This window comes from Ceratosolen solmsi, unplaced genomic scaffold, assembly GCF_000503995.2.
Source record: "Ceratosolen solmsi marchali unplaced genomic scaffold, CerSol_1.0 scaffold7, whole genome shotgun sequence".
NCBI lineage: Eukaryota > Metazoa > Arthropoda > Insecta > Hymenoptera > Agaonidae > Ceratosolen > Ceratosolen solmsi.
In genome coordinates this window covers 3,342,116-3,414,204 of record NW_011948413.1, presented here as the reverse complement: position 1 = coordinate 3,414,204, position 72,089 = coordinate 3,342,116, and the positions used below count along the sequence as shown (strand labels likewise).

The window sequence follows — 72,089 nt, the reverse complement described above, 5'->3', positions numbered from 1 at the left end:
TATTCTCTTGTATAAATGTACATATATTAATTCCATGTAAAATAAATCGTACATGTCGAAATATTTAGTTATATTATTTATTATAGCTAGTAATGACATAGTAGATATTAAATTAATGTTTGATATTTTTATTAAACTAAAGTTTTACATTCCATATATTACATTCAATATAAGTTACTATGAAAATGTTTATAATAAATCAATAAATAATGTACTTATATATAAATATATATGTATTTTTTACAATACATTCACAATTAAACAATTAAAAATATGGAATAATTATACTGCTTTTTATAACTTTAGTGTTAGTTGTTTTATTTAGAGATTTATTAATTAGATTTATCAAATTTTTAAATGAAAGAAACTGAATTAAAATTTTTCTTTTCTATTTATGCTTTGTAGTCAGTAAGTAACAAATTAATAAATTAATAATAACTTTTATTTGTCTAAAATATTAAAGTTTGTAGTTAGAGTACGTTACTTATTTAGTAAAATTTTATGATGGACTTATATTCTATATTTTATTCTTATTTCTTTTGAAGTTTTTGATTTCGGATGACTGATAGAATCATAGAATTAAATAAAGTACCCGTAATTGAAGGTTAACAATTGGAAGTTATTAATTTTATCAATTATATAATTAGTAGCTTATAGTATTCAAAATGTATATATGAATTTATACAAGAACCTGAAATATAAAATTCGAATTAATGATTTTACAGAACGTGTACGATGTATTTTTATCTCAAAATCTAGATATAAGAGTAAGAGTCTAGCAGCTATGAAAAAACTAGATCCATATTGTTTTGTAAATACAAATTTATCCTTATAATAATTTGCACTACTATGTAGCAATATTATTTAATTGAATACTGAATGATTACTAAAAAAAAACGATATTCTAAATTAATAATAGTAAATTTTTTAAATTATAGGCTTTTTATAAAGTTTACATTAATAATATTATAATGTACTAAATTACTTATGTATAAATAAATACACTACGGCTTAAGTTCATATATTATAATTAGTATATTAATATTTGCGTTGAAAATAATAAGAATTATATTAGTTAATGAATAATCAATTAATTAATTAATAAGAAGTCTTTTTATAATCAGAAGATAAGAATTAATTACATATATTAAGCTAATAATTAATTATATAAACACATTATTTTATTCTCCATAAAATTCATTGTGATATCAAAGTTGGAATATTTTTGTCTCTTTATATTACTCATATTATATATAATAATAATAACAATAATAGTATATTTATTAATAATAGAGGACAAGAATATATATATATATATATATATTTGAGATTATATTCTTCTTTATTTAAAATTCTAGTAAAAATTTCTAGAATTGATCAATAAGGAATTAAAAAATATAAAATTACTAATATAAAAATCTCAATAATTTGTTTTGAAATCTATAGAAATATTCATTAGACATATAATTATTGCATTATATAACATAATAAAATATAAAACTGTCTAAATTGTCTATATAATTATTACATACTATTATGTAGCAGATAAACAACATTATAATTATAAATTAGACGAAAATTTTAGTACCTATTAGTCGAATAATTCAATAATGATAAGTATTAAATATATTTATGATTTTAATATATTTAATATTTCTATATATAATAGAATAATCCATATAAAACAAATGCATTTACTTTATTAAACTGGTTTGTATTTGAAAAGTGAAAAGCCCATATTTAATTCTGTCGATTATAATCTTATACTTTGAACTGATTGAAGCTTATCGCTGTATGAATGGATCTTTCAGTTATTTACCGAGGAGAATCTGGAACATATGTTATTATTTTATTTTTATATTCTTAGCGAATATTTATAAACGTTTGATTATTATATTTTATACATTTATTACATTTTAATTATAATTATTATCATTACTATCATTATTTTCTTGTTATAATAGAATGCATTTTTCATGTTAATATTAAATTTTATTAAGTTTTTAGTCATCCATTATTAATAGTTAATGTGCAACATTTAATTTGAGGGTACGATGAAAATAATAATATTGAATCTACACTCCATCGTTGAAGAATTCTTGTCATTTTTTCAATTAGCTATCACTGATAAAATGATACATATTAGACCACTGTACTATCTATTACTCGAAGAGGAGAATATTATTAACTCTTTTAAGTTCTAAAATTCTGCTCGATTATGGATAATAAACCTGCTATTTGTAAGAAATTACTAAACTACTGTTTACCTTTTAATTAAATATTTGCTTTCAATACTAATATAAAATCTAAAGAATACGCAATTAAAATTTAATATAATTATTTAATAGTACTCGTTTAATTATGTACTTTGATACTAATATTGCACTGTATCCCTTGCTTGATGCGACCAGATATTTTTAAAAATTTGTTTTGATAGTATATATATATATATTTATTTACAAATAAGAGAAAATGAGAGAACATAGGATGTTACTTTATTAACTCAAATTGTTAACAGTGTATTGTTTATAATAAGGAATACAATGCAATCCATATATATGTTTTGTGATCGCACGGATGCGTGTGACTTCTAACCAAACCACATTGTAGAGCATTGACTGACTACGAATGAAAACTACGGTAAATAGTGTATAGAACTGTATTAATTATATATTTCAGCAAATAGTTTTACTAGGAATGTTATTTCCATTAATTTTCATTCCCTTAAGATTTATTTTATTACATTTTGAATTTATTAAATATTAAAAAATTATTTGAACTTTACAAGAAATATTGAATGAATATTGACTTAAATTTGTTGTAAATAATTTTGAATAATATATAAAAAATTCTCTTAATCATCATTTATTTCCTCTTATTATTCAATTATTTTAATTGCTGAAAATTTTTTATCAAGAATATTTACAAATTAAATTTATTATTTTATTAAGTAATTCATAGATCGCAAATAACAAAAAATCTCAACTGCATTGAAAATAAAAGAGTATTTTTATTTAATATTTTTTCTACCGATATAATGCGCGATACAATCATGAAGTTTATATAATGAGAAAAAGAGTAAACGGAATTTAGTAAGATAAAATTTATGCAAGGCTAGAAAAAACTAGAAAAGTCTCACTGGAAATTTCGAATTCACAGCTGCTCTGATTTAATTTTTATATTCGGGTTCCTTGGAGAAAATTATAATATTAGAATTAAAATATAATATTAGAAGTTTAAAGTTCAAAATATACTCTCAGCATTTCAATTAATATAATATCTAAATTTGTTATTATTAAATTATGCTTTCATTTATTCTGAATTAAATAAAAAAGTTATAATAAATAATTTAAATACTTTAATAAAATTAATTTAAAATTATATTTATAATTACAGCCAAATAATCCTTTTTATCAGGCACTTTATTATTAGTAAAATGTAATTTATAATATGTACTTTCCAATTAAAAAAATTACAAATGTAATATTAATAATATTCATTTATATAATAATTTTCAAGTATTTAATACTAATACAATATTTTTAATTTCACAGAAAATAAATAAAATAAAAAATTTGAAAAATCCATTTGAATATGGGGTTATGGCATTTTAAGAAATCATCAATATTTGCTTTGTATTTTAATTTAATTTCTCTTCTATTATTAATATTTAATATTGAAATTTCATTAATTTTACTAATAATTGGAGAAATTTTTTTTTTAGAATATCAGTATCATTACATGATAACACAAATTATTTTTATTTTATTAATTGGAACACTAATTGAAAAATAATAAAATATAAAAATAAAAAATAATGAATAAAAAAGTAGTGTGATAATATTCAATAGTTAATGAGAAAATGAAATATAAAATTTAATGTTTTGGAATCTTAAAATTTAGTCATGGAGATGTCATCTCAGCTCACTTAAACCGTGAACTGATGGTAATTTTTAAAACCGAATGAATTTTATAAATAGATGTTATAATCTTAAAAATTTAAATTCTCTTTTCAGTATATATTAAACATATACAATATGCTTTACAAATACTATATCCAAATGTTATAATATAATAAGTAGTTAACCATAAGTTACAGGATCCAATTATAGAATTTAATTACAATATTCAGAATTTAATTCATAATAATTATTCTTATCTATTTTTTATATATTTATATGTTTGTGATACAAAAAATGTTATCGTAAAAATTGAAACATTTAAATCAAGCAATTTAGTTAATCTAAAAAGTGTAATGTCGAATAAAGTATCGATAAATTTTATCAATTGTAGTATTTAAATATAATATTTATAATTATAATTTTAATAATTGTCTAGTACAAATAATAAATAATCTTATGCTATGAATTGCATTAGTACGCTAATTAATGAGTATTTGAAAATTTATACAATGAATTGAATAATTGAAAATAATCATAAAAATATTTTATATTTTATTTTAAATATGCAGCATATGGAATTGATTTTCAAATCTGGTTTTAAAAATTCATTTCGATACCTAACAAGTTATAAATCAATTGATTTCGTGTTTATAAAATTCAATAAAATTGATAAATATGAACAATATTCAAAAATTAGGGATAATTTTAATTAAATGAAACGTAAGTTAGAAATTTAGTTTACGTTTAATTCGATTGGAATTATTACCAATTTATGAATATCTAACATATTTTTTTAAGTATTATAATTTTTATAAGAATAATGGAATTACTTTTGTAGTATTTTATTACATCAAAGAATTAATTTTGAATATCACAAATATTATTTTTAAAATAATAAAAGTGATAAATCTGTAAGCTAAAAACTATTCTATGTTTGTGGTTAGTAATGTTCAATTTATTTGTAGCTTACTATTCATAAATAGTAACTTATATGGAATATGCATATGTCATTCATATAATGAATTGTGAATTTTCATTTTCTTATAAAAATTAATTCAATATTTAAGACTAATTATATCAATTTATAAAACAAAAAGAAAAGATAGTTTTTACATTACTTTTCTCAAATAATTAATTTCGAGTCTTTAAATTTATTTTAAACTTATGAAAGATTAGTTAAATTTATAAATCAATTTAAACAACATGTTGATAGAATTAGTAGCAATACTTTCACGCTATTATTATTGGCTAAGATTGAAAATATTATTTGATAAATAACCAAGAAACGATATTTACGAATAATACGAAACTACTGGAAGAAGTAAATGCATAAATCTTTGAGTGCAAGTATAGTAAGGTAATACAGCGCATAAATTTCCAGTCATGTCTACTCTATTTAATAGTAAGGTAAGAGAGAAATCCGAGCACACGTCTAACAAAATAGGAAGTGTGGAGGATCATCTATTTGAAAGTGTTCATACTATCTTACACAATAGAGGTTACGCAGTAATGTATTAATATTGGTCAAGATCGTCTAACAATTAGCTAATTACTTAGTATATTCTGGTATTTGTAACTGCGGTGGAATTTAATTTAAAATTACAATAACTTGTAGATTCATATCGAAAAATAATTTCATTTTACATTAGTCATTTCTGATTACTTATTCACTTTTTTATTAATTATTTTCGTATAAATTTTAATTTTAATTTTTTTGTCTAGTTTTCCTAAATTTCCAATAATGAATTAAATATAAATTTTATTCATTCTTATACACTGAAATATTTATTTATTATGTTTGCTACGCAATGTAAGGGATATTTTGTATTTATTTGTATTAAGGCATATTTTTTCTCTTGAATAAATGAATATACAGGCAAAATTAATTATACCAATGTAGTTTATTTGATTATACAGCAATTATTCTATTCTAAAATGAAAAAACACTGAAATATATTGTTTTCACACATGTCTATAGCAATTTATAGTGAAGTGACTTTTATTCTCTTTTAAAGTAATTAATTAAAGTCTATACATAAAAATGTTTAATTAAAAAATCTGAAAGGATAAATAAAAATATATCTAATTTTCTATTTCAGTCTGAACCTTTTATTTTGTAAATAAGATCAGATTTATAACAGAATTATATACTTAATATTAAAAATATATGAAATTAAAAAATAAATTTAAATGGATAGTAAAAGAGCTATTAAAGTTTTGTTTGCATGCAATACTAACTTTGATTCATTAATATATTTTACATTTATATATATATATATATCCTCTTTTTTAAGGTTGGTGATAATATTTCTCCTCGATTTACTATCTAAAGTATATATGCTGTCCGTTATATTATATTTATGCTAAGCGAAGTGTTCTCACAAGTAAGGAAGGTAATCATACGTGCTCTATTGTATATTAAATTGTAGAGTAGATGGTTTTCAATCAATTTAGCGTTAAACTAACATTACGAAAATATTATTGAGTAGAAAAAAGACAGGCTTTAATCAAATATACAAATATTATTATATCGAATCTTTGTAATTCTGCCTTCTGTACAATTGTTTGGTCTCCAGCCAATATTTATATATTCAAGAAAATTAATACATGTTTGTAGTACTGTGTAGATAGTACTGTAGATCGTACACCCGCAAATTATTTCTATTTATAAAAGAAGAAAAAGAACAATTAACAATCTATAATGATGCCTCTCGATATCTCTGTAATACTCTCTTTCTCTCCCTTTCGCATTCGACGGCTTTCGCAGTTTTGTTTGCCAAGCTTTGTTTCTATTGTTCCTTACATCAGAACTGATCTGTATAATATCAAAAAGTTATTAAAATATATATATATATATATATATATATATATATATATATATATATATATATATATATATATATGTATATATATATAAATATGTTAATTGATAAATATATTTCACGAAACTATATTATGTTAAAAATAAAACTAAAAATAATATTATAAAATAATAATAGATAAAAATAATAGTAAATTTAACAATGATAACAATTAAAATATAGAGTTACTTAGATATTTAACGCTCAATTTCTAAAATATAAAAAATTAGTAATAAGTTTATTTTTTAAAATTTGATTAAAAATTATAATTATTTACTTAAAATTATATAACGATATTTATTTGTTTATAACATGTAATTTAAACATGCGATTTAAAGGATAAATCACGAATTAAAATAAAACATTGAGATATATGAAATTTCAATACAAAAATATATAAATTTTTAATTAAATATATTAATACAATAAAATATATAATGATATAGTTTTTTAAAAATTAAAATAACTTTTCATATTTTGATTATATTATTATAAATAATATTCTAAATATTTAATACATAATTTTTACAATATTGACGTTTCCTTTCAAATTATTTATATTTACGAGACAATATATGCAACGATGTAATATTTATTTTTAAATTTTATTTTGTACATGTAAATATATTTATTATATATATATATATATATATATATATTATATATATATTTATATTATATATATATATATATATATATATATATATAATTTGTCTGGTATATATTTATATTTGACTGGTATAAAAAGTCAAATATTAAAATTATTATTATTAGGAATTATAAGAGCTTATTAGAATTAATTAAAATTTTTGGATTACAAAACATCAGCACTTATTAATTACTAAAAAAATTTTTTTTAATTATGCTCAAGCGTTTTGAATAATACGCAGCTGCAAAACTTTACTTTATAAATATTTTATTGTAGAAATATTTAAAAAAATGAATATGTTAAAAAAAAAGTCTGATATATTGTATGCTTCGTAATTCTGAATTTCGAAGTTTTTAATTAGTAACAGCTGGATTTTTGAATGTTTTCATATTTTAAGTTGATGTTTCCATTTTTACGTTAATTTTATTAAATAAAAATTTCTTTTTTATCATTCAGAATTTCAGATAAAGAATGTATCACATGCACAGATAGAACCGATGAATTACATATATTTTGCATGAGTCTCTTTTATATGAATTGGAATGATAGGCGATCTTGAAAAATAATAAAAGATAAGTACAAATATTTGTCAAGTATTAATATTTCTAAATTATTTCAATGTATTTAAAATATATTTAATAATAATATAATTTTGTTTCATAAAATAAATTAGAAAATTTGCATGAATTAATTTTTCATGTTTTTAATGAATTGATCTATTTGTTAAAAACTTTCTAAATTATATCATCTCATAATTTATTAGATGATTTACTTGTGCTAAATATTACATAATGAATGATTTATAAAGAATATATTATTCAACAATATTGCTAACGAGAAAGGTAATTTAAAATTTGTTTACCAGAGCAACCTACGAATTTTTTCTTTAAACATGCTAGTTAGTTTTAACTTGATATTTTCGTTTAATAAAATTATTATGAAACCTTTCTTGTTAAATATACTTCGAAAAAGTTAAGATGAATTAAATTGCTAAGTAAATTTCGACGTATTGCAAATCTTTATTAATTAGTAAATAGTGGAATAAAATTACAATGCATAGATATTATAATTACAAGAGAAAAAACGCTTTAAATAGACTAATTTAAGTTTTTAGAAATGTTTAAAATTATCGTACTAAAATATATTTGATTTTATAGAGTTTAAATTAGTAAATTAGTAAACATTTTCAATGATTATTAAATAAAAGTTTAACAGTCTATTAAAAATAATTAATATCATAAATTTAGTCGATTTTTATATATATTTTCTATTATACAAGTACTAATTTCTTTGGATTAGAATTTCTGTTTTAATTTGATTAGATGAATTTTATCGAAAATTTAAAAAAATATTTAATAATTATAAATTACAATTGTAAAATGTTGATCTGTTGAAAATATTTGAATGAACCATATAATTCAAGGTACACTATAGAGTTTTTATACACTATAGAGTGTAGCACTTGATTTACGAAAAGAAGTTTTAAAAATATTGTTTGCATTATTTGATGAAAAAGGTACATGACAAAAATTTTATGATTATAAATTTTTTCTATTAGCTTGTTTAGGTAATCGGTTGTGCGAAATAGTAAATAAAAGTAAATATAATTTGAAGTAATGATCATTAATCAATAGAAATTGTCTTTTATTTTATTTTATAAAATATTCTGGCAGAATATTCCTTTGAAGCATAATGTTTATGAGAATTTTGATATCTATCATGAAATTTGAAAAGGCTAAGAAAACAAATGGAAACAGCAAGTACATATATACAACATGATTTTACCCGATCTATTGAGATAATTCCGATTGCGTCGAGTTGGCACCAATCTCAAGGGAACATCTTGACATTTCGTTTCGATTTTTCGAGGATTTTCTCGAACATTCGGTGAGTAAATTCAGTAGTAAGAGCTTACATATACATTCCAGTATGTCAGCGTAGTGAATGTCTACAACGATCGACATTTCCAATAGCAATTTCTCGTAAATGACGAATATTGAATCGCTTGGAAACGTCGTTAATTTTCACTCGTGCTTCTAAATTTTATAAAGATAATATGAGAAGTTGAAACAATTTAATTTTCTTATTTATTTTTATTTATATATTATAGCGGAATAATACGTAAATATTTTTTAACGAGCCTTTTCATGCTCTTCGTTTCTAGCTGATAATAATAATAATAATGTAATGTTATTTATTCACTGAAGTTTTGAAGAGCTAACAATGGGTTAATTTTATTTCAAAATCAAAACAACGGATTTTGTAATTAAAATTACTATTTTAGTCAACAGGGAATTAAGAAAAATAAAGAAAAATAAAGTAAATTGTAATTTATATGTTAAATTTATTACAAATGCTACACTCTTTATTGAAATTTATAAAAGTAATTGCATTTATTAAATCATATTAAGAGTTTAGAAAAAATGTAAATACTGGGTTTAAATTTAATATAATGCTTTACTCATTTTCTATTAAATCAAACAGAATTGTCGTTCGACAACGGATATACACTAGTATAAAAAGCTCGCTTTCCTTCGGAAAATGAACGAATTAATCTAATTTTCATAGTCTTCCAGGATTATCATTTCTTTTTAATTCAACGAGTTAAATTCAAAGAATCTCTTTTTATATAGATACATTTATTCATACGTAAATTTAAGAAATTAATATATATATATATTACAAAAGTAATGGAAATAAAAGTACATTAATTTGGTTATTAAAGTATTAAAATATTTATTAAAACAAATACTTATTATAGCAAAAAAGAGATTTATTTTATTGAATAATTTTTATGCTTAATATATAAGGCAGTAAGTAATATTAACGAGCAATAAAATTAATAATAATTTTTTAATTAATAAGACAGTTGTAATAGAGCAACTATATTATTTTATACGTAAATAAATATTTTTCAAGAGACAATTCTTCTATTGTAAGTAATCAGTCTTAAATATTAAAAAAATATATAGTTTAAATATCAATAACATATTCCACCCGACGATAATCTCATGAATTTTAAAATAATAATTTCATTTGTATATATTATAATATTAAATGTTTTATAGAATAATTATAACATATTATAATAACAATTGTCATTATTTTTTTATCATAATTCATTAAATTAATAAATTCAAGAATTAATGACAAATTAAGGAAAACAACTTAACGATTTAAACATTAATAATGAAAAATATATTAAAATAATTAAAAATATTAAATAAAAATTTGGATAATATGTTATATTTGGATATAAAATTATATTTTTTTCAAAATCAGGTATTTGAAATGGTTTAAAAAGAATTGAGATACATTTACAAATTTTGGCAGTCTTAATTAACAGCTTATAATCCAAATAAAATAAGGAGCAATGTATTCGTGACGATTATTGAGCAAACGATATTTTAAATAATTGGAATTGAAACAAATACGATAAAATTCCGTTCACAATAATAAGACACCATTTATTAAAGTATATTTTTCTGTGTACTATATTTGTAACATATAAATAGAAAAAAATCATTACTTAAGAAATATTTTATATATTATTGTATTATTATTTGTATTATTTATGGTAAACACAAAATTACAATAAAAAGTTTTCTATACTATTAAACAAATTGAGGAATTTTCCATTATTATTTTAACAATATTATAATTATCTCATAAATGAATCATTTATATCTTGTATATAAAGACACTTATATACGGTAATTTAAAAAATCTAATATATTGAGTGACATAAATACATTGATATATAAACGTGAATATTACTATTGATTCGAAGCCAAGTAGGCCAGGAAAAATATTCTATAATGCAGTTAAAATAAATTTACTAAAAACTAATTTTACTTTGAACTAATTTTAAGATTAAAAAACATTTTAATCTTTGAGTAAAACAATAATAAACTGCAATTTATTTTAAAAGTTTGAAAAAAATATCGGAATACTTTCAATTATTTTCTTTTACAAATATAAATTATTCTAAAAGTGAAATTTTCAGATAACTTCATGTAAAGAATGCACTAAAGTTTTGCAATTGATGAATTTTTTTTTATGAAGCGCAAATGTACTTTTAAAGAACTGAATGGGCTATCATTCTCTGATTTATTGAAGAATGTCGAAACAGTGGTTCCTTAGAGACAAGTGAAAAGAATAAGAGTAAAAAAAGAGAAAGAAAAAGAAGTAAGCGAAAATAAATAATAGAGATAATGAAAGAAGGAAAATAATTTTCATTTTATTTATTTGCACTCATGGGCAAATAAAATAATAAGGATTTTTCTTATAATCAATAGGAAATATTTACTGGGCAATTCGTTTTATCCGCTTATTTCTTATTTTTACAAAATAATTAAATTTCTTAATATAATATAACTTAAGTAATAATTAATACTATAATTTTAAGTTTATATTTTCTATTGTTTTACATTTTATTAAATACATATTTACTTTTGAATACAAAATTTTCTTGAAAAATTAAAAATGTGTAAACTACATAATATAAAAAATTATAATTCTTTATTAACTCATTAAACAATTGAAATAGATTAATTTTTTATTTAATAATTAAATAAATATAAATTTTACAAATGTGACTTTTCATTCTATTGTTTACGGTTGTCCATGAAACACCACGTATTTAATAAAGTTAGATACAAAGATAATGTCGTGAGAACACTAAAAAATTTTATTTACTTTAGATTTCTGTTTCTACAGAGGAAAGTAGAAGTAGAATGATAAACAAAATATTTCATTGTGAGCATTGATTTTGTAAACATTCAATATTGTCGAGGAATATTACAATTCATCATACATAGATTTTTTACTCATATAATGCAAGCAATAGTATTCACTTAAATTTTCTTTTTCTTTAATGGTTATGTTAATTGTTGGTCAAAATATTTTTACTTCTATTATGTATCGCCACTGTAAATTAAATTCCGCTAGAATAACAATGAAATTTTATTTTTATTTTTAACAATCATTTTTATTTTATGTTCTGTAATTTTTAATGCCTATTTATTCTTAAATTACTCATATTCATATTATTTTTAACATTCATAATTGATATTCATAGTTATTTATATTTAAAACAAGTAAATCAAATAAAAAAGTATACATATTTAATTCAAACTATTACATGTAATTCGTTTACAATAATTGTAATATACTATAATCATTACAAATTAATAACTATAACAATGTGATAAACTGAACTTGCATAATGTTTTATATACAAGAATTAGAGAAAAATTATTCGCCCAGTTTTATATTCATTAATCGTTCCAATAAAAACAAAATAATAAAATGTTTATGACACGTGTCTAAATTCAAAAGAATTCAGTAAAATATTAAATATCTTCATCAGAATTTAAAAAATACTACATTTTTTAAATTAAAAATAATTTTATATATATAGATAATAACAAAAATGTTTTGGTAATGAAATTTTTATAACAATACAAATATACATATGTATAAATGTAAGAATTATTAATCTTAAATAAAAATAGCCATATTCTTGATCGAGGCCTTTTTTCTAGTTTGCTAACATAATTCCGTAAATTCTAATGAATTTTCAGAAAAATTTTAGGTGAATATTCTTTTATATTTTACATAAGGTAATTGATATTTTGCCATTATTTTTATATATATTTATTTAGTTCCAACAATATTTTCAATATTGTTCTTTTTTTAGCCTAAGACTATCAATATTAGTTCATAATAAGGTACTATTCATAAAAATAAAAGCTTTAAATCACTACATCGGCACGAATTTTTAGAATATATTGGTTATTTATGCAACATCGTCGTTGGTACACTCATTGAAATTTATAGTAAAAACCATGTCAACAATTATTCATTTTTATATAATTTTATGTAATTATTTTTCTACAATCAAAATATTTGTAACATAAATTTAAGTAATTGATAAAAAAAAATTTTAGAATCTAATTTTATTGTTAGTTTACAGTGAAGATTCTGCTCATTTAGTATTTATATTATTTCAAGTTTCTAAAAAGTTTCTAAAAAATATAAGTTAAATCATTTTTGACATAATTGTTATTTCAATTATCATATTACAATATAATATGAATTTAATTAGATTTTGCATTAAATATATGTGAAGATAAGTAGTACTTGAATGTTAAAACAAAATTTCGTTAAGAGCCAAGGTAATCACTAGATATGAACAATTTACGTCATTAGTAGTGCAAAGGCAAAAAATTTCTGCTTCACATTAGCTTTAATTGTTAAAAGCTTTATCAAAAAAATTCAGTTGGGTATTGTTTCATTTTCACAATATCCTATCAAAATGACTAAATAATACATTCTAATCTTTCTCATTAACGCGCACGTTACAAAACCGCAACTGTGAATTTTTTCTTTTTCATTGCTCTTTATTTCTTCACATATCTTTTTCGCGGATTTGATAAATATGTAAAACGTGTTTCTGAAAAAGTCCCTAAGCGATAAAAATACATATTCTGCTTACTTTTCACTTTTTCTACCATTTTTTAGTATCGAAAACTCGTATCCAAGCAGTCTCCTCTTCCAGATAGTTCATAAAACATCAGATATACTTTGAGACTCATTCGGAATTTTTCTCATTTTCCTTTGAACCGAGGCGCCAAGTTGTTGTTTTGCGACTGATGCATAGACACTTTGGCGCGCAATTGACTTTTATGCGCTTACTTTGTTTGATTAACGTAAGGCCATCTGGATTTATGGGTTACAAAGAGAAGATATAAGCATATATATGCTCGCTCAATCGGATTTAATGGGGTAAGTCTAGTGCACGCTGAGCTGAACTGCTGAACTGCTCGTTCAAGATATTCATCGAAGATGTTTGATATATGACAATTGAACGTATTCATACTTGTATTGTGAATAACTGGTTTTATGAATATTTTGAGTTTAACTATAAAATAATCATATAGAAATAGACAATCATATAGAAAATTTGTAATTTCAGAAACTGCATAATGTGTCCGTGATATATACAAATGAACAAAGTAACTATTGTAATCAGTAGTTTAAATTAATTATCAATTCCTAAAAAAGGTATTTATTAAGTCTTAATGTAATTCGTAATAAAATATATAATATTTTTATAAACTGATTTCCTCTAATAATAATAATAGAATAGGCTAATTAATTCACAATCGATTAAAAGAATTTTATAATATTTTTTATTTTCTTATTTTCATAAAAAAATGTTTCATTTAATATCCGTTGAAAAATTTAATGTTGTTTATAAAATTAAAAATACAGGAAAATCTATTCTTTAATATAGTTTTACAAAATTTTTCGGTACACCAATTTAAAAAATATATATATTTTACATTTATTAAAATGTTTTAATATAAATAGTTTAAAAGACAATAATTTCATTATTATTTGTACGAAAGTTCTGTTCACGAAAATTTCTTAACTCAAAAATAGAAAGTCTTGACATAAGCTACCTACAGTAAACGTTTTTTAAAAATACTTCGATATATTGTCATACAAAGTTAGTACAAATTAGTGCCAGATTTATCAACAAGTGTAACGATTGATCGATAGATAATAAGTCATAATTATAAAATAAAATTTACTAAAAAATTCTATCCCACATATGAGAATATAAATTTTCTTTCAATCAATAAGGTTTTTATAATCCATCCATTAATTCAGGAAAGCGAGCATATGTATGAAGCATTATCGCGTGCTAGGATGGAAACATACAGTTTCCGAGATTCAATTCTTCTTCTTTTATTTATAATTGATCTCAATTTAACTAATCGATATACCAACACCGTTGGTGTTGTAATATGATTAAATTGTCAGCAATTGTTTGTATGATTGCAGTATGCATATATATGTATTTTATTTTATGAAAGTTTTATTTATTTATTCATACTGCATGCCAAATTTTAATATTAGTGTTTTACTATTCTTACAGTGCTATAATGATATTCTATACAACTTATCAGTGTATTAAAATCCGGTCATTTATCTTCACGTATTTTGAATACGATGAATATTCTCATAATTAACATCAACATTTTATACTCATATTTTCTCATAGGTAGGAATGTATATATATATATATATATATATATATATATATATATATAATGTGTGTGTGTGTGTGTGTGTGTGTGTGTGTAATTATATGCGCGCAAGTGTGTATTCGTATACAAGTATGCGCACGCTCGCTGTAGTTTATAACATTTAACATTGTATTAAAAACTTTTAACACATTTATCGAGTTGATAAATAAGACGTATAAATTTTGAAGTATATTTTACAATATTCACAAATTGATATAATTATTATTGATGCATAAATAATATATATTTTAATGTTTCAGTCGTATTAATTTTAATAATATTATTTAATTCATTTAATTTAATCATAATATCATTTAATTTAATATTATTTTAATATGATTGCATTTAATTTTGATAATATTTAGTGAATTCTATTATGTTAAAGAATAGGTTTACACCACGACTTTGTTATCCCACGTAGAATTCAAATGAAGTTTAGAAAACTTAGAATTTAAATGAAATTTCATTTATAAATATAGTAAATTATCTCTCACGGATGAAATTTTTGTATTATTAAGAAATTCGTTAGGAAAGGTATATGAAAGGTTGACCTATAAACTTAATTGAATCTTTTTTTTGATTAAAGAAGTTATTTCCAAGTTGTGAAAAACGCTTATCTCTCAATACCGAAATGAGCAACGGTATTTTCTTTAGAAAATTTTTATAGCTTAAAAGCGTATGTTTTTCTTCTCCAACTTATATAACATGTTAGTGGCGATTTCTTTTATTATCGTGTTCCTTTCTTTCATTATATTCCTAACATCTCATACAGTAGAGTAGTTTATTATAGTAAGTGGTTATTATATAGAATATGATAAAGAATACATTTAACAATAGGAAAATAAAAATAAAGTTTTTTAATTTACAATTCTCTTTTACTTTTCTATTTGTATTGAAATTAGTATTTGATGACAGTTAACATTATGATGAATACTATCATTTGCTAGTAGAGTGTAAGTATAATATGCCGTCTTCATTACAAGATTAAATTTAAATTTTATAATAATTCAGACCTTTTGTTTTGCAATTTGATATTTTTAAACTTGACTTATGGATGAGAAATTCTTTATAATGAGCTCAAAATATGTTTTGTATACATGAAATAACTTTTGTAACTATACTTTTCCCGATACAATAACCGCTTTTAATAGAGTTCCCTGGTATTCCATATAATTGTAATAAAATTGTAATACATATATATTACTGCTGACATCTCCGTAGAGTATGTTAACATGTCTCGAGGCTTTGAAAACTTATATAATTAACAGTCGAGTCATTTGAAACTTTTTATAGTGTACATACGGCAAAGATGCGCGCGACATTGTAAAAACATTATTACAAAACGTGTAAATTCCCACATGGTATGTAAGTAGTGGTATAACGATATGAAACTCGACTGCATTATACACGTTAAATTGTAACCTTATCACGCGTATCGTAAAAGATTTGGTAGTGGAGTGTATTTAAAAGCGTCTCTCGAGAATTTTTACCTTTAACTCTCAAACCAAGAGCAGCTACTTTTCACGGCTTTTTATACAGCTCTGGCTTTTTTCATTATCACCCTCCACCCCCACATCTCTCATTCTTTCTTTACGTCCTTGCACATATATATATATATATATGCTGTAACGTTTCAACTCTGTGTTTTTATCGTCATCCATCACTCTCGTAACGGGGCTTTTATGTCTCCCACTCCCTATATCCTTTGTATATGGCAATGCACACATGCGTGCAGCTTGACTTTTACTTTGTCGACAAATCAAATTTTAGAATTTTTTGATTGCTCTCGGACAAAGGTTATGTTTTCACGAAGCCACATTGTATACATACGTAATTTGCTTAAATAAGCTTGTAGCGTCTATTTCCCCGTTTTTTTTAGATGAATTTTTAGTATTAATTAGTTAATCGCATGCTGCAAATATTTTTGTATTTAGACGAGTAATTTTTTGCTTTACGGATTAGCAGAGATTATAAAATACTCGAGTACTCACGGATTTCATGCATCTGGAGTTTTAATATTTTTTCATTGATGACTTAATGATAAATGCATTTTTTACTTAACGTAGTTATATCTCGTCATTTATATTCACGATGAAACACTAAAATATATATTTATTTGAAACATCATTATACGTAATGCCGAAAACTACTAACTTTAGAAGTCATGAATAAGGGTATGCGTTATTCATACAATAAAGAGGAAAGTTGATCATACCCCGTTTAAGAATCTCATTCAAAATCATGAAAACAATGCACACTGAATAATACTTAAAATATATAAAAAATCTTTATAACATTCGCGAGCTTAGTCGGTAGTGCTTTCAAGGTAGACTCTACCCAAATAACGTTGAGTTGTTCTATTAATTAGTTCATTATGAGCAGCCGGCGAAGATCACGGTAGGTAAAAACGTAGCTCACTAATGGTGGCCTTTTAAATGGTTAGATAGTAAGCTCTTGGCCTGCCCGAGGAAGATAATGTTGGGCTGACGACGATCCCCGTGGGCGGATTGTAGCGTAGAGTCCACGAGGGAGGCGGATACATTCGTCATCTGTAGGGCTCATGGCGCTTCTTGCATTTCTCACGGGCGATGTAGCAGAGGGCGATTGTGATAAGCAAGGTAATGGTGATGCCCATCCCTACACTTGTCCAGATTATCGTCTCGTTCACTCCACTCTGGGAACGACCTATGAACAGAAAAGTTAAGTTATGTTCGGTGATCGCGGATACCGATTATAGGCTATAACCGTGAAGTTGCTGTCATGTGAACTCAAGCCCCGTGCTAAATTCGATTTTGAGTGATATGAAGTTAGAAGCTAAGGGTAGTACTGAAATAATAAAGGTGGCTGCTATCCAACCGATATGACAATATGTCTGCGATATAAACGAAATCAGTAAAACTTTCATAGAATACGGCATTTAAGGACACACAGGACTTTTAGACAGCGAATAAGCGTTATCAATAATATGATTACTACTTTAGCAAGCGTATTGTAATGCTATTTATAATTCATAGTATGTTAAACACCGTTTTATAGAATACGGGTGCAAGTATTAAATTTGAACTTCAAATAAATATATATGCTAGGACCATAAAAATACAGCTATCATGTAGGTAATCAAAATTTTAGTTTAACAAATATAATTAAGCATTCATAATTACATAAATATACTTTCTTTACCGATTCCAATAATTTTTATTTAAAATATTTTTCACTTTTAGAAGAGAATTGTGTTGAAAATATATGTTTTACATTTATATTCTGAATAACAATAAAAATAGAGATCATCCTAATTATAAAATATTTTATTTATTTAGGATATTGACCTATGAAATTTCTTTAATTATCTTTTAATTAATTTCATTTTCATTTATTAATAAATCAATTTATTAATAGAACACCGTATATTTAATTGATGCAGAATTAAATAAAATGAATATTTATTTTTGTTATTGAGCACAGTAACATACATTCAAATAGTACGCAATTATAATGCTTAAAGTACCATACATCCAAAGTATTTAATTATGCTTTTATGCCATTTCATTAAAATAAAAAAGAAATACAAATAAATTTGTTGATTCTACCATTTTAAGAGTTCAGAAAATCTTTTTTATTTGTTCGTGTTAAATATTCATAATATAACGCTTTAATAAATTTATTGTTAAATTATTTTTAAACTATTGTATTTCCGTTGTAAAATAAAGCGAATGAGGAATAAATTATCAATTGTTATATAGATGAAATCGTATTGGAACTGCTATATTGCAAAAAATATAACATATAAATAAGAAAAGCTAATATTTTTTTTGTACATGAATTATAAAATATATTTGAATTGCAGTGGATTTTCGATTAACATTAATAAGGTTCAATTATCAAATGTATACATAATAAAAAGCTGAACATTAGCTTGTAAGGAAATAAAATATTTCTTGAGCTTTATTTTAATGTGCAGCTATTAACAATTTTTTCAAATATTTTATTTTCATATTATTTTTTATTACGAAAATATACTGCATAGTATATAGATTACTATAGAATAGGATTTAGATTTGGTTTTTTTCATTATTTCTAAACATATTTGTTAATTTATTTCTTACCTTTTTTTTTCATTTTATCAATTTTGATATATATTTTTGATATATATGCAAGTTTTTGGGAAAAACATATTTTATGTGACTTTAAAATTTCCAATTTTATATTGCTATATTTATCCATTTTCTATTTCAAAACTTACGTTATATTTATTTCATGGCTCTTTAAAAACACAGAGGATATATAGTGACCTATGACTTTATTTATATTATTTATTGAAAAGTGTTTCAATAAACAATAATGATGATCATAGTTCGTTGTAATTATTTTAAACAAAATGATATGAAAATTTTTAGTGAAACTTTTTTATTTTTATATAGTTTATATTTAAAATATTTGAGATTTATTTTAATGGATTTGTTATCTGTTTTTGCAGGAATAAAATTATGAGATTCAACTTTTTTAAAATGATTAAAGTCTATGCTATTAATACATTAATTTGAATTTAGCCAAAAATTATATATATATATGTACGGAAATTGATAATATCCGTCGAAAAGTGTATATTATTCCGTTTTATTACATTTAATTATTGTGTTCTTATGAGATTAAGTTTTTTTTTATCTAAAAGTTGATGATACGAATATACATTATTATGGCCAATTCAATAATTTTGTATTTGCTTTACTAACAAATTCAATTCTTTCATTATAAATTTATCATTATAGTGTAAAATAATTAGTATACTTATATAATTTAATCTAATCATTTTATGCTTTTCATAATAACTTAAAAACATATATTTAGGATAATTGCTTAGATTAAAAAAAGATTACATAAATATAGCAATGCATTTAAAATTTTTGTATGTATAGAAAATTTGACGTATATCATACATTGAATAATTTAAATATTAAGATGAAAATTATTTATTTATTTTTATAATTGTTTAGTATATCTTATAATATACTCTACACAAGTTGAAAATGAAACAAACATCGAGCAAAGAATTATAATTTTTTTATAATTTCATATATTTAATGTTTTATTACTTATTTAAAAATATATTATATATATATATATTCATTATTTGAATGAAAAAAGATTGATGGAAAGTAATTCCATTACTTGATTCGAAAATAACTGTTGATTACATATATTAATATCAATGAAATAAATGATATAATAAACTACATAGAAATACTTTTATATTTCTCTGTTTCATTTTCAGCTTTAAAGATACAAAGCCAAGGAATATTTTTAATAATGTTTATGCTCTATTGATTGCAAATGTTTTTTTAATGTGTTCATCAAATTTTTTTACTATTTTATTTTTTTACTATTACCGTAACAGTATTAGTGAATTAATTTTGCACTTTTTAATGATAATACTTCATTAATTTAGCAGAATTTAATTAAAATAAAGGTAGACATTAATTTCATAGTTATTTGATGCATATTATTTTATCATATTATATAATAGACATATTTATTCACTTGAATAAATCATTATTGATTTTCCTATTTTTCTCAACTAATATGAAAAATTAGAATTATGAAATACATTATTCCTTGATTTGTATTATCATGTACACAGTCGTTAAATCTTAATTATATAATAAAGTTGCAATAAAATGATGAAGTTGAAAATTTGGATTTGAACACCAATATCTTCCAGATAATCCAGAAAAGACGATTAAATTTTTCTTCAAAAATTGTCGATTCGTCTTTCTCAATTTTTTATATTATTCTTTTATTTCTTCTGTTATTGTAATATGTTAGTAAACTTTAATTAGAAGCTTGTTCTTTATTAGTATTATAAATTCAATAATTTATGCTAATGATTATTGAATACTGTAGCAATTATAGGAATATATTATATAATTTTTAATTGTAACATCAAAAAAAAAAAAAAAAAATTATTAAGTTTTCCTTAAGAAAAAAGATAATACCCTTATGTAGCATAATTAATTATATTCTAACCAACACTTTTCATACACTATTGAATACAATTTTCTTTTCAAATTATTATTTAATTCTTTTAAATATTAATTAAGACATTGTCTGAAATATAGAAGTTATTAATATAGATTCCGTGATAATGAAGATAATAAATATTCCGATTTTAATTATTTTAATATTAAAAATTTATTTTATTAATATTTAATATTAATATTTAATATTTTATTAAAAAGGAAAGCTGATACAACAATGTTAAGCAAAGTTACATTTTTCTATCTTTTATTTTGTAGAAGATCGTTTAAGAAACTGATCAATTTTTATTCAATGTAGACTAATATATTGTTTATATATACTGTAAATAACTTGCTATATATTGCTCAAAAAATGACTGATTAAAAGTAACTTATCAACTGATTAAAAGAAAATACGTTAAGAAGCAACAACACATTACGGTTTCCTCAAAACTTCCTGTAAATAATTTTAAAAAGTGCGTTAATTTGATTTCATGCTAAAAATTATAGTATTTTTTTAAATATATCATTTATTAGAAATCATAAACAGTAATGTAAGAACAGTAACAACTCTTATATTAATCCATCACTTACGAAATTCTACGTTTAAATGAATTTATTATATATTTCGATAAATTTTCTTTATAAACAATAAGTAAATACGTGTTTGAGTTTTTAAACATGATTAATATAAAAAATTATTGTATTAATTATAAGAAGTAAGTAATAATTATAATTGATTATGCAGCATCAAATAAAATGAATTATTAATGAATATTAATTATAATATAAATAAGAAATGTTAACATAGTTTTAAACTATTTAAAAGAAATACAATGTTTTATGTTTAATGTCCGAAAATGTTTATCTGGTCTTCGCATAGTAGCGTCGTTTGGATTTTCCAAACTTCTAAAGCTTTAGTCTCGCACATCATGCAAGATTTCCGCATAGCAACACCTATGTTGCCAGCTAAGTAAGCTGCCGCGCGGATATTTATTGGAAGCTCACCACGCTTAGGCCCTCATTGTAATTTAGTTAGTCAGTCAGTTTATCAGTCATTACGCTATTCAGCTACACTGTTCGGCAAGAGTTTACAGCCATAAAGTAATTACTCAGTTATGCTAAACGCAGTGAAGCCATTACAAGGAGTACATGTTCAACTATCAAGTGTGCTATAATTTACATGCAATCAATGGTGCTGTCTACATTACAAGAAAGTATACGACTACAAGAAGCACAGTATCGAGGTATTCGCTTACAATCATTCAGTCGACAGACGTCGTATTCAGGAGTGTGCACATATCCCTGCTAATCTTTACAACATTAGTAGACGTGACATTATGTACACAAGAAGGGGCATACTCCTCACCAAGGAGCATACATCATCCATTGATAATCCTTACAAGATCAGCAACAGCATCGTCACTATCAAAAAGCAACAGCATTATTGAGAAAAGACAAGGTCTAAGTTCCCCTATAAGAAGTAAATACAGCTTATTAGTAATGTAATTGTTAATAAACCATATGATAACGTATTACTGCACGTACTACACATTTCTACAGTTCTTTCACTTAACTCCTCCCCAAGCATCTACTAGGGGCGGCGGCAATTTATTACAAAGCTATCGAAACATTGGCAGTTACAGTCAAAAAATCAACCCACTTTCGATCATTTAATATATGCTTACTCGATAATAATTAATTGGTAATATATAGATATATATACTTATATTTTATTTAATCAGACATATAAATTACCAATGTATCTATATATATATATATGTTCGAAGCTGTTTGATTTCCTGACTCGAACTTCCACTGTTAGGTGTAGATAGGTGTAGATAGTTCGATAGGTTAGAAATGTGTAATACGTGCACACTTCGTTAACATATGGTTTATTAATAATTATACTAGTAATGAGCAGTATTCGCTTCTCATGGAAGAGTGTAAACTTTGTCTTGTCACAATGATGTGATCCCTCATTGATGGTGACGACGTCGTGACGTCTGCTAATATTGTAAGTATTCGCTGTAATATGCGTCCACTCCTATATAGGATGTGTAGCCTGAATGCGTATACAATGACAATTGGCTTCTGCTAATGTTGAAAATATTAACAGGAATATGCACGCCGTACTCCTAGAAGGACGTCTTTCGACTGAATGATTATAAAGGAATACCTTGAGGCCCTGCTTCTTGTAGCCGGGTAGTTTCTCGTAATGCAGTCAGCACCCTTGACTGCTTGTAAGTTGTATCACGCTTGATGATTGATGAAAACGAGTATTCCTTGGGATGGCTTGATTGTTTTAGTATTACAGATTGACTAGCTTATTGCTGTAAATTCTGGCTGAATGGATTAATTACAATCAAGTGTAACTGAGTGACTGGTGTATGACAGAATACATTGGCTAAGTAGCGTAGTTGAATAGCGTAATGACTGATGACTGATTGATTGAATAAATTACACTGAGCTTAAATAGCGCAATGAATGATAAATTGACTGACTGACTAATTTATAATGAGCGTAACAGAGTGATTAGTATATGGCAGAAATATTAAATAAATTATTTTGATTACTGATTAAAATAAAAAATATAGTTCGTACCTCCAACAAATAATCATTAAGTTCTGAATTCTTACATAGATGTTTGAAAATGAGTATTTCCAACAGTGATGCGACTTTAAAATGATATATAGAATATATGATGTGAATTGCTATTTAAAATATTTTTATACTTTGCAGTAGAACTTCCATATTGTATAAATAATCTTCATCATTTTTTAATATAAAATCATCAGTCAATTCAGATGGTCACGATGATCTGCATTATCATTTGTAGTACTCATATTCAAATGAATGTGCATGACGATACACATATACATAGGTGCAGAGTGATATGCATAAATTTAAAAGTAGAACAATATTTAAAGAACTGCTAACAATATTTTTAATACCATTGTTTGAGGAACTGTAAGCGCCACCTCCTTTACCAGCCACTCTACCACCAACAGGCATGGTTATATTTTACGGAAGTCCTTTTCGTCCTCGGTCTTGTTCTCTTCAGTCAGGTTTTGTCACCTTTAAAATAATAGAGAAAAATAATTATAAAATAAGTCAATTGATTAACCATTTTTATACGTGTCATGCGTATGCTTAATGGTATGTTTAGTTAATCGTGTCGGGCGTCAAGTAAAAACAGATGTTTTACACTCGGTGAAATTAACGTTCGATTGTTTATTTACGAATATTATTTCACAATGAATTTGTCAGCATATTACGCGATATACTTTTCTCAAGATTATGTTTATCAAAAGTCCAATGGGAAGATAAGGCAATTAATTTTAAATTTGCTAGGGCACTTAATTCAACTTTTTTTTCTTTCTATTGATGGTCGTTCGTATTGTTTAAGCATATCTATAAGCAACTGATAGCAAAGAAAGTTGATCATAAAAAAGTTTATTGTTACTTTTTAATCAAGTGAATGACAGTTGACTGATTCATTTTTACTTGAAAATGATCGGAGCAATTGTACTTTTACTCAAATCAAATTAAGCTTAACGTGCATTCACGAATATACATAATTTATTATTAGGAGTATTTTATATTAGGAGTAGAAATGCCTAATATTTTGCAAACATAAAATGATATTTCATATATCAAGAGGTACTTATTTAAAATTTTACATAAACCAATTATTTATAGACTACTCTTTATATATATAGTGAGTTTGAAATTATTGAAAGAAAATCACTAAATTCAGATGCTAGTTTAGTGTAAGATTGTTATAGTATCATAAAAATTGTTAAAATAAATAATATGATAATGTACACAATCAATAATGAATTTTTATTTAAATTATAATAACCATTTTGAGTAATTAAAACAAATTCTTTGCAGTTGGCGAAATAAAAATTTTGTAAAACCTTCTTTTTGGTAATAATGAATTATCAAATTTAATAATTTAAAAGATTTGAAAAGTTGTAAAATATGTGGCGAACAAAAAATTGATAAAGATTAATTATAAAATATTCATTTTTTAGTAGTTAACGATTTATTTATTTTTACAAAATTTTTATTGTTTTAAAGTAGCTTAATGTAAAAACTAAAAATTATACAATAAAAATTTAGAAATATTGATAATTTTTTAATAAAAATAATATGTTAATTTTATTTTAACATTTTGTAGAATTATATATCAAAAGCTGATCGATTCAATAAAAATGAAAGAATATAATGTCACAGTTAATAAATGCAATAAATTAATTTATTATGACGTTCATTTATATTGAATTTAATCAATTTAATTAATAATTTAATTAATGTAAATTTTCTTTGCCGTGAATATTTTAATTTTTAAAAGAAATACATATTTACATTTTTGCTTGATAGAATAGAAACTGTGTTTAGATAGAGTTTAAAATTTTTAAAAAACTTTATTTTGATAAAAATTATTTATGCTTATGATATTTTAATATTGAATTTTGAAAAGTGGAAAATATTTATGTATTAAAACATATTTATAAGGCAGAATATAATTTTTCAGAATGTATTTGAAAGATTTATTTCAGGTCTGCAATACAGGTTGTAATAAAATATTGATTTAATAATTTTGATTAAAGTAATTGAAATGAGTTATAAAATATAATATATAGATCTTTTATACAATAACATTTATTCAATAAACATAAAGAAATACGCCTTGTTAAATATTATTGTAATTCGTAAACAAAATCGTTATGATTCCGATGACCAATGCGACATTTTAAATATATTTTATCATAGACGAGTGAGTATTTCAATACAGTCAATTTCGACATAAGGGGACTCATAGTAGAATCTAGAGAATCTGGTGACATTCCTCCCACGACAACACGAATACATAGGGAAAAGGCGAAGGTCAAAGGATCCTTTGATCTTGGACCAACTCAAGAAAGGATGAATTTACAGTGAACTTACTTTGGATCGCTATATATTCGAGACCAATCCTTACGCGAGTATATAATATAGCTTTTAGCCTAATATGTAAGCCGTGCGCAGTTCGGATCAGCATTTAAAATTCTGATTAATATGGTTCAATGAAAATATCTTACGTATGCATCTCATCATTCATAGATCTTAATAAAATTCTTTTCAGTGAATCAATCACATACGAAAATTGTTATAAAATATCGTATTTTAAACTTTAAAATTATCGTTAATGATTATATATAAATTAGACTTGTATATATAAATAAGACTTAGTTTTTGTATTTATTGAAATTATGTTTTTAAAGACAAGAAAATCTATAGCGCTTATATCTCTTATATTAAACAGATAAATTATTTTCCTTTTAAATATGTAATAGTAAAAACTTGAATGTAATTGTAAAAATGAAGTATAATTTTTAAATGCCTTCATTTTTAATTATATATTTTAAATTCAAAATCTATAATATATATTCAAAACTGAATTTTATAAAATGCTTATTGAATGAGAGTTGATCGTTTCAAATATTTATATATAGAGTTGCCATATTCTTTGAAATTTTATTGTAATGCAAACAATTTATAGTATATACTTACAAGTATTAACATATCATTTATACGTCTATTTTTATTATGAATCTGCAAAATTTTTTGCGCGTCATTAAAATGATTCTAAATCTGATTAATCCATAATAAATATTATTATCATTTGTTTGTTGTTCATGAAATATTATTTTTCACTTTAATATTCTTGATAATTTTGTGGCGCTTGGTGAAATTTTATTGCATTAAAGCTTAGTAAGCTAACAACATGATACCTACTTGCCTGCCGAATACATAATAACAATTGTACCAATTTTTATTTCATTACCTTAATGATTTTCAATAAGCTTTTGTTTAATCATTCTGGCAAGTTATATATTCACTCAGGATAAGTAATATATTGCTGAAAAAACGAAGTAAATATAAAGCTTGGAAAAATTGCCTTCGAGATTTAGCGATCCGTTAAAGAAAGAGAGAAAAAATAGAGGTATATCATGTATCTAAAAGCTTTTCTAAAGTATCAAAAATTTTATATACTGCAGAAATAAATTATAAATTATAGAAATATCTAACTTCTTTATATATATATATATATATATATATATATATATTATGAGGCCGACTTTATTTGATCATACATTAATAGAAAATCTTATACTCAAATTGATGTGAAATCATGTGATCTCTATACGCAACTTCCATTTTCTGTAATTCCTACAATTTTAAACTATTTTAGTTTTATATATATAGTCTTTATTATTAGCCTAAATTTACACAATTATATAACAATGTATAATCTTTAAAGAGATTTTTCGTATTCTAATTTTATTTTTTACAATAATATATTCAGTAATATTTTAAATGGAACTGTTTTTGTATAAATGTGTATAAATGTAGTAATTTTTCTCGCACGGTTGAAGTTAAACTTGTTGATAACATAAACTAACAAATAAACTTCAGATATTAGTTTTAGAATCAGTTTATCTATACCGATATTTTTTTTCTCTAATTTAAAAAATATAATTATAATTTATTAATTTTTAGAATAAATAAATATTATAATCTTTAGAATAAATAAATAAATATTTACAATAGATAAATACAAAAAACGTTTTTATTACTATTTTTAAAGAGAATAATGCACTGAATTAAAGCACAAATTGTAAATTACTAGATCAGATACTTTCAATCGGTGCATAATACGATAAATTTTCTTCTTATTAATTTATATACATAAAATAATTATATTTACAATGTTATTTTTAATCATGTTCTATCTATTCACTTATTTCAAATTGATTGTAAAGCTTTTCAATGTAATGTATCAAAAGCCGGAATCAATATCATTAATTATTTTTAAAAACAATGTATTAAAAACGTAATATATTTTATATATTATTCTTATAAATGAGTTTTTAATAAATGTAAATAAGCTATCAATTTTTCTTATAGAAATAGTAGAACGGTATAAATTTTAATTGAAGACTGAATAGTTTATATAGAGCCTCGAAAGCTATATTTTCAATCTATTATATAGAAATTGGAACCTTTTGCATTAATAATCATTATCAATCAGCATTGTTCAAGAATTGATAGTTCGTTTTTTAATAGAACCAGTTAATTGAATAATTGATTTTCTATCAAATTTGGAAATAAAAGTTTCGGCTAAATTTCTGATTTTTATTTACCGCAATGCCTCTTTTCAAGATATTCTCTTATATATAATTTAGAATTAACAATGATCCTCGGATTACGAATTGTAATTTAGTTTATTTCTTCCAACTTTATAGATTTAATATAATCACCATTTTTTCTGTATATCTGTGTAAATAGAATAGCTCCCTTATTTATATAAATAATATATTCGGACGTTGAATTGTCTAGACTGTCAATAATATCATAATTGAAATTTATCGTTCCTTTTATCTTTTATAGTTTTTCACTCTTTTTTCCATCTCAGTTACCCTTCCGCGCTCTTGTGCGTATAGATGTATTTAAGGGAGTGGTCGCCTGCGACGTAACACGATGTCTTAGTATTTTCATACTCCTGTACGGTGGGGAATAGAAATTTGTAATAGTGGCAATCAATGCCGCTATTGTTACCGGTACATTCATTTCAAGTTGATTACTTATACGTGTTAGATGAATTATCATAGTGCTATGTGTAAGGAGTTATATATATATATATATATATATATATATATATATATGCAAAATTATATACGCATGTACATTTACATGCATAAGTGGATAACCATGTCACAATTTTTACATACATGTATGGATTAAAATAAGCATGCACGCATTTTCGTGGATACACTAATACATAATTATTTATTGTAAATATGAAAATTAATAAATAAAAATGAAAGAAAAAATTATGGTGTAAAATTTAAGTATTTTTATTTTAATTGTATTAACGATCCTTTAATTCCGATCATGCATACAAGATCGAAAGTTCTTCGACGCATTTGATTCACTCAATAACCCATTAATACATAACACCTTAATTATGAGAATTTAATATTAAAATTGATTCAATAATAAACTACATGAACCCAATAATTAATAAACCGGTTAAATTCAATCAACAATATTATGAGTTAGTTACCGCATTTAAGTGAAGACTCGTGTGCTATCGATTTCAGAGACGATCGTTTATAATCAGCAATATATTACACGGCAGATACAAGATTTCGATTATTTTTTTCTTATTTTAGCTCACTTATGGCTTCAATCTTCTTTTATTCTTTCGGTCAGTGAACTTTTCAATGAAATCTTACTCAAAATATATTTGTTAGCAGTTTAACAATATCATTAAAAAGCCCTTTGACTTGGACCACTTTATCGACTTGCATGATCTTTTATGAAATCATACCGGCAGTTCTCACATAATAGAATAACATTATACATTCTTATTCAATGTTTTTAATAATTCACACACGCGCCCGCGCGGCGCACACACACGCGCACACACACGCACACGCACACACATACACACACATTCACTCATAAAAATTTACATACGAACACAGACAGTCACGTATATACACATTCGCACACGCACGCACACGAACACGCACACGCGCACACATATATATGTATATTTGTTTTAACCGAGTACGAATTTCCGCAACAATAACATCAAGAGCGATAGTTGCAGCGATACTGATAAAAACACCGCGGGATAATGCAAAAGAAAGTAACGAGTTACGTCGCTCCCGAACGACAGCTACCAACTGATACCTTGCCGTTACTACTCGTTTAACAAGGGTAGTAGTGTACAGGGTGCTGCCACCGTCGGAAAGAGGAGACAAGAGCGTAGACGAGAGAGGGGCGCGAAGAGAACTAAACCCAAACTTCGGAAGGACTCTGGGAGTGGCGGGGCGGTGGAAGCAGGATAGTGGGAGGATACCACACGAATAAGAATGAGTATGAGAGAGAGAGAGAGAGAGAGAGAGAGAGAGAGAATGTGTTTGAGTGCAACGGTCGTTGAATAGAAGTGCAGTGGGTTTTAGTTCAGTTTGGATCGTTTTGTGGTAAGTAGAGTTAACGCTTCATGCACTACTAATACTGTCTTCCTTTAGCAATACTTCAGATATCCCAACGTTATGTTGTCTTCATTGTTTTCTTTTACTTATGTTTTTTTTCCCTATAGATAAGCTATATTGAACTTTGGTTACTCATTTTCTAGAATTGAGAAATATAAAGATGTAATTCTGTCAACATCTGCTTTGTAAATTCTAGTTATCTCGAATAACTAGTAGACGATTCCCAACAAGACAAGGAACATTTTATACTGCTATATCGTTTTTCATTCGTAGCTTTAAGAGATGAAATGCTTCGATATGTGTAAGGCATGCGAATGGGAAACTATTGTATTTTAACGCAAGGCTTAATTTTTAATTTTATCTTTTCATTTGCGACTTATATTGTTATTACATAATAAGGTAATGTTATTAATAACAAACTTTACTAATTTTTTAAGCCTTACGTTATACACATAAATACCAAGTATTATAAAATTTGTGTTATATAAAACTAAAATTAAAATTTTTTCATTTTCTTAAGCTTTTCTTTTTAACTTGGTCAAATTAATATATAAAATGGTATACAATTCAATAAATAATATGTGCTCAAACAAAATATATTATAAATAATTTTTATGATTATTTTAATAAAATATAGAAACTATTGTATCAAATAAAACTAAATAAAATAAAATAAAAAATGTAATCAATATAGTCATAGATATGTAAAATATATGATTATTTATCTTTAAATTTATAAAGTATTTTTAAAAAACTTATTTCTAATCTATCAATCTCAAAATAAGTGTTATGTAATTTATGTTACGAACAAATATTTTTACAAAAAAGTATATATAGAGGTAATCTAATAATGTTATGCTTGAAACTAATTTTGTCAACTTAGAAAATTTCGTTTACGTTATTGACAATTACAAAAAAATTAAATACTTAAAATATTGTAAAACATAGTTGTTGAAAAGAATTTTTTAATTTCCAATTCTAAAATTTATTAAAAATAAATTTATTAGAAAGGAGGTATTAGATGCATATACAATATTCATTATGCAAGTAATAACTAATATTATTGAATCACTTGTTTCTATACATAACTTCATTTATCATAAACTAATAATATTTGTTAATTTTAAGTGAAGCAGCATATTCTAATTTTATTGAAATTTCATTTAAAAGATGAAAGAAATTAATTTGTCTAATAAAAATAAATATTTGCTTATTGAATGTCATAATTTTTATTGATGTTAAGTTTTTTTTTAATTTTACATTCCACTTTAATGTAAATTCCAATAGATGTTAAATATTAATAAAGATATTTTTAACATTGATTTACGTTGACTAAACGAGAGAATCTAATAAAATAATCTTATAATAAATCTATTTCTAATTATATTTGTATTTCTAATAAATCAATAATTAGAAGTATATTTAAAATTTATATAATTTTATTTAAAAAAAAAAATTAATATTTTACTTATACATTAATATTAAATATAAAAATTCGTTATGCACATTATATTCGTAGCAATATATCTGATTGTATATTGAATGAGATTTTAAGTATTAGATATTATCTTTCTGTATTGGAAATTATATTGTATTACGTATAATAGCCAAAACTTGTGCTATAAGTTTATTATTTTTATAGAAATGTTTGTATATTTAGAAGTAAATTCGAAAATAAAATTTTTAATGTAACATTTGTTTTTATAAAAATGTAATCGTTTCTAATTAAATATAATAATTCTTAAATAATTGCATTTTTTCTAAATTGGTAAAATTTTTTTATATTCTTGACTTTTTTACATTTCCACGATTATTTTAATTTCGTCATTTCTTGGATATATGATGGTTTTTGTATTACATTCTCCAATAGGCGACGGAATAACGTATTTCGTTATTAAGCTGAGTATACAGGAGAAGATGCGTAATGTCCATACCGTAGGGAAGGTAGTTGTCCATGTTTTCCTTTGAGAAATGATGAGCATTTATAAGAAGAATTTCGACCCGCATAGTACTTTACACTTTAGAAATATTTGCTTTGTAGCCAAAACTATTTACATATAGTTGTAAAGAACATAGTTAATATAGTTTCACAGAAGTAGATACATGTTTTTTTAATATTTATATATATAAATATATATATTTATGCTTAATTCTGGTAGATAACTTCTCTTCAACTACGTTCTTTATCGCCAATATATATTAGATGGATATATACATTTCTGACAAGCAAATTCATCATCTTTAATGTGATCTTCTTGTTGCTCTCCCATAATACTCGTATAACAATACTCATAATACGGGCCACCAATTCTTGAAGTTGCTTCTATCGAAGCCTATTATCATAAGTACAGGTTCAGTTTACAACAATAATCGATCACAGAAATATCTGTGGAATTCGATATTACTAGCCAATTGAACTGATCACTAACCGGAAAACATTACAAATTGAATTGTATGAGATACTATTATGATACTATTAGAGCACTTAGTTTTTATTTTATTTTTATTTGATATAATTATGATTGTTATTACAATAATGTAAATTTAATTCAAGAAGTAACTGTTAAATATTCTTTCCTTCGGAAATTGCTTTCAAATTTAGTGCAGAAACAAATAATCATTAAAAAAAGAAATATGAAGTCATTTACATTCATTTTTAAATCAATAATTTGTCAATGAATTATTCATTATTTATAATAATTAAAAAGAATAACTTATGCAATTTATCTTCTTACACACACACACACACATATATATATATATATATATATATATATATATATATGCTACCTGTTTTTGTTCAGTTAGAAATAACCTGTATTTTATTTTACTATCGATACTAAGAATTATATATAATTTTATTTCAAGTGATTCTTCATAAATATATATTTAATAGTCAATATTATATTGTTGATTAAATTCAGTTTTTTAAATTTTTATCAAATTATTACAAATTCACGAATCAATGGATACATTGTGTTAATATATTTATAGAATATATTAAAATATTATAATTTATTCAAATATTTTGTAACGACATCATCGACTTCTCAAAAACTTTCCAAAACTTCAAATTTGCAAGCTTGTAAGTTCAGTGATATGCTAAACAGATAAATATACATTTTCTACATAATAGAAATTTCAAAAACTAATTAGAGGTTTGTATATAGTTATATATTTACATTACAATTAATAATAAATTCTATTTATTGAAAATTTTGTTAGTATTTGTAAGTTAATAAACTGTCGATTATTCTTAAAGATAAAAAATAAAAATCTACCAATAATAAATTTTAAATTAAAATAAGGAAGATAATAAAAATATTTTTATTGACAATATACAAATTATACCAGCAGTTGTGTATGTTCATAAAATTAGCTCTTACAATGTAAGTGTTGAACTTATTTTAAAGATCAAATACGTATCAATATTTATAATAATGAATATTATGTGTACGTAAAAAAGTATAGTAGGAAATATATATTTGCTGCAAAATCAATTTGAGAATATTATATATATATATATATATATATATATATATGTTGAACAAATTAATTAAATATGTTATGAGAGTAAAGGATTGTAAATTGTTATGAAAATATTAGATCGTTTATTAAAAAATGAAAGAGAATACCTTGAATATTATAGATTAATATAAAAATATTGCATACAATTAAAGCGTCTATTTTACACGAATAAAAAACAATGAAAAACATAAGTTACACCGGCTTCTTATATATATATAGAAAGAGAGAGAGAGAGAGAGAGAGAATATATATAAATATCGCTGTTTTTAGGGCTTATGACTGTATGTATATTTAAGAATGAGAAGAATAAGAATTATATAAAAAAACAGAGGAAGTAGTAAATTTCGCCAGTTTTGTCATTGACAAATTCAATTGATATTGTACTTTGATGGTGTTAAGACTTTTTAATATTGTTATAGAGGTTTCAAATATAACATCTCTTTTACCTATGTACTAGGTATTAAATAATATAAATAATTATTTAGCTTTGTCATATCTGCTGTCAGACTTTTATTATTCGTTTGTATCTAATTTTAGGATGGAACTGAGCGTAAATGGAAGTAGAAAATAACTTGCAATTCATTCTCTCTGACCCGGTTCTCTTGCGCACATGTCAAATGTTTCGTATTGATTTTTCTTACGAAAGAAAATAAATTATTGCTTTAAATTTTTAACTTAACGGATGAGCGACGTTCATATTTAGTTTTATGTCAATGTTGAAGTCTTATGTTTTATACAGACCTGCATCGCTTATATCATCAAACAATTTTAATATACATTAATGTCAATTAAATTACAGTTAAAATTAATTAGTAAAGCTCAATGATATATAAAATTCGGTATTAATAATTAAATCTAAGTCGCTTTTACTTTCTTAAAGAATCCAAACCAATTTTCGCTTATCTGAAACGTTAATGTAGATTGCAATCAATCTGTTCCATTGATCTCTATACTAAATTATAATTATATATAATTTAAGGCAATGATTAATTATTTGTTTAAAATTAAATTAATATCATAAATATAAAAACAATTTTTCACAAATGTCATTATCCCATAGAATACTGTTTATATAAATTTTTATTATAAATTTAATGCATTTTATTAAATATCTTATTTTATAATATTTTTATTTATTAATAATTTAAAATACCTATTATGTAAATAGGAATCAATTTTTTAAACGTTTATGTTAAAATAAGTTTCCAATCATTTTTATATGTTCACTTCAAATAAATTTTTAATTAATTGCGTATTTCTTTTTTTTTTATTATATATGTTAATTTTTTATATAACTTGCTTTTTTTTGTATATAGTAGCATTAAACTACTAAATTTACACATCTACCTGTAAGTCCGGTCAATGATTTATGATATTTTTAATATCGATTTTCAAGAAATCACAATAGTGTAAAATAATATTCAATAAGTTTATCAAAACAGATTGTATTTCGAAGAGAAACTAATTATGTGTAAAAAGACTGTAGTAATTATATATACATTTCATATATGCATGTAAGATGCCTACATAAAAAAAAACGTAAAATATCGTCAATTTATACAGACATTACACTTAAACATATATAAATGTTCCGATGAATTCACATGTCCATGCAGTAAGTAAAGCTTTGATCTCTTTTACAATATTTTATGTATTACATAAAATACAGTTTAGAAGCGATAACGAAAATCTATTTTTGTCGGAAAAACAAAAGATAATTTAGGACAAGTAGACAAAAACAATTGAATAACAAAATCTGTTAAACATTAATTAATGAATAAATTGCATACATATTTTCGAAAATGACATAAAATAGTAATAGAAATTCATATTATAAGATTTGAATGAAAAAGAAAAACCTTACTAATTAGTTAAAATGTGAATACATATCTATATATATTAGTCTACATAGATAATCTATAAATGCATAATACATTTAATTAAATTTAATATAACTATAAAGATATTAATCATTTTAATATTACTGAATAGTGCTTAAGCTTCTAAACATTGTTAATAATATGATTTTAAATTTAATAACGAATATAGTTATCTACGTATAAATTAACATGATAAAAATTAAAAGTATGTAAGGGGATTTCAACGTAATATATATTGTAAAATATAATTTAATACATCAGTTCTTTATAGTAGCCAACATGTTATTTTATTCTAAATATCTACTTTTACTAATGCATCCTTAATATGTATTAGTGTATTACCGAAACTAACAAAAATTAATATTTATTTGTATTAGCACATAATAATATATTTGGATAATTATATTAATCATATTAGTATAAAATCTTATAATTCTATTAATTATATAATTATATTATACATTTCTATTGTATATGGAATATAATTTTATTGTTGATTTATAAAATTTATATTGTGTAAATTATTTTTAATTGAACAGTTTAAATTAGTATAATTATAAATGTCTAAAAAATAATTGAATTTTGTATACGTTTAATTCTAGTTTTAAATCAATGTTTATTCAATATTTTAAAGAACAATTGATTAAGTCTAAAGTTAAATATAAACTTCAGAAATATCTTAGTAATATAACAAATGAAATTCAAGTTTGTGCTTCAATTTGTGCTATCAAAATCTATAATTTTAAGTCAGTAGACTTTTTATATTTAATATTAAAATAATTTTATCCACATAAATATTTACATAAAAACTTGACGCAATTATAAATGAATTATTAATACCGTGATTTAATTGTATTGATTATGAAATAATAAAAAGTTTAATAATCTAGTACATCACTATAACAGATTATATAATGCATTTTAAAACATTTTTATGATTTTCTCGTTACATAATTTTATAAAAACAAAATTTTTCATTTTTAAGAAAATTTTTTTTTTTAGTACTCTTGCAAAATTAACTTCTGATGGTTGAATAGGGATTTCTTATTTTCTATTACGAATAATTAAGAAAAAAAAGACAAAGATAGAGAAAGACAATATATCGGCTGTATTATGATAAATAGATTTGTGGGAAATGAGTCAGTTAAAAATGTGCAATTGGTGTTAAAGTAGTGAATTTCATAATGAACATAGTTTTGTATGGATGAAATTGTAAAGATTCTTTGAATATACGCTACTGATAATGTGCTCCATAATATCGTTCTGAACTATTGCATATATTGTAATAAGATATAGAACTAGTGAGCTAATTAGAAAGAGAGCATGTGGAAGGGAGGGGTGATAGTGCCATAGTGGCACGTTGAGTAAATTCTACCCGAGAGGAAATACGTCCTCGCGGTAATCCGCGTGCATTCAACTTTCTCTTGTGCACATCAATATGCCTTTTAAATTTTGTGATTTTGTAAGGGGAACCTTCATTCAGTAAAATTAACAATCATCTTCTTAATAATTACTACTGCTCTTTTCATCTATTCAGCCCATGTAAGAGAACGATTTTCTATTTTAATAAGTCATTTTCTCTTATTACATTTTTATCTTTCATACAAACCGCAGAAACCACTATTTTTCTTCGCGACTGCGCTTTTCATTCTTTGTCTACGTTCCACTATAGCCTTTTCATGTATTATCTATATCTTTAATTCTATTGTGTACTTGTGGTCTTCTATCGTCTGCTACTTCAATTTTTTATCCGAACTCCTATCGCCTTTTATATCGCTTGATCACTTTTCCACTTTCAACTTTTAACTTTATACTACTATTAATCCTATCTATTTCTCCTTATTTTTATTTTTCCCTCTCTAAATGTATCTTATCTTCGCTATCGACATATTCATCTATATTCGTTTCTGTCTGTACAAGTATATTAATGATTATATTTGTCTTCTGTTCCTACTTTTGTTAACTTCTACTCTCTAACGTGATCTTACATATAGTGCTATATTTTTTCTTCGCATTATTTTCCTCTCACTCTCACTCTCTTTATCTGTTTAATTATCCACGAATTTTTATAAATGTGTAGTTTACGGAATTTCTACAAGGGTGCAAGTTTATATATGCCACAGTCTAATGATTCATTTAAACCACTTTAGCACGGGATAGAGCGACGGCAGTGGCAAAAGCGAAATGTTTAAAGGCGTGGTCTCCTAGTATGATAATTTCTCGTTCTCTCTCTCTCTCTCTCTCACACTTTTTATCTGCTTCCTCGTTTGCTGGTTATAGCAAAGGGGATGATGTTTCTCTCGAATGTACGTCTATCTCCGCTTTCCTCTTCGTTTGTCGCATCGTCACCGCAGCATAAATATATATGTTCACATACGTTGTGTACACTTAAATATTTTTATAAGAGCATGTTTCATGTGCACTTGCGCTTAGATTGAATTACATATATGTCTATATTACTATTTATTTTTTTATAAGTATTTTAATTATGTATATTCTTTATATTAAACAAATTTAATATACAAAAATACATGCGCATACATTTTCACAAATGTGTATCCTATTTAAGATCTTTGTCGAGAAATATAAATTCCGTAATCTGGTATCTGTATTATCGGATAAAAAGTATACAAAAATTATAGATAGAATATAAAAAAATACTTCTACTTTAATCAAATTTAAATTTAAATCTCACACGATTCGAAAATTCAGTTCTGTCTTATTTTTCAATATTTTGGTAGCTCCATGTATAATTATTAGGCTATTAAAATTCAAATTAAAATTAAAAATATAATTGTGATAATTAGATATATAAATATATATCTTTTTATCGATTTTTTACTGTACACTACTTTATAAAAATGTATTCCTTTTCATATTTTGATAGCCTTTTAACGTATATATGTATAGACACATAAACGTTCTTTATTTTTTTTTGTTATCGAATTTTTAACATTTAAACTATAATCTTTATGTTACTTTATTTTTATAACACTTACATTATAATTATTTATTTTTTACATCGATTTAATAATTCGGTAATGTATAAAATTACTGTTTTGTTTAATAAATAAAACATATCATAATATTTATCTTTATAATGATAATAATAATACTAATTCAATAATAATTATAAATACGTAGAAAACTCATTCATTTTTATAATTCTTAAAAAGTTGAATTTAATTTAATTAATAACTTAATTTCAAGTATCACAATTAATCAAAATATACACAATAAAATAACATTCAATATGAAGTTTAGTACTTTTATTTTAAAACTATTCTATGTTTCATTTATATTTCGAAGGTCAGCTAATTAGGAATATTTACAATATTTTATTTCAATCCTTCTTATTTCTAATTATTATAAAATATTTATGTCAATAGATAATAATTTTAATAATATATATATTATTATATGAGAAATTTAAAACCATGTAATATTTAATTTAATATAAAAAAAGTTCAAAATCTGTTAATTTAAAATTTGTTTTTAATAAATAGATATTAATAATTGCATGAAACTTAATTATTTTCCAATTAAACAAAATATAATAAAAAATATAATAAATTATATACTCTTTAAACTATGTAATCTTAAATTATTAAAAATAAATGTTATAAAATATAATATAGGCAGAGTTTGTAAGTAAAAAATAGTTGTATGAGTGGGATAGTAATAATAGAATAAACGTGAAAAATTAAAAATATTTTATAGTAGAATTTTTTTATTTTTTAAAAATGTTGTATTCAATTTATGGCTATGATTTAAATTATTGACTTTTTCAAAATAAACTGTAATTATGTAAGAAATTAATTAATAGCAAATTTAACCAAATACTTTACATAATGAATATAATAGCGGGTTCATATATTAAATTATTCTAACACGAGCGATACTTAAAATTTATGTGTAGATTGCATTTTTGTACTTATTTATGATTTTACATTCAATAATACATCAATAATACATCAATAACATATAAATATTTGGAAAAATATCAAATCTTTTACTGTATATTAAAAAATTTTAAGTAAACATAATTCTATTAATCTAATCATATTAATAGAATTTTATTAATTTAAGGTATTAAATAAATCAATTAATGAATCTAAAGTATTATAATATATGTCAAAAAATGTTGCATATAAACATTACTTTATTTATTGCACTTAATAAAATGTTTTAAGAATGTATATCACAATATTAAATTAACCCCTTTAAGTTGTAAATACACAATGAAGCATTATATTTCCTTCAAGATAATATAATAAATACACCCGTCATAAAATTGATGAAATAATTAATTTAATAGTTACGATTTAATATAGAAAAGAAAGCACTTTGTGTTGCATCTGATAATTATAAAGAATTAATAACTTTATAATTATAATGACATCGATGAAGGAAAATTTAGCTTATCTGTTTTCAGCACGAACGGGGTGCTTAATAGAATTTAGAACTGCTTATCTATGTAAAGGTAATTTTGAGAAAGATACTCTATGCGATTAATGAGTTAGTTTACGCTGACGATTATAACTTTTATAGACTAAATTCAAATTAATGACTTATATCTTGAATTTGATGCACTTAGAAAATTGCAGTCAGTTGAAACAAAAATATAGTTATATATATAGAAATAAGTACAGTAGTTAAAAATTAAAAAATATTGTTATATATAGAATAACTGTAATAGTTTATACTATTAAGTAATAATTAGTTGTAATATAGTTAGGAATATGATCCTAATAAATGATTGTATAAGGAAAAATCTTTCTCCAGGCAGATATTGTGTAGCGTATTGATTTTCAGTATATTTTTATTACTAAATTCATAGGTCAAAATTATATTTCTTATGAATATATATTGACATGTAAGCGACGTATTAGCAATCGAAATTTTTGTTATAATTCTATTATGTGCAAGATAGAACATAATTGTTTTAAAAGAATATTAAATTTATGTAGTAGATTTACTTATTTACTTCAAATTATTTAAATAGAAACTTATTCATAAAATTATTTGTAGATTTTGTAATAAATATCTGAAATTTTAATTTACATAAATCATATTGTTGGTATAAATATATCTAAGAAAAACTATTGATATGATGTTCAAGCATATGATTTATTATAAAATATAATATATAAAATACACATATAAATGTTGTAGTTTACATCTATATAATTTACATTTAATAAATATATAATCTATATTCACATTTATAGACAAACATTTTACTTAAGTAATTGCCTTCAAATTTTGTTGTTTTTTATTATAGAAATTTTATAAAACTTTAGAAAAATATTACACTTCATAGATGATGAACAATAAATAAAATAAATTGAAATTGGATGAGATGCAATTATACTTAAAACTATCTAATAATCTTAAGGATATTATATCTTAAGGATGATGTATCGTAAAGTTGTTGAGTTCAAAAAAATATGGATAAGTTCTAAAATTTTTTCCAAAATACTTTTTTTATAGGTTTGATTTTTGTACAAATTGACGTAGAATTCATATCTCTAAATTTGCTGATACATACAAAGAATATTTTAAAAAAATTATTGCATATATTATAGTCAAGTTTTATACATAAATTAGGTATTAATATTATTAGGAAAATACTATTATTAGAAAAACACATATGTTAAATAAATATTCTATTATTTTTAATTGTAAAAATTTAAAAAAAAGACATAAACTTAAAGAAATATATGATACAATATATATTATAAAAAAATACAAAGATATGATGCAAACAACAATACTGAAATAATAAAATATGTTCCCTTTTCATTTGTACAATTAGCTCGAATACTAAATATAATACATCTTAGTATTATATATATAATTAAACATATTATTCAAATGTATGGATATGTGTCAGCATGCGCACGTCCTCGTATGTACAATACAATTCTTTTATTAAAATATGTATTACACATATATAAGATTTAATTAATAATTTTTATAAAATATTCAAAATTAATAAAAAAAATATAAAATAATATTATACTGTATAGCACAAAAGATTAACGTGATTAAATTGAATTATTTTTTCAAGATTTTTTTTATGGATATTTTATTATACTTCTCATGTAATTTAATGGAATTCTCGTGGGTATTAATGAAATTGATAATATTAATCAACTTAAAATGTTTATTAAACAGTTTCAATTCTTTTAAAATTAGTTATTCTTTATATAAATTTTGAAAAATGACTAAGGATTTTAATCAATTCATTTAGATGCTAAGGCATAATTGTTTTTGTAATAATTCTTGAGTAAAAATATATTAAAAAAAATGTTACATTAAATATCGTTGCCAATTAAATTTTAACAAAAACTATATTGTTCTTTTTGTACAATTTTCAAATTTCGATCTATTATGTGCTTACAAACATATTTTATATATCATTAGTAAGGATAATATCTCAATTTTTTTATATCAATTAAACTTGTTTTAATATATTCAGTAGTAAATGGGAAACCAATGAAAATAAATTCTTTAAAAAAAAAGCATTTGAAAGAGATTGAATTACCTTTCAACAATAGACTCCTAAAATAAATGGATAGATTAATATTTCTTCTCATATTAGTGAATGGTACCATCAGTACAATTTTTACATAAAAAATATTATTATTTTGAGTTAATTCATCAATTAAATTAGAATAATGCTTGAGTATTAATATAGATAATAAATCATGGTAAATTAGGTTATTTTATGTATAAAAGGTTTTTAAACATTTACATTGTTTTGTTAAGGTATGAAAAATATTCTGAGGTAGCTTATTTTTCTGGTAAAAATAGCGTTGTCCTCTATTGTATATCTTATATATACATTTATTTATTTAATGAATATGCAGTGTGTTTTAATAGCATTTAAAATGAATTTTTATAATTTAGCAGTGTATAACATAAATTTTATAAATAGAATTTTAGATAAAATACAATATGAAGGTTAAAGCATACTTTTTCCTATCGTACATAAATATATGTATAATTAGTAAAGCAATAATTTATTTCTAATTACTGTATATAAATAGATTTAATTATTATCTATTTCATTTTCTATTTAATAACAAAATAATCATATGTATATATAAAGAAAATATTGAATTTTTTATTTTCATAATTATTATAATATATAAATCAACAGTAATATCTAATTTCCAAAATATGTAATTTCCGTAGAGATAAAAATATGAAAATTCTTGCAAGATTCGTAATAAGTTCCTTGCTTTATAATAGAAAGTAATTTGGAATAAGTGAATATGATTAATAATATACATTTGTGAATATTACTAATATAATTCAGATGATATACTATAATTTTAAATTATATAATAATACTATAATGTAAAATTCCTGTTAAGAATCAACAGTAGTAAAAAATGTACATTTAAAAACTATTCTAATGTTACGATACACTGTAATATTTATTAAAATGTGGCATAAATATTGTACTTACAATGAAAATAAATTTTTAGATTATATATAAAATTTAATTGTTTGCAACAAAATTATTTTTCAGTGAAAATTTTTTAAGTCATACATGTTCATAATTTTTGTACATTCTTATACTTTAAAAAATTTAAATTTTAATAAAATTTTACAATATATAAATAAAATGAACAATTTCACAATAAGAGATAGTATACGTTTCAACCCTATAGTTAGTTTTATTCATAATATTTATCTTAGTATTGATAATTATTGTAGTTTTATATTGCAGAAAAATTTTTAAATAATGAATATAATTGCTATGTATTTGTTAATTATGATTTAAATAAAATATATATTAAAGGCATATCAATTAATACATAATTTTCATTAAAATAATTACAAATACTTTAGATAATTTATATGAAGACTGTAAGTAAAATAATTAAACCTTTATTTTAAAGTAATGAATTTCATGTTTAATATAGTGATACTAATACATTATTTAATTAAAAAAAAAGTATATTTATTGCATAATTATATAAGTATATACACTATGCTCAAAAAATTGAAAACAATTTCCAATTCTTTCACTGGTCATATATATTGTATAATTCATATTTTGATATACTAATATATAAGAAGGCATATATTTTATAATACAGATTATATTTTAAGTATAATAACAATTTCAAATAAGTTTTAACAATTAAATTTTCAATTTCCCATAAATCTCGAAAAAGTTTCGTATAGCAATCCTCATATAAAATATATTCTCTTTGAAATACATCTCAATACCAATTATATTATTATCAAAATATTTCGTTTCTAACATGAATAATATAATAAATTATTATTTTTCTTATATTTCAATATATATTTTTTAAATTATTAATATTTTAATTTATATAATAATAAATTTTAAACAAGGAAAGCAATTATAATATAATATTAAAATATAAATATATAGAACGTCACATATAATATAAAAATATTTTACATTTACAATAAGCATTATATTTTATATTTTGATTTTATTGTGCTTCATCCTCTTCCTCGTTTTCTTTATCCTCTTCTTCTTCTTCCTCCTCCTCCTCCTCTTCTTCTTCTATAGTTTCCTCTTCAACGAAGTATTCAGGAGGAAATCCCAAAGCTAGTGCTTCCTCAACAGTTGTTTCATATAAATAAGGCAAAAGTGACAAAATTTGATACTGGCTTATACTATCAATGATCCATTCAAAGGATATTAAGATACCATCCGATTTTTTTAGTGTTGATATTTCTAAATAAAAACAATTTTAATATTAATTTAAAATTTACTATACCATTCATATGTTGTAAAATAAACATAAAATAAACCTACTATTTGAACTGAAATTTTCGGATTCCAAAATTACGATTTTATACTTCTCTTTTTGAAGTGAAAGTTCTTTAATCGAAGATGTAATAATAGCACCGTTAAAGACTATTAAATTCTGAAAATAAATTTTAACAATATTTATAAATATTATAGATTAGAAATTATATTTATAATAAAATTATGAAATCTGAATAAATGTATACCTTAAATTCATTTAATGAAAAAGAATTAAATGGCCCCTGACAAAAGAAAGCAAAATCTTCAAATAAGTCTTGTGTCCTTGTTCGAGATCTCTTTGATCCTGATTCAAAAACATCAGGATCTAATACTTCATATTTTTCTTCATTTTCATCTAATATGCTATTTTGTTTCAAGCAATCAACTATCCATTGAAAACTAACCACATACTTTTTAAAAGCTATACCTTGTATGTATTTAAAAGTTTTTTGTCCTGCTTTAGTTTCAATATCTGTTTGCACTATTACATGAGTTACTTCCATATTAAAATTACTTTGGAAACTGGCACCAAATTGTTTTGCAAATGTTTGAACTGCTTTAATATTTTCTAACCGAAGACCGCTACAAATCAAAGTCATAGATTTAGTTTTATTACATAATTTATTAGCTGAAGTCGGTGAATTAATCATTGGTGTACTATGACTTAAAGGATATGATTTTCTATTTTTCATGGGTGTTACTGCTGGAATAAGATTTAATCTTGTCGCAGGTGAACTTCCATGGGAGTTATTTATTTCTGATTTAGTTGTAGATTTGGGTGTTTGAAAATTGAATATTTGTCTGAAATAAAAGAATTATGAAATAAATATATAAATAAAAAAACAATTGAAATACTTGCTTAATAAATTTGTACCTTTTCTTTGAAATAGGTGTAGCATCGATACTATCAGAATCAAAATCATCGTCAGTATTGTTACTGATTTGATATTTAAACTGTAAAGTAATACATTTATAATAAAAATAAAATTTTATGAACAATTATAATAAATTATGAAAAATTAACCTTTTGACGAGGTGTAGAAAATTTATCATTTTTATCATTTCCTTTATTTTTATCATCATGAATTTCTGATAAGTTAACTCCTATAAGAGCCTTCTCAATTTTTTTCATTGCTAATTGCTCTTGTGTAATGTTCATTAAACTATCAGACACATGATATGTATTAAATTGGCTATCAACAGAATCATTTTTTATTGCTATAGATCTATTGTTTTGAGAGTTTTCTATTTGATATATTTGATCTACATTGTCAAAATTTTCTTTGATTGGACTATTTATATCAATATTGTTGCATGCATTATTTTCTTTGTTGGAAGTTTCTGAACATTCAGATATATTTGATTTACTTCTATTAAACTGCTTTAAATTAACTATTGTAATATTTGATAAACTCTTACTAAAATCTAAATGTTCTTTGTCACTTTTTTGATCGGTCCAAAGATTCAGTGGAAGATTATCACTGGTGATTTTATTTAATGGCTTAAGAGTCGTTTCAATATTGGATTGTATACATTGTTCATTAGATTCAAAAAGATCTACTGATAGTAGTGAACTAGGAACATCAAATAATTTCTTTACACCTTCTGTATTTTCTTTAAAATTTTGCACTTCACTTATATTTTCATTATCTGGTACATCATTTAATTTTGTATTTATTGTGGATTTTTTCAGAGTATGATTAACTAATGTATTATCGTTGTCATCAGAAAGTAATTCCTCTAAGTTACCAACTTTATTTTCTTTATCTTGCGAATTTAAATCTATTCTGGATTCTGAGACAATTTTCTGTTTTTTGATAGTTGGCTCTTCCTTTCTGACACACCATTTATCAATTATGCACGATACGTCCTCATCATTAGATGATTCTGAATGTGTCCTTTTTTTTTTAAATGGAGATATTTGTAACGGAGAACTTGACGTACTTGTACAAATAGATTTATCTTTTTCAAATTCACATTGATTTTTAAATTCATGAGTATTTGAACATAGACTGCTTAAGTTATCCTCTACATCAACATTTTTATTTTGATTTTGATCAGGACTACTAGTTTCACTATTAACAGATTTTTGAGTGCATTTAGAATCAGTTTCTTCTGAATTAATATAAATCTGATATTTTTGGAGTATTTCATTTTTTTTCTCTACTGGCATTGGATTATCATTATTTTTTGGAATTTCCAAATCTACTTCTATAATTTGTTTATCCATAACGTTAGACTCTGTATGATAATTGTTGGCTACTTTAAATGAATTTTTTTTATTTATACTAAAGTGGTCGTCTTGAATATTATTTTCATTATATTCCAATGGTTGTATCAAAACTTTCTTTATCACTGGAGTTTCATCAATCTCCATTAATATATTTGATTGGTTTACTTCCGAAATTTTTAATTTATTATTATTTTCATTTGTATCAACATACAATGTTTTACTAGATTGATTTGTCAATTGATTTGATGACGATATTGACTCAATGTTTTTTTCAGCCGAAAGTATTTTAACATTTACTGGTATATCTGCATTTATTGTTGAAGTATTGTTGTCAGTTACTTCAAGGTTTGCCATGAGAACATTATAATTCAAATTTATGGGTTCATTACTTTTAAGCACTATACCTGATGATTGATGTTTTGTAGGACTACAAATAATTATTTTTTTTTTTGGCCTTAATTTACCCAGACAAAAGAAAGAAATATTCTTTCGTTTTCGGCACATTTTACCTAATTTTTTAAATGCGATAATTGATTGATTTGTTTGAGAGAATTCATTATTTATTATTGTTGGTAATTGAAATAATGTACTTTTTGGTTTTTCGGAAATAATCTTTGAAGTGTTATTTGCAATTTGAATATTATTTTGAATACTTAACTCGGAAGTACTTAATTTCGAGGATGTGGATTTAATTTTCAAAGATAATTTATGTTTTGTTGGAGAATATCCATCAATAATATCTGTTTTGTAATCGCCATTTGATGAGTTCCTATCAAAAAATTCATTACTTTGATGTTTATCTAATTTTATTTTTAAAGGACTTAGTTGATTTAATTTTGTTATTAATTCTGAGTTTGTTGTAATTGATACATCTCTTGCTTGTTCAGGTGTACTTAAATTATCTTGATAGTTAGAAATTCCAATTATTTCATTTACTTTCTTTTGATCAATAAAAGATAAAGAAATATTTTCTTGATTATATGAGCTTGATGAATTAATTGAATGATGCTTAGAAGTATGGTCATTGTTTATATTTCTAATATTTACATTTTGTAACGTATCATTTACATTTAAACATTTTTTTTCTAATACAGGAATACTATTGCATAAAGATTTATTTGTATCAACTTCTCGGGAAACGCTCTTACTGTCATTAGTTGTAGAATTACAGGGCACTGTATCATCTAATATAACTGATGCAGAGCTTTTCTCAACACTGACATTTAAAGATTTAAATGTTTTAGCTTGCATCTCTTTACCAACTCTTTTTATTCTACGCCAATTATTAGCATCAGAATGAGATGCAACTGGGATAGATGTGGATGTTTGTAAAACAGCTTTCTCTGAAAGAACTTGATTTAATTTCTTACTATGAGCTATCATATCTACTTCATGTGTTCTTTGCATATCTTTACACTGTTGTTCTTTTTGCAAATTTATATGCTTAGCAAACTTTAAATCCTTTGCCTTATTACTATTAGGAAAAATATTAGATGACGTGGACTCACATTTTTCATTCAACAATATATCTGCTGATTTATTAATATGATCTTTAATGGAATGTTCTATATTTACATTAATCTCTTCATAACCGGAATTATTATTAATTATGTTATTTTCATTTTGTGTAATATTTTTAAGCCAACTTTTAACTTTTTCTTCTGTATACACTGTTTCATCGGATGTACAATTAGGGTTATTAGATAAATATTTATGTAAGGTATCTTTAATATTTTTTGTCTTTATTCCACTGGGTGCTCTGGGTTTCTTAACATTGCATTTTTTATTGCTTTTGGAGTGAATTGTTAATTTTGAAAGATTTTTATTTGTAGCTAAAGATTCTTTTGAGATGGATGAAATAGATTCTGATTTAAAAATACTTGCTTGCTCTTGGTTAGATGAACTTTCCTTTGCATTTCCTATTTTAATTAAAGGCTGTAAAACTATAATTAAAATATTTATTTATAGCTAATTTAATGAACAAAGAATATTGATTTTTAATTGAAATATAGAAAACAGATATTTGAATACCATATTATTATGATACAAAACTTGTTTATGATTAATTGGATTGCTAATTACCATTTATATAACACCATTTATATAACAAAGCCAAAATTTATACACAACTTATATACAAACAACATTTTAACGTCTGTATATACTATTAAAATATATTTATAAATTTTGTAGTTACCACTATTCAATAAAATATAAATACATTTGAAATTAATAATAAGACATATACAGAATCAGATGAAATTAAAAAGTTTATTAATACTATGTATTATTTTTATAATATCTTAAAATATAAATATGGAAATATTAAATATTTATTTATTGTTAAATTATAAGATTACTTGAAGCAACCTCTATTAATTTATATATGGTATTTAAATTACTAAACGTTACCTACCATCAATTCCAGAATCAGAATAAATAGCTTCTGACAAATCATTAAATAATTGTACAGTAGATTGCAACAGTTGATTATTTTCTTTTGGAATTGATCGTTTTTCAATTTTTATATTACAGAAAGGACATGTTGCATGCTGATTATTAACAACTTCTAGTATACACTTTTTACAAAATTTATGACCACATTTTATTGTTACAGGTTCTTTAAACAGTTCTAAGCTGTAAATTAACAAGAAATACTTTATAATTATATAAACAACAAAATAATTTCTTATATTTATTTTATTTTACTAACAAAGTTTTTGGATATTGATTAATTTTATTTAAATAATGATGTAATTTATATTTGATGTTTTATTACAGGTTATTAATAAATTAAATGAAAAATATGACAAATATTTATATAAAATTGAAATTTGAAGAAAATAAATGTATGATAAAAATAATTTTATGAATATATGTAAATGTTTAATTATTATGTATGAATACGTTCAATAATTTAATCGATTTAGTAAATAATTAGTGTTTTATATAATAAATAATTTTATGAATGTATTGCAATAACACTCGTATTGGTTGCTTTACTCAAAACAACTTTAAAATGTTTGAATATAACCTACAAAAACATTGAAGAAAGTATAAAATAGTAATATCAGTGTAATGTATGTATAATTCTTAAGTTTCACTATAAATCGATATATAGAAAATGAAAAAAATTTGATATCTATGCATAGCTAATACATTTTAAGCATTAAATCTCACCAAATTCTGCAAATCAATCGTTCCTTCATGCACTGTATCGAATTTACTATTTTTTCAATACAAGAAAATGATGCTGCATGCTCGTTCATTTTTCAATTTCACTTTCATGCTAATTCTACTAACTAAAATAGAATATTCTACAATATTTTAACTTTGTATTCAGTTGTAGCATTACTTTTTATTCACTTGTATACGGACAAAGCCAATATATGAATTTCTAAATATGAAGCCGCCAAAATGTGATTTTAACATAATGTGGAATGCTCGTTTCAGGCAAAGATCGCGGTAAATTTAAATTATAAAGTAATTATTCTAAATTTTGAGCTACAAGTGTTGTTCAATGACTTATAGTTTTATTTATTATACATATTATTAATCTATAATCTATAATATCATGCTTTAATAAATAAAACATGAAGTATTAATTTATTTATTAAAAATAAAATTATTTATTAATAAAAATGTATAGTTCGCCAATAATAAAACATATTTTACTATAGATCAAAATTATATTTATATAAAATTATCTCCTACAAAAGTAATAAAAATAATATTTATTATTTACTATCATAGTAAATTGAATATCAATAATTATAAATGCTATATTTTTTATATTCATTAATTAATTTATAATGTAATTTTTAATTCATTAATTTTTTTTGAAAATATTGTTAATATTTCGGAAAAAATGTTAAAGACATTCAAGGATTTCATTTATGCTGCCATTGACAATCATGTCTTTACATTTCTTTTTAATGTAATCACTATAGAATATAAATTATTAAAAATTTTATTAATATGTCTAATTTATTTGTGCATTTATCTTCAATAGTGTTACTTCATAAATCAGTATGAGGCTGTATTAATCTTTAACTTAAATACCTTTTCTCTTTGTAATTACTTTCTTATAAATGACAATAAAAAGCTTATCTACTGATAAAACTAAAACTTTTTGACCAGCCGACTTACATAATTTAAATAATTTTTGCATATAATGAAAGAAAGTTGGAATTCTGTTTGTTAGCTACTCTCAAAATGTCATTATGTTTATAACTTCTGCATTATACTTTTATACTAGACTTTTATATACAATTTAAAACGGTTGTTTAAAATTTCTATGACTAACAGTTTGCAACTTATTATAGTCTGAAATATTAGTATAATTTTCAATTTATTAAACATTTTTTCTTTCGTGGAATAATGTATTTTATTATTACATGTTGAATATTGATATTCATTAAGATATATATAAATAAAAAAATATATGATTTTATAAATACAAATATATATCAAATAATTTATAGAGATATATTTATTGCATGAGTTATGAAATTAATATTTTATTTGTAAAACGACAATAAAATATAAAATTAGAAAAAAATGCTTTTACTTTTATCTAAACCTAGAATTTATTATATTAGGAAATTATATATTGATCTTTTATAGATAAATCAATTTCATTAATATTTATGTGTGTGTATATATATATAACACTACCGTAATACGAAACTACATTTTGATAAATTTATTACAATGGGCATAAAAATGCGTATATACAATATAATGAAAGTATTTGGACAAAAAGTCGTACAATAATAAAGTAAAGGAATTTAATTTGCTTATGCCTAGAGTTTATGGAAATTCATCTGTTATAGCAAGTGTATTTCACTATGGAGGACTATACTTCTAGCTATGTTATTACTCAGTTTTGGAAAATATTTCATTTTACAAATTAAATATATATACGAATAAATATGATATTGAGTTTACATAATAATAAATACATAATATAAGTTATTTTAAATAATTATATTATTGTATATTTATAATCGTGTATACAAATTTGATAATAAAAAGATTTGAATTTTTCAAATGCTATCCTTTGTAAAGATTGTTTAAACTACTTAAATTTCTTTATGATTGATACTTTGAAAGTTTGACTCATTTTTACAATAGACAATTTAATATTAATAGTTTAATTTAATATTAATAATAGTCCATTTTATCCAAAAAAATCTTTATTTATTATTTATCACTCTATTATATAATGGTTTTATTTCTTTATAATAATTAGATGAATGACGTTGGGAAACATAGTTTTAAAATTTCATTATTACCCATATATAATTATAATTGATAAATATCATTAGGTTTCCTTTTAATATATTAAATTAATTTTTCAACTTTTATTGTTTAGGTAACTATTCATTAGACTTCATGAAAAATAAGTAAATCCACCCTTAACATATGTCGCAAAAAAAGTTCATAAATATTTTATTTGAAATATTTTATTTCATTAAAAGTGTACATAAAGTATATTCTACAAATATAAAATACACAGGATTGCATAATATGCACCGCAGCGTATTGAGAAAATAAATATATAAATTATATACTATTTTATACAAAAATAAAATCTTTTATAATTTCTCGTTAAAAGAAATTTATTATTTAAGGTGATTATTTAGTTCACTTACATTATTTATTTAGTTTGAATTTTAGATTTTGTGTAATGTATAGTAACGTAAAAATATTGAATTTATTGATTTATAGAATTTATTGATTCGTAATTTTTTAAATGCAAGAAAAACCAAATTATCAATTTTATTTTTCAAGAACTCAAACATTTCTAAATAAACCAACTACATCTAATGTATTTACAAACAAAATTTTTTCTTTCCTCTTATATTCAATTCTTTATGATGTATAGTATGCTAGATCATAATATACTAAATGAATGACCTATGTATGAATAATAACCTAAGTATTTCATTTATGATTGAATATTTTTTAAGAATCGGTAATAAATAATGAATAATATATTTTACAACAGTTATACCCATCTTATTTATTATGAAAACTGGATTTTATTCTGATGATTTTATATTAAAGCGAAATGATAAATCGTCATAAAATCCAATTTTAATGATAATCACGCTACTTTGATATTTTTATAAAATATAGATATTATTGTTCTCTTTCAAGAATAAGTAAAACATATTTTCTTATATTAAATATATAATAATATTTATCAGCTAACATTGCATTTGTTAAAAGAATTGCAATTGGATAATTAGCGTTGTTCAATACTTCATAATAAAAACTTCACTACAATTTGATAAAAGTATTATAAAAATTGTGTAAAGTATTATAAAATATTAATATTAATATAAAGTAATATAAAATATAAAATATTGATTACTAATGTTCTTGATTATTAAACATTTGTTAAGCTTGTGATGAGGAGATTCGATAATCATTAACAGGTTTTATGATGCGCTAATACTTTAGTACTAATATGAATCATTTATTCATAAATATTTGTTTTTTGTTTATGAGAAGAGTTTCTCTATCATCTCATTAATTTTAATAATATAACTTTGAAATTAACAAAGTTTTCATTCTGTTTAACATACATATTGACAAATTTAAATTCATTTTCGATAGTAATTAACCGTCTTAATAATTTTAGATCCCTTTTACTGCTTTATTTAAACAAATTTTTCCTACATCAAAATTTATATTTAATTCAAAATCTTATTGAAAGTTAATTAGAATACGGAAGAACAGCATATGATTTGATACATAATTGAATATCATAAATTTCCCGTCTAAATTAACTTTATACTCAATTCCAAGACATTCGAAAAACTTAAAATATACGAATCATTCTCATCTAAATCTACCGATGGTGTGTATACTAAAAAATGTACTAAATTACAGGAAATATTTTTGAAACGATATCAATAAAATGATAGTTTAAGTTAAAACTATCATTGACAAAAAAAGTATCGCTGTATTGTAATAGCATTTTCGTAAAGGAATTTTTTCTCGGCAGAATGTGCAAATAAACATTAGAGCACGTTCACGAAAAAATTTTCCAGTTCTCGCGACTAATTTATTAAAATACCACGAAACAATCTTGGCGTATCACACGATTTATAGAGGCATCCCTTCAGTTCTTCTTGGATATGTCCTGGAAAAAAGCCTCGATCGGCAGGGTCGGTTCATCTGTAGCAATTTTGAGGTGTGTCGATATCAATCTATTTTCGTTGGCAGGGGACACAGCTTTGAACATGCCAGGTTTGTCGTAGAGCGCCGAAGCCGAACTCGTAAGGTCGGCGACGCTTTGCGAGGCCTTGGCGAAGAGTTCTTCTTCGTGTCTAATATCGAAAGGCGTCGTCAAATCCTGAGTCGTCGCAATTGTCGCTCGTTGATTGTTTTCTGCGTGATTGTCATGATTGAGCTCTGTTGTCGCCTTCAATGTGATTGGTGAGATCCGCTTGTTCGAGTCCTCCGTCTCGTCCATTGTCACGTCACTCAGGTCAACCGACAACTTCTCCTCTTGGATCTCAATCGCCGGCTTCTTCGATTCTTCTGCAATGGCCTCTTTAGGTTCATTGATCTCGTTTGCAGCATCCGTGGGACTGGAGCTTGTTGTGGTTGTCGCGAAGAAGCCTGTTTCCGCAGCCGATTGCATTTCTGTGGATTCGACAACCTTGTTACGTTCCAATAACTGAGGTCGATTTTTTAACGCCGGTCTCTTGCGAATCCCAGAGATGTACAAATTTTCGGGTCTGGTTGTACTCTGGGATATAGCGTGCTCTTGATCTTGCTTATTGGAATTAAGAGGAGTCGTACCTGAGATACGATTCCTGTAATATTGATTCGCATTTATCCTCTTCTTGTGGGAGAACCGGATACTTCTGTCAGTCGTTGCGCTATTATTATCATCTGATTGAAGACCTCCAGTTGTTGTTGTTGATATCCTATAAGGTGAGCGTGGCGTATATTTGTATCTGCCTACGGCTTCTTTAAAGCTCGGGTCTGCCGGATTCTGTTGATTTTTGTGACTACGTAATTTTGGGGTGGCAGTGACGGTGGCAACTTCCGTTGAGGAGGGCTGACTCAGTCGAGTTTTATAGTCTAAGCGACTCTTATAATCTTTGATGCTGAAACGAGGACGCGTGGCATTTCCATAGCGTATTGGACGCATTCGATGAGTGGTTTTAGAAGATGCGATTACTGTTTTTGTCGTAGTGGATGGTTCACTAGTTGTGCTCATTGTACTCGTACTACTCGTTGTCAAATAGGTCGAAGTTGTCGTGGGTGTGGTTTCTACATGATTCACCTGTGATATCAATATTTAAGTTTTTAATAAAATAGTTAATAAAATTTATTCGATAAAATTACAATAAATAACTATTTATAATTATTAACGAGATCGAAGCAAAAAGCAGAAAAAAATCTGTTGAATTAATTAAATTCTTTCTTTAAGACAAACTATTTCTTTAAATTTAAATGTGCAGTAATTTTAAATATTGAAACATTAATATTTTATAATGCTTATGATAAATCAATATTCAAATAAATGCAGATATATCCGGATAAATCTAGTAGTAATACGGAATACTACATGTACAATGAAGATAATTACATTTATAATACATCTTTAAATGACTGTATAATGGTTTAATTGATTTTGTGATGATATTTTATTTTTAATATTTTAGTCGTTTTAAAAACCGAAAAGACAACATTACCTCAGTTTTTGTGAATATATTATCTAGAGAACCATTATCATCAACCTTTTGCGTGTTGTGCTCCACGCGATGATCATCGTGCGATGGTTCTAAGTATTCCAAAGTGGATGTTGCTGTGGTTTCGAAATAATATTCACTCGGAATATTTTCAGTTTGAACTTCTTGAGAATTATCTTGTGTCAAAGTCTTATCCGAAGTCGATAAATATTCGGAAGAATATAATTCTTTTAAGAATGGCGCTGGATAATTTTCTGTAGGTGAGATATCTCTTAGGGACTGGTCTGTAGATTTTATTCTTTCTGGTACTGTATTAGTATTATCACGTTCCTTATTGTAAATTTTTGCACGATTACCAGGACGTTTTCTAATAATTGCATAAAAAATATAATATTTAAATTATTATCTGATATAATAGAAAAGATTAATTACGATAACGATATTATTTTACAATCGATCTTTTTAAAATACGTTTTCCAGATTATGAAAGGTGCTTAAATTTTAACATTAAGAATGCTTATTGACCTATTAATTTTTATGTTTAATATACTTTATGTTTATGTTGGACATTTTATTTTCATTTTATAAATTACGTTGTTATATTGATGTAATTTGATTTTCTATATTGTAACATAAAAATAAATACATTATTTTGTTAAAATATAATTTTATTATAGAACATATTAATGGCAAATAAAATGTAATCTATTAATATTTCATTACAGTATATTAAAAAAGTAATTTTTTAGATTTAATTATATCTATTATTATAATTCTTAATATCGTTTCATTTATATTGGGTCATTGGTACTTTACCGTACAATAAAAATAAAGAAAAATAAATTCTTGAAATTAGTGATTCATATTAAGTTTGAAAAAACTTTTTATAAATAAAACTATTATTATTTCATAAATAACTAAAGCAATTGTAAATTTTTATTGAAAAAAGTGAATATTCAACGAATGAATGAAGAATGGTATATGTGTAAATTTTTTTTATCTATTTTTTTTCTTCAAAATCATAATACTACCCCACGTTTATTTGAAATACCTATATTAAAATTTTATTTATTTATACTTTATTTTATTAGTTGAATTTCAAATATATTATTTATAGACGCGCTGAATTTTCTCTTTATTAATCCTGTTTGCAGGAAATGTTATTGTATTTTATTCTTAATATTTTTATATATTTATAATAACTTTTATATATATATATATATAAATTTGATATAATAATTATTATACTAAACAGAAAATAATTGTGAATACAATATAACAAGGTATGTTAAATTCTGTTTAAGTAAAAATTTGATACATAACTTTTAACAAATCTTTAAATTTTAAATAGATTATTTATAAAAATTACCTGATTAGCCGTCTTTCGTTACTGTTCTCTTGATAATTACTTGCAATAGGTCTAAGGCGCTTCTTTTTTTCAAAGTCTTGAACGGCAGGAGTATTATACTTGATAATCTCTTCTTCATACTCGTTAGGTTCTTGTGTTGTAGTTGTAGTAGTTGAAGGTCTCCGCCTTCTGAGAGGACCTCCTGGTCGCCTAGTTCGTATAGCTCTTTCTGGTGTTTGAGTTGTAGTCGTTTCTGGCAGACTTGTTGTTTGTATAGGAATATCCGTTAAACTTTCCGAAGTTTCGGAATTGTATTGTGTTGGCAATTCTGTTGGTATATGCTCATAAATTACTGTAGTAGGTTTACGTCTTCTGACTTGATCTCTGAATGGTTTTAGAGGACGATAAGGGCGTATAATTGGTTGAAATTCTTCTTGAGTTGTAGATTCCGTATCTGCTGGCGTTACAATTTCTTCATTTTTTTGTATTGTTATTGGCTTAAATAAGCTGTTTTCTTTATTTATTTCTACAGGTGTTTCAGAAGAGATTTCTTTGGGTGACTCGTATTGTTGTTGATAATAAGTATATTTATATTGTTCTTTCGGAATTATTTTTTGTTCTTGTATAGGGTATTGAACATAATGATGCCTTAGCGGTACTTCTTTAATAATATCTGGTTGAATAGTTTGAAGCTCTTCTAATTGTTTTTCTTTTTCTTTTTGTTCTAAAAGTTTTATTTCCTGTTGCCTCCTATCAAGTTCTTCTTGTTGTTGACGCTGCAATTCTTGTTGTCTACGTTTTTCTTGCTCTCTTAAGCGTTTCCTGTCTTGCTCTATTAATTGTTGTTGTAGTAGGAATTGTTGTTCATTAAAATGCTTTAGAGAAATACTCTCGGGAGTTTCATATTCAACTTCGGGTGGTCTTTGATTAATATTTAAAGGTATTATCGAACTTGGGTATTGCTGATGCTGTAATTCAGGACGTACATAAACTACCTTGGAGTTATGATCAGATAGATACGGCATAGCTGTAGTACTTACTTGATTAAATTTTGCAGGTTGATTTGTTTTTGGAAGTACTTCATTGATGTCAGGGGTATATCTTGTCTTTTGAAAATCAGATATGTAAAATGTATTTGACAGGCTATGATGTGATTCAGGATGATGCTTATCTACGTTTTTGGTACTTGTTTGAAATTGTTTGAATCCTGCGGGTCGTGTACTACTAGGTGTTTGCTGTTGAGTAAATTTATTAGACTCAAGTCTCGAAGGAACTGTTGATGAAGTATATGCATCTTGTACTGAATTATCAAAATAATAAGAAAGCGGACGATATTTATAAGATGATGGGGTTACGTAACTAACTTCATGACTTTCGTGCACAAGAAAACTCGGATCACGCTCATATGTGGCCTGCTTATAGTGAGCGGCATGGTTAATCTGATTGTAAAAATTGCTATTACTAATTTGTTGGCCTTTTGGTTGTTGCTGAAAATGATCAAATGCTTGATCGTCATTTACTTTATCTTTACCGAATCCAATAGAGACTTTCATATTGGAAGTTTGATAGTATGGTTTTTCATTGGAAGATTTTAATTCTTCGTATTGTTTCCCTGAATGCCTTGTAGGTATAAGCGATTGTTGGGCACTATATCCATTAACAAAAGGTCGTCCCTGTGAGAAGGAATTGACGTTAGTGGAGTAACTCGCAGGTTTAATATAATATGTAGGAGCACGGGAATCCGGTTTAATAGCCTGAGAAACATATTGCGAAGATCGTACAAATGGTTCGTTGTCTCTAATGGGTAACTTCTTTTGTGATTCTACGTCAAATCTTAAAGAGTCTCTTGGTGGCGGTACTAAAAACGTATACTCTCTCTCGGTTGATAGAGTTTTAGGCTCTGTAGATGAAGGATTTTCACCTCGTTGTTTGGGCAGTACATGACTGAAAATACTAAAGCTTCCAAGAAGATTCGTTGGAGTGTATTCAATCTGATGCGGTTTTTCAAACCGTTGAGGCTTCAAACGCTCCGATACAGTCATATGATCTTGTAATTTTCCAATAACCTGATGATGAGGAGTTAAGCTTCGGTCAAAGTTATTTGAGGATGCAACAGGAATTGCAACATTATCGTAGTTTGTATTTAGTGGTCTCCAGCCATTTACAAACATTGACTGACTCTGATCCAACTGTGGCTGAAAGTCGATAAGTTTATTGTATGCACTATTATTTTAAACGTACAGAATATTTGTTGATACATCTTATTAGTCGGTAGAAGATACTTACGACATTAACTGGTCGGATGTCAGCCCGATCTACGGATACAGTGATTGCTTGCACCGACAGTACTGTTATAACAGCAGCTATTAATCAAAAGCAATGCATTAATAAATATTTATTTAATTATCAATTTAAAAGTAAGTAATTCAATATATTTTATATTTTAATTAGTTGACTTTCAAATATATAAAATTTTGTTTATTGCTAGTGAAGTAGTTAATTGTTAATACTGGTGTTTTTAGTATTAATACATTAATTAAAGAATAAATGTCTTCAATAAATATTAATTTCTATTAAGGAATTTTTTTTTCATGTAAGAATTTTTCTATGATTCTTTTTTAGGTTTCTTTATGATGTTAGTAATCGTTCATCTCATGTACAGAATAAATTATTGACATAGATACACATAGATTATTGATAAGTATCGCAATATAAAAAGGATATAAATATATGAATTGTAAACTTATTGCATTTCAAATAGTGCGGAAGATAAATAAGTATTGCTGCATTCACTCAAAATTACTTTTCCTGTATTTATTTATTTAAAAATCATATAAAAAGTTTTTGAAGTATTTTAGATGAATATTATAATTATAATTTTTTATGGAAAAGCAAATGTAATAAAAATTGTTACATAAAACTTCATTATTTTAGTATTTAATATTTGACAAAATAAATGTCACTAAGTAATGGAAAAATTTGAAACAAATTATTACTTATACAATTATTTTGAGGATAGAATTAAATTTGCTTACAAATAAAATCGTTTATAATTTATTAAATCATCTTCTTTTATTGTAAGATTGATTAATATAAAATTGAATACATGAAAAGTATGAAAATAGAAACATTATGTTTCCATAAGGAATAAGGAATAAAGGAACTTAAATAATACTTTTATTACATGTTTGTATTAATTAGAAAATATGCATATGTAGTAAAGAAGTATAAAATATTCTTTGTAATACGATATATGAGTTTTGTTTATAAGAACTATAAGGAAACTGTGATTTCTTACAAAATATTGTTGCTACCAAGTGCATCGTGCCAGCTCATGGGACTGTACACCTCTAGTGTTCTGAAAAAATATATAATTAAAAAGATAATTAGATTACATGCTGAAATATAGAGAAAAGAAAATATGCTTCAACATTCATTTAACACTTGTTATGATCCTAATGTTATAAATACTATTATAATTCCTCTTAAATTTTCTGGAATTAAGATGTATATTCACATAATCAACCATACATTCTTTTTACTAGTCACAAACTTTCCAAGTTTTCTTTCAGCATTGAATAATACTAATACTTGTTAATAATAAACTAATACTTGTGTAATACCGTATTATTTGTCAATAAATATAATATAATGTGTCAATTTTTATATATAATATATTTTTTTAAATTGTCGACTATATTCTTCTCTTTTTTACATGGTTTTATCTATGATATTAATATTTATAATCTACTAAATTACTCTCTTCAGTAAAATGCCATATTACAGTATTAACATTATTTACAATATTGTGCCAAAGTTAAATAAATTATATTTAATTAATTATATGACAATAAAAATTAATAGATAAATACTTATTGGATCATTATTGAATTAGTTGGTATTAATAAAATGAAATACATTATATATTTAAATTCATAAATTTTGTTATTGAATGATGAATCATATTTTTAAAAGTAAATAAAATGATATGTGTTTATGTATTGTTGTAAATTTACAGAATATTTAAACTATACTTCATATTTAGTAATTTTATAATATTACACTAAACAAAAATTCTAATTACATATGTTCATTAAATAAAATAATTGCAGCGAATAATAATATTATAACAGATTGATAATTTTTGATAATAATTGATATATATAATATATAATTAATTAATTGATTAATATAATTCATTGATAAATTGATAATTGATAAATATATTTATATATATTTTATAAGATAAATAAACTTAATATAATTATGATTCAAATTTTTGTATTCAGCGATTCATTTTTTCTTTATTATGAAAAAAATTTATATTTGCCTAAATATAAAATTCAAATCGCTATTTAACTCTTCTTTCTCCTTCTTCATATTTTCATCTTTATTTTTTTTCTTTTTATTATACAACTAGAGTTGAAATTACAAATTTTATAAATATATCGTATCAATTTTTACTTTTTATGAATATTGTATGTAAGAATTTTCTTAAATTTTTAAAATTACACCTAAATAGTATCTTTTTTTTCATTAGTAAAATTTATTCTTATATTGTTTTTCTAATTGAAGGAAACCAATAATTTTTTGAAAAAATTATTTTACTATTTAAAAAAAAAATTTTAATATACTGGACCCATTTAAAAATAATTATATAATATGTTGCTTCATTCATACAAATGAAATTTTTACTGTAAATACATTTCCTCGATTTATTTAACGAGGTGACAAAAATAAGAAAAATACTGAAACCAATATAAATTTGCCTCATATTAATTGAAAGAAGTTAAGTGAAAAATTGTAGTGCACGTAATTTCTTTAATTATTTAAAAATAATTAAGGTGCCTAACTTTTCATATCTTTACATTAACATTGTTATTGTATAACAGATATTAGATATCAATTTATATTAATAATGAAACAAGATTAGAATAAAGACAGATAAATAATACAGCCTTTTAGAGAAATAATGAACAGTATGTACAATATATAGAAGTAAGTAGAACAATTAAATCTTTATTCATAGATTCACTAGAATTTTTAATTTATGTTTTAAGTATTTTTAATTTGTAATTCTACAATATGCGACAATGCATTATCATCGCAAGATGTGTATGCACTACTCTTTCGAGATTTACGTAAATGAGTCGCTGAGTGCAAACGGCTGAACATTGAAAGGGCGCGAAAAATTATTTATTGAAGCCCAGAGGAAGAAAATCGTAATATGCTAGCAAAACTTATTAAGTAATTGCTACACGATGTAAGAAAACGACGTGCGGTATATATACGAAGGGAAAATGCATTTTGCTAAAGTTTGCTAAGCTATTCCTGAATTAATTTGCCTTGAAACAGACATTTCTAATTTTCAAACAAAATATGATACACATATTTTTCATCTCCATGATTTGTGTCTATGAATAGAGTATGACATACAATATTTTCAAATATAATTGTGATTTCTATACAAAATACCAAATAAATTAACATTTAATATTGAAACGCATTTAACAATTGTAATAAATAACAAGTATGTTTTTTTATTCAATTATAGAAGTTAAATTCAATAGATTATTTTTACTATTTTTTTTAATAAATTCACAGATGAAATAATTGGAATATTTGAAGTTTTTCATAAAATTTAATTAATTTTAATACAAAAAATCGTATTATTGTTAATATGATAATAATGTATTTAGAATATCTATCAGATTAAACTTAAAGATTTATTGAAAATCATAACAAAATTTGAGTACTTAATAAACAAATTGCTTATGCTATTATTTGTCACACTATGATGTATTTAATAATATAAGTATGCTAATTATAAAGCATTTGTATTCTCTGTGCATAGAATTGTTAAAACGGAATAGTATATCGTAGCCCAGATTATGTATAAAGTACTGTAATTCTTGAAAAAGAATTATATATCTGGTTTTCAAACTCATTAATTTCGCAATGCGAAACTGTTCTCGTTGGAGCTTAGCTAGATTACAGCAACGAAAGTGAGCAAAATAGGAGATGAAGAGATATAAGTAATTTAAAGCCGTTAAAGCTAGCGCGCGAAGAATGTCGCGCATGATGTAATACACCTGAGGCGTTCGTTCCCCGGAACATGAATTTCTCAATACACGACTGCCCATAGTTACCTGCTATATTATCTTTGAATTTTCATAGAATATCAGATATACGATAATGAACTAAGTAGCTTTTTATACTATACTTTTATTTTTTAATTATGTCTTCCCATTTTTCGCTTTTTCAATCAAGATTTACTTCTTATTCAGGAGTCTATTATACATGAATCTACTTAGTTGTATTAGCAGTTTTCAAAATAATGTAAATTTTTCAGTTGTCTTATATGTAAATAATTTTAATTTTACAAATAACTTTAGCTCGTAAAATTTTATTCTATTTTATTTTAAACAAACTAATATAATAATAGTTTTGTGCCAATGATATAGCTTTTTTTGCATTGAGAGAAAGTTTTGGTAATAATACAATAGTTCTTAAACTTTATGTCGAATAAAATAAAATAAAAGTCACTGTAATTTAATGTAAAACGTACTCTAAGCACTTTTCATAGCTATTTCCATCATTATATGTTACTACTTTTTAGAGAATACTTTATCCTTTAATTGATTTATTTACTTTTAATGTAGGTAATATTTTTCCAATAAAACCATATTATAAAATACGTATTTTTCTTTTCAATTAATTATCACCGATTTCACTTTTTATATTGTAATGATTTTTTTGTCCTTTTATAAATAACGAAAAATCTATTTAAGTCCGTACCGTCTATATTTTCACCATATTTTCTACCGAAAGTTAGAAGATATCTCAGAACACCCACAGGAAATTGACCCGCATGGAATATTTGGTACCTCGTCTTACGAGTCACGCTTGTCAGATTCGACCTTTTCTTTATTATATTTTTTTTTCGTATCGCGTTTTTTGTTGTTGTTTTTTTTTTTTTTTTTTTTATAGCTTTGGCAAGTTTTCGTTGAGTAAGTCTTTTATTTATCGTCTCTTCCAGTCAATCTATTTTCCTTCGGCGGCGTCGTAACATTTTTCAATCCAATTTCTCTTCAGCTCCTTCGTTCTCGTACTTGAGCAGAACGTAAGCAGCGACCGCGATACACCCAAGGATAGTTCCGCCTGCTTTAGACGGTAGTACGTCTGTGCTTGCACGTGAAAAAAAGCGAGGCAATGGAAGTGCAACACTCTTGCGCTTGCGGCAATCATTCATATTCTCGGGCGCTCTCGCTTTAATGATCGCCGCCCGATAAATTAAGGCTTTGGATTTGAAACTTTAAACACCCTACTTGAGAAAAAGAGAAACTACAAACTAGTAACGTTCGCTTCCGTATGCTCCTTATTTGTTCGCTTGGTGTGACGCACCCGTAAGCGTCTGCTTATACATAGATGTATGTATGCGCACGCCTGCGTTAACATCCGTGCTGAAGGACGTACTTATTTTTTATACGTTCGTAAGTACAAAGGTGCAACGAAATTAATAGTTTTTAAATGTTTCGGAAAATGACTTTTTGCAAAGCTTAATAATTAGCAGTGAAATATTTTGTAAATTTCGAGAAAATTTTTTTCGCATATTTCTTTTAAAGCGTGGTCGAGGATTTGTGTGATTTTATGAGTCAAAATGGTCACACATATTTAGTGGTCCACGAATAGAGATGTGCGATTAAATAAAAATGAAATAAATGATTCAAGAAGACTCAGCATTGAATACGAGATGTTGTAACAGACAAAACAGAATTTATACATTATAATAATATCATATATATTATTAATAAGAATATAATAAAGATTTTAAATAATTAATAATTTTTAAATATAAAATAAAAGTTTCACGCACGATTTTTAATACAAGCTTTTATCTAATTTTTTGAAAATACAAATTTATATTTTCAGTATATTAATAAAGTATAGGGTAAAAACATAAAATATTTAGTTAAGAAGCTATTGCTAGGATAGTGAAAATCTTGTATGACATATTATATCGAGAGTTTGATAATATCTCTAGTATTTTAGCGGATAAAAACTGACGACAAGATACACCAGATTTAAACACGTGATCCCTGAAGAAAATATATAATTATTCAGGTTAAAATCTAGATAAAGAATGATTCATTATATACTTGCTCGAACTCAAGTATATGTTTAAGGTTAAATCAGAAAATGAAAAAAAAATTGAAATCTATAAGAAATGTCTCGTAAATATCTAAACATACTAGAAACTATCACTTTATTACATCTACTTCCTGCATGGAAAATTAACGCAGTTAACCTAGATTCGATATAATTTTTTTCTATTACTTGAATTGAAGTTCAATTGAATTTCAATTTATGTAGAATTTTGAAATAAATTAATGCACATTCGTCAAAAGATAAAAATATTATACTATTCATAAGTACCAATTATATAGTAACAGAATTTTACGCAATCACAAGTAAAAAAATTGTTAAAAAACCATTTAATGTATTGTCCATAATATGAGAAGTTTTTGTCTATTGCATTATCTATTATAACAAACAATATTTAAACTAAATTGTCAACGTTAAAATTCACGATGCATTAATGAAAGATGGTCTTACCATAGATAATAAGGCAATGAGTTTTTTGCAAACTTTCACTGCCTTATATGGAACGGCGTTTTTTTTTTTCAACGTTCGTCTCATAACAGCTATTGATTGGAGTAAGAGTAAAGTTTTAAAACTCGATAAATTACAAGAATTATAAAAAGTTTCCTATCCCCGTAGCATGAAAAAGAATCCATCGAAAATGACAAGTTACGGTTGAAAAACCGATGCCTTGGTTTTCCTATTTTAACAATATTAGCTGCTTGGTTAGATTAATTAATGGATTTTGCTTATAGAAAAGGCGCACTTCATCGTCAGTGAAAGTGCTCCACTTGAAAATAAAGGCCTGCTGCTTACGTTCGGGGCCTTAGGTCCAGTTGCTTAGCTACTCGCACTTGTGCTCGACTTCTAAGTCGTGAATTTGTTATTTTGGCTGATCGGATAGCAGCTCGTAAGCGTAACACCGATTGCTTCAATTCTTTCCACACAGACATTATATGCTCACTTTAAAGCTCTAATAAATTTTAGAACGGGCACAAAATTGGATTGAATAAACATTTATTCGGACTAAATTGCGACAGAGTTATTTACATTACCTAGGTACTCCGATGAGAGCGCTGCACTGTTTTGCTTTCATTAAAATGTTTAAGAGATATTTTTGTTTTTCTTTAAGCTGCTCCTGCTTAGGTGAACTTTACGATTTCTCCCCGATAAAGCAACAAATTTTCGTGAGACAATTTTAACCCTATTATTCTATTATAAAATATGGGGGCTAATCGTTGGATTTTATTCATCGTTACTTTAAGAAATTTTATTGCATTCATGTCAAATGAGATTCTTGGCAAAGTAAGTATAATTTTCGTAATATCTATATTTAAGCACAGTATGAATTTAGTCATGTCTTTTAAAATTCTGCAAGTATTATTCCAAATATTTTAATTTAGTAAATAGCGAACTTAGTATTAATTTTTTATACTTAGCATTAATTTTTTACGTTGTAATGGGTAAAGAGAGTTGTCGATGAGAAATTGAAAAGTACTGCGAGAATATATAATGATATATACACTTAATAATACATTTTTTAATGATATATTTCTATACACTAAAGCAGTTTTGCTAATAACTAGTTCTTAAATAAAATATGTGTTTACTTAATTATGTGTTATTTGCAACACTGTGTTTACAGCATTTGATTATGAAAATAGCAGGGAATGTGATAATTTATAACAGTTTGCGATGAAGATGATTGATACACAAAGTGAAAGAACATATGTTGTTTTAACAAACTAGACAATCATTGACGGCTACAAGTGCACGGGTAATTGAATATATTTTCGATAGATTCCGGTACACTAATACTCTTAGCTTATATTCCTTCTATCTACTAATTTATCATTTTTCGATTATCAGCAGTTGACTGCATTTTCCTGGTTGTTTAGATAGTGTGTACATATAACCGGTTTCTCGTCGAGTCATAGATCAATTTCATTAGAAATTACCGCATTTTCATTTACGACGTGATCATCCATTGAGATATAGGTCAAAGTCATGTGCTCGCGTCATAATAAATAGAGAATGAGGAAATGGCTTAGAAATATCTGGTCCTGTTACGCGTTGTTTCGTGCTTTCTTCGAACTTTTAAATTAATTAATGAATTGACAAATTAACGCGTTAAGTAGCTTATTTAATATTAAAATAATAACTTTTTAATTATTGGCTTAAATATATAAATACATGAGTTTTTTTTCTACTATTTCATTCGTTAATAAACATCTGTGAAGAATTCAAATGCGTTAAATTTGATTCAAGTTTTGCCTTGCAGATTTTTCAAACGGTTTTTAGACTCAAGAGAATTGTTAATATTTTGAATGCTGATCTAGTTTTATTTTACGTAATTTCATTTTAAAAGGTGGCTAAAAGCGTTAATGATTTCTTATAATATAAAGTGCAGCTTATGATAATAGCATTTTAAAATAATTATATGTGTAGTTTATAATAATATATGCTTCATTTTTATCACTAAATTATTGCTTACGTTATAAGTCTTTTATAACTTGTTTATTTGAGTTTCAAAAATTCTATTAAAAAAATATAACTCCAATTGAGTTTGATGTTGCTTATTTATATATTGATGTTTGCACTATGAAAATTGTTTTATTTTTAACACGTTTTTAACTATTAGAATATCTTAAATAAACTATTAATAAAAAATAACTCAAGATCTTATCCCTATATGTATATTATATCATTACTCATTAATAACGCAGATAATTGTTTTTCTCGTTAAGAAGAGAAAATATAGATATAAAATAATTTTTTTTTTTTGAATATTTACAAATCCTCTCGTTTTTAATCGCAATAGTAGTTTCACTAATTTATAATGAAATTCTAAATCATGGTTTCAAGCTATGGAATTATTAAATGCATAATCGGATTTTAATCACAAATTATTCTCATTAAGTTTCGAGCTACATTTTCTATATATATATATATATATATATATATATTTACATATGTTATATATTATTATACGAGTATAACGAGGGCCGCTCCAAAATAAAAAAAATAAAATAAAATTCTGTGATTAATGGAACGAATGTTGGGCTCAGATGCTCGTAAAGTAAATTATCGACCATTAATGCGAATATAAAGATATTATCCCTAGGACATATCTCAAAGTCTTCGAGATGGAAGCTACCCGCACTTTCTTTTTTCCCCTACTCAAAAAAAGATGAAATTATTTGCGTATTCAAGTCCGCATAGTCGAAATCTCAGTCGTCGGACAAATATGAAGCCTGGAACCGCCGTCGTAACTTACTTATACCTTTCACTGAGTTCTTCCTTTCGAACGACCAGCGTCGCCAAGAATTCCTACGACGCTGTTACCTTCTCATTTAGTATGTTTGCGGTCGACACCTTTAATCTCTCTCTCTCTCTCTCTCTCTCTCTCTCTCTCTGTACATATGTATATATACATATATACAATGATGAATATATATATATATATATATATATATATATATATATATATATATATATTTATATAAATATGCACACATTCGTATAAGTATATGTAGGTGCGCGTGCGAGAGCTTATTGGACTTATAATGGACTGTGTTGGCCCAATTCTGCTATGTAAAGATCCATCCCGAATTTCATATCATGTCACTTCTTCCTTTGCAAGTTTAAAAACACTTATTGTTAAGTACCGCACAATAAAATTAAAATGCATTCTTCTTCTACTAAACCATTCTAGTACGAATGGTCCTGCATATTTCGAACATGCTAACATCAAAGTTTTTAACTTTACGCTGGAATATGTATCCAACAATATGCTTAGTAAGTCATTTCTACTTTTAATTATAAATTTATAGGGAAATATTTAATTTGATTATCTTCATGTTATGTTCATGTTCATATTTTGAAATGTTCGAGAAAATATTGTATTCTAATTACTTCATTTTTCTGTTTATTAGAAAGGCCTTGTAAAACGAGTAAATTTATGGAGAGCATATGATCATATATGATTATCTTATTTGGAAGAAATAAATTTGTAAGTATAAAATGAAAAAAAAAATTTTTTTTAATAATATTGTATAGTAACTTAAGTAACCAGAGAATTTCGTAGGGTATTAAAAAAAATTTTATTTATATCTGTTATTTAATAATAAAATCAATGATTTAGATTTGACAGAGCAAATATTTCTTAAATTCATTTCTTATAATATTACAAGTACAAAATATTATATTTCTTAATTCAAAGTATTTTGAGTCATTCATCTAATACCTCAATTATCTATTATAATATTCGTTAAAAAGTTCTTATTGACGCAACTAAGATGTTATGGAGAGTAATTACCACCTACATTTTAATTTTCAATTTATTTGATCCGACAGTATTATTAAAATTTTAATTTCTTCTTGATAATGCAAATCGTATGAAATTACTTTTTTTTTATTTGTTTTATTGATTAATCTGATTGGAACAAAGAATTTTTATGTGAAATAAGTAGTAAAATTTTAGATTTGATCGGATATTTCACAACTAAATCATTTGGTGTTTAATCTTATTAACTATTGCTGAATTATGTGCACACAAAATCTTTATCACGTAAACAATTATGTGCAATTGATAATTGTTCCGTCCGATGTATAGATGTTCATACGCTTGCATGAGTGAATTTATTTTGTAGGATGCTGCAATCGACGGATGAGTGAAACCGGCATCAATCATCAGTTAAGCATGATTATTATTTTATATATATGAGTCTCAGAATGGCGAATTGATTATCGTGCGATATTATATCCCTTAGAACACCTGCAGTGAATAATACTCAGTAGTAGTATAAGTGGTAAAAGTCTATAAAGTCGCGCGATAGTCTGTCGAAATTCGTGTTGTAATTCATTAACTAACAGTTGTTATATCGAGATTTTAAATCATTTTTACGATATTAGAAAAAATTTAGATAAAAAATCTTCAATATAAAGAATTGTAATTAATATAATATTAATTAATATACATTTAATACCTGAAATTGTATATATGTATATTTGTATATTAAGTATAATATTTCGTCTCAGAAAGGGAGAACACGGGATTCTCAATATTGTGTTTTAATAAATATATTGTACTTAATAGATTGAAGAATTTAACATTATTTTTTTAATTGAAAATAATCAATAATTTTAGGTAGAATAATTCATCAGTAAAGTGTTAATAAGTCATTGTCAGTGTTAATAAAATGTTTACTTTTGAGCTATCGTTTGTGTTAATTTATATTATTTATGTAACAAAAATCGATGTTTTTCAATATTTAATTGTGATTATTAGAATATAATTATTAAATTACAATATCCCACTTACTAAAAAAGCAATTTTTTTATTTTGATATTTAACTCAAATATAGTTCATCTCATCATTTAAGTTAATAACTTTTGAACACATTTACTATTAAATTAAATATTATTGATTGAATATTAATATGTAGATATTTTGATATGGAGACATTAAAATTGAAAGGTTATTTTATTTTAATCTTTTATTATGCATAATAATAGTTGATGAAAAGTTTTTTAGAAAAGGTATCAATCATTTATAAAATGATAAAATATAAGATTCATTATTAAGCCAATCGTATTATTTTATATACATTTATAGTTTTTTCTATTAATATTTATTTAATAGTAATGAAATACTAACAACCTGTTGTTAATTATATTCTGTAGTACTAGAAATTTAATCTACGTACAATAATTTGCTTACACTATCTGCTTTAAACTTTCCTTTCTATAGTTATATTTATCTAGCTTAAAATCAAATAATTATTTTAATTGTAGATATTGATCAAAAGATAAATATAATTTAATAATTATAATTGATAATTATTTTTAAAAAATAAAGACAAAATTCGATTAACTACCATATTAATATTAATTAATACATTACAAAAAAATTAGCACAAACACAATTGCTTTTTCATCGCTGAAATTATACATTTTCTTGTCTACAATAAAAATTTTTATGTAAGTATAAAAATAATACTTAAAAAATAACGTGAAAAAATGTTTATAGGTCGCTTATCGATCGCTTATAGATCGCGTAGTGGAAAAAGTGTTAGAAGCAATAGTATTTGGAAAATGTGTACTTGCATAACGTTATTATGATTTCTTTATAAATTTAACGATATGATAGCTTATAGCATGAATATCGTCATTTTTTTCAAGCATTGAAGTAAAAGTTCGATCGAGACTATTTTTCTTAGATTTTCGAAAGTCGTGATTTCCCAGAATATTTGCTCGGCTTTTTTTTATGTTTGGGCTTTACAAATCCAATAATAAAAAAATAACTCGTACCACATCTTTCAATCCGTCGAATGGCTCGAACACTGAGTTTTATGTGTTAATGTTTCTATCCCTTTTTATTTCAAGGACGACGCACGGCCTCGGAAACATCTCGACTCGTTGTTCCTCCCTGGGAAATCTCGGGCACCGCAAACGTGCTCCAGTTTGATGGGATCTTGATAGACTTTCTACGCTCGAAATATAGTACAAATTTCCCGCTCATTTGCGCCTTTCATTATATCGCGGTTGCAGTTTCTAATCACGCGCTGGCCACTGAGCGCCGACTTTTTAACCGTCGTGCCTACACGCGAACTAAATGTTTCATCGCCATGGATTTGACGTCGGGCTGCCTTAATTCATTGGCAAAGATATCTGTATGAGAACATGAATAATAAATGTTTTATGTTCAAAACACTAACTGCGCGTTACCTTGGATAATTAAGGAATGTTTTTGATATTCGATGTGTGCAATGTTTGATCGTACGAACGATGCAGTAGCTTCTAGAATATGAAGAATTTCTTTGAATATATTTTCTATATTTATGAGA

The 72,089-nt window shown here is 24.4% G+C and overlaps 3 protein-coding genes across 3 annotated transcripts; all 3 read right to left on the bottom strand.

The window, feature by feature from the left end:
* Positions 1-17,850: 17,850 nt before the first annotated feature.
* Positions 17,851-29,718, bottom strand: LOC105367276 (uncharacterized). Its single transcript, XM_011505929.1, has 3 exons — positions 29,642-29,718; positions 24,477-24,600; positions 17,851-18,196 (listed from the first exon to the last, which is right to left on the bottom strand). Exons 2-3 carry the CDS (start codon positions 24,535-24,537, stop codon positions 18,057-18,059), a joined length of 201 nt encoding a protein of 66 aa, XP_011504231.1. The 5' UTR covers positions 24,538-24,600; positions 29,642-29,718; the 3' UTR covers positions 17,851-18,056.
* Positions 29,719-44,422: 14,704 nt separating this feature from the next.
* On the bottom strand, positions 44,423-50,391 carry LOC105367625 (breast cancer type 1 susceptibility protein homolog). The gene is made up of 8 exons (XM_011506393.1): positions 50,212-50,391; positions 49,448-49,668; positions 48,124-48,974; positions 45,823-48,039; positions 45,673-45,752; positions 45,005-45,599; positions 44,805-44,916; positions 44,423-44,723 (listed from the first exon to the last, which is right to left on the bottom strand). Exons 1-8 carry the CDS (start codon positions 50,298-50,300, stop codon positions 44,476-44,478), a joined length of 4,413 nt encoding a protein of 1,470 aa, XP_011504695.1. The 5' UTR covers positions 50,301-50,391; the 3' UTR covers positions 44,423-44,475.
* A 3,516-nt stretch (positions 50,392-53,907) lies between these two features.
* Positions 53,908-59,456, bottom strand: LOC105367275 (histone-lysine N-methyltransferase, H3 lysine-79 specific). Its single transcript, XM_011505928.1, has 4 exons — positions 59,386-59,456; positions 57,121-59,294; positions 55,755-56,118; positions 53,908-55,342 (listed from the first exon to the last, which is right to left on the bottom strand). The coding sequence occupies exons 2-4, from the start codon at positions 59,268-59,270 to the stop codon at positions 54,167-54,169; spliced, it is 3,690 nt and encodes a 1,229-aa protein (XP_011504230.1). The 5' UTR covers positions 59,271-59,294; positions 59,386-59,456; the 3' UTR covers positions 53,908-54,166.
* Positions 59,457-72,089: the final 12,633 nt, after the last annotated feature.

Excerpts from the sequence above, each read along its gene's own strand:
- LOC105367275 (XM_011505928.1), bottom strand. The coding sequence starts at position 59,270 with ATGTTTGTAAATGGCTGGAGACCACTAAATACAAACTACGATAATGTT. Across the intron at positions 56,119-57,120 it reads AACGAAAGACGGCTAATCAG|AAAACGTCCTGGTAATCGTG; the intron begins GTAATTTTTATA and ends TGCAATTATTAG. Across the intron at positions 55,343-55,754 it reads ATATATTCACAAAAACTGAG|GTGAATCATGTAGAAACCAC; the intron begins GTAATGTTGTCT and ends TTGATATCACAG.
- LOC105367276 (XM_011505929.1), bottom strand. The coding sequence starts at position 24,537 with ATGCCTGTTGGTGGTAGAGTGGCTGGTAAAGGAGGTGGCGCTTACAGT. Across the intron at positions 18,197-24,476 it reads TTACAGTTCCTCAAACAATG|GTCGTTCCCAGAGTGGAGTG; the intron begins GTATTAAAAATA and ends TTCTGTTCATAG.
- LOC105367625 (XM_011506393.1), bottom strand. The coding sequence starts at position 50,300 with ATGAACGAGCATGCAGCATCATTTTCTTGTATTGAAAAAATAGTAAAT. Across the intron at positions 48,975-49,447 it reads TTCTGATTCTGGAATTGATG|TTTTACAGCCTTTAATTAAA; the intron begins GTAGGTAACGTT and ends TTTTAATTATAG. Across the intron at positions 44,724-44,804 it reads CGAAAATTTCAGTTCAAATA|AAATATCAACACTAAAAAAA; the intron begins GTAGGTTTATTT and ends GTTTTTATTTAG.